We start from the raw sequence: 72089 nt of genomic DNA on the forward strand, positions 1-72089 counted from the left end.
GGTTAGCAAAACGAATTTGAGGTTAAATTATAAAAAGAATAGGAACAGATGATAGAATGACAGTGACTTGTGGACCCTAGTAAAATTTGAATTTGTTTACACTATCTGGGAGGTTCTTTCACCCAAAATCTCATCAATTCTCACAACAAATCTGAGATTAGTATTATTTATATTTTCAAATGCAGAGACTGAATTCTGATGATTTTAAGTAACAGACCCCAAATACAAAATACATAAGAGACCGGGTTTGGATTATATCCTAGACCTGGTTGGTTTCAAAATACCTTGTTCTGGTAACCACTGGGAAATTCTACCTCCAGAACTTTGCCAAGTCTTGAATGTAACCGAATGCATGTTCTATTTCACATAAATTCCTTAAGTATTTCCTTGTCTGTAGTCTCGAACATTCTCTCCTGGGGCGAAATCAGGTTTTTCCTCTGCACAAGGATGTTGAGTATCAGTGATACCCAAATGCTTTTTTGTTTTTATTTTTTAATCACTAGAGCATTCTCAGGGTTTTCGAAGTTCTCCACAAGACTTTAAAATTGTACGTTTTTATTCCAGTGGTATCCTGAAAAGCAAAACAGAACTATTTTCTGATATATATAATCCCCTTATAATCAAGAGCTGCCTGCTGAATTCAGTGTCCACATTTGCATTCATCATTTGGATTGTGTGGGCACCCAACCCAAGGTGGGCTACTTTATTGCTGGGTTAATAGAGGTAGGGAAGGCATGGCAGTCAGCACTTAAATGAAGTTAAGCACTTAAATGAAGAGATGCTAAGGTGGTCTATAGGAATGAAACAAAAAAAATGGGGAGAACAAAGCCATTCCATTGTACCAAATATGCCTGATAAAAGGTAAGTCTGTGCTGGGACCATGACTCTGCAAACAGCAATTCATCTCAGCAAAGCAACATCATTTGAGGTATTAAATAACCATTCATTCAAATTTATTGGTACTAAAGTTTTCATTATATTGTATGTATAAAATGATTTGTTTTTATAGCTGTATAAAAGCTGTAGCACTAGGAATTTGTTTGAACTCTATGTTTGTATGCATTAAGGAAGCACTTGATAAAAATGTTTTAATTTCAAATTGGGTTCCACAGAAATGTTTCCTTTAAAAGAGATTCATTCATTTCTCAGATTTAAGAAACATTTACTTAAAATTCAAAATGTATGTTGCAGGTATAAGAGAGAAAACGTTTACAAACTTTGGTAACTTGTTCACATAGTTATGCACCAACTTTGATAAAGCTAACGTAGACGAATCAAAATGATTTAAGGATTCTAATTTAACTTCAGAGATGTCCATTGCAGTGCTCTATGATGATGACAAGTAGAAACAATTTCACCTTTCATCATTAGAAGAGTAATTAAATAAATGGTAAACATACAATTGAATATATTTTATACTTTAAAATGATGTAAATAAATTTTTACTGACTTAGATGGTCACTGTATATTGTTAAATGAAAAGCCTAATAATGACAAAACTGTCTATAAAACTCAAATCTATTTTTATAAAAATATGTGTGTTTCTATGTGTGATATGCATGTGAAAAATCTATGCATGGAGAAAGGTCTGAGAAAATACATACCATTGAGTGTGAGCGGTCCTTTCTGTTATAGGATATGAGATTTTATTTTTACCTTTTCTTGTTTTACGTGTATTTTCTATCTCTTCCACATTGATCAGGTCCTGTAGCTGCTGTTAAAAAAAATAATAATTACAATGAAATATTTAGATGTAAAGTTTATAAGAAATTATCCAAAGGAAGCATATCATTTTGGGAAAGCATGCTGAAGGGACTTTTCATTAGATTGCATACAGAAGATTAAACGGTGGGTGAGGTAAAGGATGGCTCACATTGAGAAATGTCAAATAATCTAGAAATATTCAAATATGAATACTATGAATATGGGACATCACAGCACTGCACCTAGGATCACTTACTTAAATACTAAAATATTGATGGTTTCTTACAGCTCTGGGATGTAGTTTGCCCTTTTATCTTCCCTAAATGAAAATAACAGAGAACTGCTAGAGTCAAGTTGCAATTTTCTACCAAGAAACTAAAGGAAATTTTTTCAAAGAGCAAAATTTTAAGTTATACTCGGAGAACTTATAGCTATAAAAAGAAAAATCTGAATCATGATTTTCCCTTCATCTTGAGAAATTGAATGACATAAATAAATCTAAAAAGTAATACTTGAAAATATTAAACTTTGTCACAATTTTTCCTGTAGAAAACTTAGAAAATACAGAAAACATTAATATACATGTCAAATCCTCAACATGTTCCAAGCGATAAGGACTATTAACATGTTATTTATATACTTTTGGACTTTTTCATCTTCATAAAAGTTTTTAAAAGTCTAGGTCATGATCATCATGCCATTTTATGAACTAATTTTTACTTAAAATATGCTCAGGACATTTTTCCATATCTGCAATGTATTAAAAAACAAATTTTAATGCTTTCCTAGTAATCTTTCATGAAATAATTTTCAAGTCATATATTAGTTTTCTTTTAATTTTTACCATGACAAACAATACTAAAAGGAACATGTGTGTACATAAAACATTGGGCATCTCTTTGTTTCCCTATTTATTTCCTGAAATAGAGTTAGCAGGCCAAGGTGTAGACAGTTGAATCTCTACACATTACCAATTTTTTTCAATCCTTCTGTAATTCTGTATTGCGAATACACTATCGTGTTCAATGCATGTCTTTCCCAGCGCAGGCTGAAGTAACTTGAAGGAAGAGACCCTGGGAATACTGCTTTAATGTCCACAAGCCTCCATTCTTTGCATTCAGACCTGAAGAGGAAATAAAAGTTATAATAATTATGTGCCCTTGCAGAGTTTCAGCACTTACTGGAAAGAATGAATGAAATGCCCTAAAGGCAATCTCCCTACCTCAGGTTTGCAGATGGTGGAAATCCAGTTTGACAGCTTTCAGATCTGACAAGCTCTCTATGCTGAAGGAAATGGAACAGAGGACAGGTCTGTCCTATCTGGAGTCATTTCCTGGGGTACAGTGAACCAACCAGGGGTACAGTGAACCAACCAGTTTTGAGCTAAGCTACGAAATGAAGACCCCAAGGTCTGGAAACCACTTAATTGTCATCCAAGCATTTCTAGAAGTGCTTGGAGACCCGCACAGAAGGCAAATGCCCTTTGTGCACAAGTCGAGGGAATTGCTAATACAAGGGTGGGAAGGAAAGGCTTTTTTAAAGATCAGATTTGATTTGGGTTCCCAGAATTAAAATCCTCAAGGGGTCAGGTCCATGTTTATAATAAATTATAGGGATTCACAGTTTCCTCTTTTTATAAGAAGTGGAAATAATTTTATGTTTATTTGCTTTTTTTTTTTTTTTTCTTGCACGGGCAGGCACCAGAAATCGAACCTGGGTCTCTAGCCCACCCAAGCTTATTTGCTTTTTAACATTTACTTTCTATGTTGAGTATGAGATAAAGTGCCCCATTCCCTGACCTGGCACCCACCTCACCTGCAGGAGCATTTTAAAAAGAAGCCCTACTCTGCAAACGTTGCATTTTTACACTGAACAATGCTTGTCCATCATGTGCAGTGCTAAGAGATGTTTGGAGTCACAGCCTTCTCTGCCCTTGTCCATGCCACAGGATACTGACAAGGAGAGTAGCATGTGTGCCTACTCCACAGTTACACGCAAGGCCTTGAGATTCCCTTTTTATATCTACCTCTGTTTATAATGCTTTTCCTACAAGATCTTCAGTTCTCTGAGGTCTGGGTTTGGCTTTCATAGCCGCTGTTATGGCTGCTACATAGAAATGTTGCTAGGCCAGCAGTGTATAAAGGCATGGGTTTCCCATAATCTTATCATTACAGGGTATTAATTTGGTAGCCAAAACTGGAACTCATTGTGTGAATGCTGGAAAGGTTGAACATAAACTCGTATATTTATTTTTCTTTTGTAAATTGCCTCATGGTGTCCTTTGCCTATTTGCGCAATTAAAGTACTCGAATTTTGAATGTGAATGTGAAATAACTCTTTAGGTATCAAGGATAGTAACCCTTTGTCTGCCATATATGTTGCACAGATTGTATCCCCAGCTTATTATTTATGGCATTTTTCACAGAGAGAGAATTTTTACTTTTCTTCCCCAAATGTATCAGTTTCCCTTTATTGTTTTCGCTCTCTGTTTAGAAACCCCTCCCCTACTCAATTATATACCCTCAATATTCACGTGAAGATTGTTTTTTATTTTGGCCACTTCAGTTTTAAAAACTAACTCAAGTCACTACATTTTAAAAATGCTAGTTTTAAGAACTTTAATTTTTATCTCACATAACTTAATTTACATGGTACAAATTTTATATTTCCAAACTTGCTAATCTATAAATTTAATGGTGAGGACCACTCAATACTAGTCTAAGACCCCAAAGAGGCAACACTCTAAAAATCATTACTGGAGCCCCACATGACTTTCTCTTTTATTCAGAGAAGCCTTGAATAATGATGCTGTTTTTTCCCTTAGTTTTTCTTAGGTATAAGTTAGGAGTTTTGCTCTGAGCAACATGGAGAAGTCTTCATTCAAATACGCTCTAGATATTTTTCCTTAGTCCCCGAATTCCATATCCACAGGAGCATATCAAATGCCTACTGTAGCCTTTTTCATTCACAGAGTCCTCTTGACTCATTATTCAATACTTACCCCATCCCTGCCACTCTAAGTGCAGGAACAGGGTGTAAAATCTCCATTCTGCCTCTCACTAACTATTGGGGAATTCAGCCCATTAAACAGAATTCAGTGTGACAAAAAGCATAAAAGATGAGAGAGTCAACAAGATTCTTCCCCTTTTAGAAAGTGGAAGAAGCAAAAAATTGGGACAGAGGAAAGCTACAAAGTTGATTCATTAATAATCTTCAGTACTATGGCATAACAATAATATTGTTTTTTACACAACTGGTAGTGATAATGTTGTCCTTGATGAAATATTGTAAAGCTCATAAATTGTGTTAATGAAATCATTAGATAAAAGCCCTATGACTCTTTTTTTTTTTTTTTTCCACATGGGCAGGCACCAGGAATCGAACCCGGGCCTCGGGCTTGGCAGGCAAGCACTCTTACCTACTGAGCCACCATGGCCTGCCCAAAAGCCCTATGACTCTTGATTCTCTTACCCTTTTCTGAAAGAAAGTCCCCTACAGTAACTTTCTTGCCTTATTTTATAAAGTTTCCTGATTTCATTGTGTTCAAAAGTGAGTCTATTGATGCAAAGCCCGTGGCTCAATTATGCAAGATCTTTGGCTAAGGGGAAAGGAGTGTCAAGTAAATCCCTTAGGTGCAGGCCAGATTTCAGCCTCCACTTGGTCCTCAGCCTGGATCCCTTACATAGGACACACCCCGCAGAAATATACATAGTGGTAGTGCTCTCGGGTTTCCTATTCGTGCCTATGACACGAAGCAAGAAAGTGACAGCGTGGAAGGCAGTCACCATATTCTTCCATGATGCCTCCGTGCCAGTATCTCCAGTGGAACCTTGGCTGTGACGAGCAATGGTGAGGGTTCATACCTAGAAAGCTGTTACTTTGAAGGAAGCAAATCATCATTTCAGAACAACCTATATTTCATTTAGGCCTTACTTTCCCTCAGTATACATACTTTTAGAAACAAATTTCTGGTTTGTGTAACACAAGTTTTGTTTAATTTTTCCTGTTTCTAAACAATTTTGGTATGTTTTCATAGCAGGTGGCTGAAAGATTCGATCTTTATTTATTAGAAATCAATGTTATGCAATTTGGAGCTCCAGTCATATTAAAAAGCACAAAAAGAATGGCAATTAAAAATGTTAATTCCTGCTTTCTAACGGAGATGCATGGAGTAACGTGGTTAACACAAGCATCTGCAGAGAAGATGCTCCTAAGACTGGGGCACAATATACAGGTAACCTGGAGCTGGGGTGAATTTCCTCGAGGGCTGACTCCTACCACATCTCTTTTACTTGTGATTTATTTTTCAGAACAATACAGTCAGACACATTTTTTATGTCTTGATGGAAACAATGGAAGTCCAATCTGTCCTACATCATTCCAGTGTCCCCTTCCTTGTCTTCGTACATGTGGATGAGGCAGAGAGAGCATGGCGTCTGGTCGGCCAGCTTAAAGGACAACTGCGGGTGCAGGCTGCCTGGACACAGAGGGAGAGCTGGCTGTGGAACCCTAAAAGTTTGATGAACTCAGCCATGAGAAGCAAGCGAAGGGACTTTGATTGTCGTAGACTTGATATGTGTGTGCCTGGCAGAACTACTGGTTAACAGTGATGGACTAAATGTTCTCTATTTGTCGGTAGAAGTGAAGTAATCTCTATTCCAAGTTTAAATGTTTTGTTATATTAGATTATATTTCATGGAAGAAGTTTTATGTTCTCCAGGTATTTATGAATATAATCCTTGAGACTGTCAAGTATTTTTTTGCACTTTCTGCATTCTCAGTCTCAGGTCATGAACTCTTTGAGAGGGTTTGCATGAGAGTCATTTGTTGAAAGGTCCTGTGAATGAACATCTAGTCCCAGTTTAGACAGTCACACAGCAACACTGATCAGAGAATAATTCATTAAAAGGAACACTGTGCTAGACCTTAAAGGATGTTAGTTCCAGTCCTGGCTGAGTGTCTAATGACCCATGTATTCTTGAGAAAAAATCATACAACTCTCTGTTTCGGTTGCTTTATCTATAAAAGGAAGGAAAGAATTCTCACCTTACCTACTTCAGAGTCTGGAGAATCTTAAATGTAAAAATACTTTGCAAGGGGCGGGCCACAGTGGCTCAGCAGGTAAAAGTGCTTGCCTGCCATGCCCGAGGACCCGGGTTCGATTCCCAGTGCCTGCCCATGTAAAAAAAAAAAACAAAAAAAAAAAAAACACTTTGCAAGCTCTAAAACCCACTCTAAATGCATGGTTTTCTTATTAGGAGGCCCCTGCTACCCTCCTACCTGAGGGAGTCTTTAGCAAAGCCTCCCCACCCTCACCCATTACAGGCACTCCCGCTGCTCTGTTTAGAGAAACACGTTTTATGGAGGCACTGATACAGACCTGGATCACAGGGTCACTTCTGTGTTTCCATTACAAACACACAGGCTTCAGGCTTCAGCCCCTTCCACATGCTGAACTTTATCAGAATCCCATGTGTTGAGAGCCTTCTGGAAAAGACCCAACAATTACAAAGGAGTGCACCATGCAGATTTGGCCTGAATGCAATTTCAGCCTGAACTTTCTGGGGATTGTTATGGGGTCCTGTCCTGCAGTCTTTCAACAAGGGGAACTCTCCTGGGCACAGGATGTTTGGAAATTCTTCAAAATTTGGTGGGGGTACAGCCTCTAGAATTGAACATCAGGGAGGACTCTTTAATCAAAATGGAACTTGAATCTCATTTCATGGACCTGTTGCTTTTCTATGTCTGTGTGGCCTCCTACTTGAAATAAATAAGCAAAGTATATAGTTAAAGTCGGTGGTTTCCACACTCCTGGGGACGGATTTTCCCTTGCCCCTGGAGGTTGATAGTAGTTCACAAAGTATTGGATCCAAATGAATTTTGCAGAGATGGTAAAAGAGCCATGCCAACTCAGCCTCCTTTGCACAGTCAGTACAGTACAAGTAGCTGCCAAACAAAGAGAAAAGGACCTCAGGTCAATTATTGATTGCTTTAGTACCCCTTCAGGGCCAGCCAGCCACAGCTGTATAATGTGTGCTGGTACCCAAAATGTGATCATGGAGAATTAGGGTCACAGGCACATGATTATTTTTGCAAAAACAGAGGCGTTAGCCCTGAAGCAGAATTAATACTGGCACAAGGACACTAATCTATAGGTCAAAACCAGGTTTCCACAAACCTACCAGTTTTGTCACATTCTTTTCTAGTATTTCTAAGAGCCTGGAGTAGACACACAGACTGGAGAAACACTGGGAATGGAAATGAAGTCAGTGGTATTTACTCATCATCCTGTGGTGATGCCAGTGCTGTGGTGACACTGAGAGTCAGCATCGGGGGCAGACACCAGGCCTCCCAGTTCTTCCTCCATGCTAGAATCTTGGGTTGATCACCAGGACACCTCCATGGTACTTAGTAAAATGTCTGTGCACATGGCAGTCACACATTATATCCTTCTTTTTCCTCTTTAATAATACGGGGCCCTCCTTTAAAGGGCAATCAGCCTATAATTCCCATGGGACAAGTGAAGCAATTGCATTAAAACATGGCACCCAAATACAGAGTTCCTCAGGAGAACCCCTCTTCAGGGAAGAGTGAAAAGGTAACTTGTCTACAGGTCGGAGGTTGGCAAACTTTTTCTGTAAATGGACAGGGTCAAAGGGTGCACAGGTGGTTCAGTGGTTGAATGCTTGCCTTTAAAAAAGGAAAATAAAAAAAGGTCCAAGGCCAAGTAGGAACTATGTTTGGCTTTGCAGGACATACTATCTCCATTGCAAATACTTAACTCTGCCATTGTAGCACAAAAGCAGTCATAAACAAGACTCAAATATATGGGTGTGACTCTGTCTCAATAAAACTTTATTTATAAAGACAGATGGCAGACCAGATTTGGTCCCCAGGCTGCAGTTTGCCAATCCTTATTATATAAGCTTTTGTGCACAATAAAAAATACAGCAAACAATAATCAGTGCCTTTTATGTGCTGCTGTAGATATCAGAAACAAGTTAAGACAGTTTTATGCAAATACATTGTCCTTTTCTGGCATCCAGCTGGGTGAAATCTGGTAAGCACAACCCTCTCTCTTTGGCAAATACTCAGTGTATCAATATATCTCCCCAGCTTTCATCACTGTCCATGTTCCATGCCCCTCTTCCACATTCTAGCTTGCATCTGTGTCCTGGGAGAAGAAAAGGGTAGTTTCATAATGTGGAACAGACAACAGATTCCTATTTTGCTTCTATGCACTGTGTGAGACACTCACATGCCTTATTTACTCTTCAAAACACCCCAGTGAAAGAAACTCTACCATTCCTAGTTGACAAATGAGACAATATAGGGTCAGAGATGTTATGCATACACCAGTTAATTATGCACTAGTTAGTAGTGGAACTAGGGTCTATCCTAGGTCACAAGATCATTATCACAGACGTCCTACATGACAGATTTTCTCTGAGCTTTAACAGTTTATTTTAAATGAGAGGAGAAATGATAGAAAACATGTTGACTCCAAATAACGGAGTTGAGAGGAGGAGGGTAGTTGTCCAAGACCACGTTTAGGGTGGGTTTTGTTTTGTTTTGCTTTGCTTTGTTTTAATATTAACATTGTGGCTATGTGCTGGAAAGGATATGCATTCTTCATTCCTTTTTCATTACTTGAGAATTGTTGCAACCATTATGCAAAACCAATAAAGGGGGTGGGGGAAGTCATCTGGCAGGCAGTGCCCAGCTGAGGAGCAGCACAGGTCTCACAGGAGAACAATATGCATTTTGTAAAATGTCTTAAGAGACAATTTATTATTTATAATAAAACCAGGAAATTGAATTAAAAAGAGAAACCTATTTAAATAATGCTCAAGTGATGACATAAACAACCGAAGTCCAAAAATCACCACTTATTGTCAGGCATTGTCAGTTGCAAAAACTTTCTGGCATTGGCTGGTTGCGTCCATAAGTGAGGAGAGATGTTTTATTATTGAATTGGTACTGCATCATAACTTGTGACTAGATGGAAACTAATCCTTGAATTGGAGACATCACCCTAAAACACAAGGTTCCTGACACATCTTGACTGCAAATGCAGAAACATGACCTTCATTCTGACATCGTGAATTTTGGTGCCTGTGTCTGGATTGGCAGTGCATTATCCTAAGATGACCTTGTGCCATGTCAAGTGGATATTCATTCCTCCTATTATCCCATGTGGAATGCCTCTTGGAGAGTGGAGGATTGAAAAACATCCATTACAAGAGAACTGAGCTTCTGTTAGAAAGAAAGAACATCAGGAGCCTTTTGCTACCAACAGTAGTAAACACATACAAAAACATACATACATAAACACATGCATACATGCAAACCCACACACACACATACACATACACATGCGCATATGCACATTTTTTTTCATGTTGACCCCAGTAAAAAAACGTTTCAGGAAAGGAAAGTTAATTCCTAACTCAAATTAGTGTATTATATCTACAGTCATCTTCTCTTAATTTCAAGATCCTTGAGGGGTAGAAGGTAAAGTAGAGAAACTATGGACACTTACATGAATTTTAATCATGCATCATTACTGAGATATTTCTGAAAGGGTCCGTTTTCTTCATTAATTATCAGATCACACTTGTATATAATGCTTAAGAATTTTGCACACTTTGCATTTTTTTCTCCCTATTTCACAATGTAATTGTATGGGTTAGATTACATTATAACCTTTATTTTACAGTGAGGATACTGAAATAAAGAGATGTTATATAATTTTTCCCTGTATCCGAGCTCTTAATTACTTCCTAACTCTACCTCACGTAAGGGAAAAATTTGTTATTCAAAGCTATTCAAGTGTGATGCCATTGTCATTGACTCAGTCTCAGAAAAAAATGTTTTTGACTTGTTTGTCTCAATTCTTTCATAATAAGGTTGATCTTATAAACAACATGGGCAAACTTTCCTGCTCAGTCCATTCTGTGATCAACTGTATGCATCTCTGAAATGCCTCTCCAGGCTCAGCCATTCAACGAAACACAACTAACCATGTCATATAGTCTATTTGCCCCTAATCATGAAGGCAGTCTATTAATTGTTTATCTTCTCCATCAAGGATAAAAGCCCCTGTAAAGCTATATATATATATATATATATATATATATGTATATATATATATATTAGAGAATAAAAATGAATACATATATATATATATATATTATTATATATATTATTATATATATATATATAGTAATACCTGGCACATGGTATAATAAATAATGTCAGCTGAAGAAGTGAGGAAGTTCAGCAGAGATTAAACATCACATGATGTATTCTTGAAAAGTTTTTTTGTGATATGGTGGATTATTTGCAACATGGTCCCTATTAGCCCTCTCTGCAAATGCATGTCTCTGGGCTTGGCTAAGTGACTTACATTGACCAACAAAATGTGGCAGAAGTGATTTAAAGCCTCAGGCGGATGTGCAGCTTCTGCTCTTGCACTCTTGGAATCCAGCCACCTATTCAGACTACCTCCCTCGGCCAGGCGACAGCACCAGATTCCAAAGATGTGAGTCAGGTCAACTCAGTCCATCAAGCCCCAGATGGCTGCAGTTTCAAAAATGACCCCACGTGGTATCAGTGGAAGAACCAGCCGGCGAAATCCAGCCAAATGGTGGGCCCACAGAATCATGAGCAAATAAAATGGTTGCTGCTTTCAGTCACTAAGTTTTGGAATAATTTCTTTAGATAACAATAAATAATTGATGTCAGGCTTTCTGAATATTTTCATCTATCACATCCTTGAAGTGGATAAAAAACAGACAATTTAATCATAAGGGATGAACTCAAAATACCTATTTGTGAAAAACCTCGCATTTCATGAGATTTTTCAAAGGTAATCAGCAGGAGGACTCTGTTTTATTTTGATTTTCTTAGAGTAATCAGTGATATGAGACCGAATTTGTAGGTCAACCTTTAGGCGTATATTGGTTAGGCTTATGTTTTATACTGTCCAGCAATGCATTTAGTGAAGAGAAATCTACCCGTGTTGGTTTTCTCTGTAATTCGGTCTATAGCAATATCAGTTCCATGGTAATAAACTTGAATTTGAGGAGTGGTCATTAGAGTAGAGTAAAAGTACCCCTCTTCCCATTAAAGTTTGGAGAACCCAGACTACTGAGGAATGTGCTGGCCGTAAGAGAAGAGTAGGACTTCTTTGAAGGTGAAGCAATAGCACGTTGACTAGGTATAGGAAGAGATCATGAGCAGTGATCATGTAATCAAAGGTCTGATTCTCGGGGGAAGGAAAACAGAATGTCCACGCTTTATAAGGCTTTACAGTTTCCTTTGCCAGATTGCTAAAAGCAGCAGGAAATCACCACCTTATTATAAAAACTCTTCCAAAATATAATGAATATAGTGCAATTGCCATATCCTCAGCAGTGAGCAGAGCACTTTATACACATGATGTCGATTTCACAGCAGTCTTTCAGTAGAAGGAATAGTGTTACTATCTTATAGACAAGGAAACTGAGCCTCAGGAAGCTTCAGTGACTTGCCAAGGTCACACAATTACTCACAGATGGCTTGAGGATTTTAAGCCCAGGCTGTGTAACCCCAGAGTATCTTTACTTAGCCATAATGCTGGATTGCTATATTGCTTTAGCAATTAGAATGTGTTGAGAGGCCTGGGGTAGAGAAACATTCCAAAGAGCTGTGCTATCAAACCATTATAGAATTACAGGACATTTCTTTTTTGTGCATGTGGGCAAGCACCAAAATCGAACCCCGGTCTCCGGCATGGCAGGTGAGAGCTCTGCCTGCTGAGCCACTGTGACCCGCCCTAATTCACGGGACATTTTACAACGTCATTTTGCCCATATCTTTGCCATTATGCCAGCTAAATTGGCCCAGATGAAAATGTCACCTATTGTGAGCGGGAAACTAATCTCTCAAATACTTTCTTTTTCTTTCAGAATACCAAGTTGAAAGGTTTTTCATGAAAACGCATTTTGTTTTTTAAATTGAAATGATATTATTTTCAGTTAGGATTTGCCATTGCATAGAAATCCTTTTTGTTCACTGTGTAGACTGTAATCAAGATTGAAACAAATTCAAAAATCTGTTCCAGGGATATTGTTGAAAAGTACCAACATACATGAACTCTTTAATGATGTAGGACTACTGTTAGCTATACTTTCCACTTCTGCTGAAATTGGGAAGCCTTTACATTTGAGAAAGTGAATTAAGAAAATAACCCTCCCTTCCCAAACCATCAGCCACTAAGAAAACACTCCATGTTTTATTATGGATACATAGTTTTTCCCATAATTCAACAGCAAGTCACAGTATTCTGTTCATGAACCTCTGGAATATAGAAACACACAAATGTGAGGTAAATATGGAGTTGTTGCAGATGTTAGATGAAACGAACGGAGTTGAAAAGCTTTCAGAACTTCCGTTTACATAACACCAAAGTTTTGATATCAAACTAGTGTGGTAATCAAAAATGACAAAGAATTTCAGGAACTCAAAGAAGTTTTCACCTACAAATTTTTTTTTTAATTGATTTTGCCCACAAATGTAGGAAAAGTTTCCAATCCCAAAACAGTCATCTCCCAACTGAAGGACTCGTGCTCTAACCTGAACCGAATCTGTGCTGTAATAGATCCTGAGATATGTAAGGGGTAGGACTCATGCCATTAATTAATTGATTGAGGTTGCCCTTCTAGCATGCATTTGACATCTAATATCTTTATTAATTTATTTATTGCTTTCCTGGTGCAAGTTCAGACAACTATGGGTAAGGAACAAAAGACAGAATGCAACTAGGGGCAATTTGGAAAGCTTGCATTATGTAATGAAGTAACATCTGTATGATTGAAACGAACCAGACTGCTCCTCATGCTGTGACACTTCAGGTTATCTTCATAAAATGAGATCATGGTAATGTTTACTTGCAGTTCCAGGTGTACTCTACAACCTTGCCAATGGAGTACTGGCTGACCCAGCTTGACTTCTCAGATATTGTTCGCAGCTGACTTCTAAATTACCTTTTTCTCAAGTTCTGCTTCCATTTGTGTAAACTCTGATCATTTGGGATGTAATGCTCAAAAGATTCCTATCAGAGATGAAAACGTACTTGGCGCAACTATTACTCATGTCGCATTCTCTTTGGTGATCATTTGGTAAGGTAGAGTGGATAGTACACAACCGGCAAATGGACTTTGTGACCCACACTGAGGGGATGTGAATCTCAGGAGAAAGAACAGCAAGGTCTGAGATGAGGTGCTTTCTGTGCGGCGTGGATGCTGAAATGTATAGCACTCCATTGTTTATAGCATCTCTGAGCTGTGAATCAGCCGTGATTGCAGCTGGTTGCGGCTGCACTGAAAGGGCAGCATCATCAAAACCCGACTCATTTTATAAAAACCCAAATTCTTTTCACTGCCTGTGGACGAAATTACTGACTGACATGCTAAACCTATTAAATATGTATTTTGCAAATTTTGAAATGGGGAAAAATGCTATGTAAAAATTTTTACAGATGCCGAATGATTGTAAATGTGGTTAAAGATACGGAACTTGCTCCAACTTTGTTCTTTCATGGATTGCTATTAGCTTACATTTGAAATCTCTGTTGGCCAAGTATTTCATATTGTTCTTCCAAATGTAATCATTTCACTCTTTTATCTGATCTCCTACAGTCTCTCTGTTTTCATCAATATCTGACAGCAATTCCCAAAGACCCAATATAGTCCACTCTAATATCCTTATGTGTACTCTCTTCTCTCTTTGAAATCTAATCCGTTCGTAGTGAAATAATTTATTGTACTTTATTTAGACTTTTATTTTTTGCATGTGTTTTGATACTATCCTTTTGAAAAGGGTAATTTGTAAATTTAAACCAACTGTTCACTGAAACTTATGAAAGCATGATTAAGAAATTTTCTCTCTTTTAAAACTACTTTTTGTAAGCTTTCATTTTTTTAGTGAGCTATGACAATTGACACAAATCCATGGATCTGGCAGAGATGGGAAAATGAAGATAAACACTTCTTAGAGTCCCTGTTTAATAAAGCCATACAGAAAAGCAAATGAGTCAGAAGTAACAGTGGCAGTTTTATTTTTCTTGAAAACTCCTTAGATTATGTGGCTGTTAGAACCTAGAGATTTTTTTCCTCATTGAATTTGACCTTTTGGTGAAATGATTGTGACACCAATATACTTGTCTAATAAATAAATGGGTGCTACTTGGTTCCAAATGGCATATGCTGTATTTCTACTCATCAGGAGTCCCAAAGAAATGCATTTTGTAAACACTATATGAGGAGAAGTTTTTATGAGTACATTATAGTCTAATATGTGCATTGTTAAATTAAAAGGAAAACATGTTCCAGTGAAGTAATTGGGAGAAAACTATAAATCTTAATGGGTAGGAAAATATGCCTTTCAATAAAAAGGAAAGAAAGAAATGGACACAGAAAGCAAGCAGGCAAAGAGACTCTGGTAATACTGATCAATCCTATCTAAAGACTTCTTAAAAAAATTTGGTCTTTGACCAGCATCCAGCAATGTTCATCTTTTTCCAATGTTTATGATCACTCCACTCTCATACTGCCATTTTCTCCTTTGCCCTTCCCTTCTACATGAGAAAATTGTACCTTGGTTGTGCCAAAAAATTGAGGCAAAAATGAAATATGCTTTGCTTTATTGCTAACCTGTGAAAATGTGTTTTTTTGCCAGTGCTAGGGTGGTTGGGATTTTTTTTTCTTTCTCACATGGCTCCAATCCTGGCTGGATAGATCTTGATGTGCAAATAAAATTCCATCCTAAGTAAGTAAATTCTATTTCTTGGTTGGAGTCTGAAAAACTATTTCTTCTTCTGCTGCTCATGTAAGATATACTTTCTGCTACTTGTCACTGATGCTTATTCCTCACCATCAGAGTGGACAAACAAAGAGATATCTGGGGAAAAGACGCTTCAATTCTTCTCTGTCAAAGCAGTAGAATATGAGCTAAGGCATCTCCGTAGGTGCTTCTTGCATCCCTAATCATCCTTAAGATATCCGCAGGCCATTCCCTCTGTTGATAAAATTATATCTTTTTTATATATAGACCATATCTACACCAAATAGACATGAGTGGCCATACTCTCTCCTTGAATTTAAAAGCTTATTTTGGGTGTTTTAGGTTCTCTGGATACAAATGGGTGGACCAAACAGGCAAAGATATCTGCTTTCATGTAACTATTTGCATTTGCATAATGTTCAGTAGTTTTAATTAATTGTTCAACCAACCAAACAATTTGACATTGTTGATTGAAATTGCATTTTATACCCCAGTTATTATGTTAGGTATTAGTGATACAAAGACTTGCTCCAAACTCTCAAGGAACTATCAGTTTAGTAGTGGGGAAAGATACCTAAGCGAACACATAGTCAGTTTTTACAACTCTCGTACTGAACTTGGGAAGAGTGAGAGCTCAATGCTACTGGACGTGGTAGGTAGAAGAGGAATCATGTAAAAAGGATTTGATTTGCCACTGAGTCTTTAAAGATGAATTAGCATTTAACTAGGTGAATGGAACTTTGATTTGAGAGGTAGGTGATGAATTGTTGGGTGGGGCTGAGGGTAGGAAGGGTTGTAGAAGTAGAGGGGAGAAAGGAAAGGTCTTTGGTTAACATGGATCGGGTGATATTTTTGTACTAGGCATTGGGCTAGCCACTGAGCACAGACGTTCATGATTCAGTGGAGCTGATCAATATCAGCAAACACATAGAAGCTTCCGAGAGTATGGTTTGTTCAAGAGATTGAGTACTTTTGTATGAATGAAGTTTGGAGTACAATGATACTATCCCACTAACTCTTTATAATAACCTATAATGTAAGCAAGACAGAGGCTAAATCACTCTTGTCAATATTGGCTCTAAATACTTCACATGTGGAAATAAAGGATTTATAAGAACGGCTTACCCTACATACCAAATAATTTATACACATATGTGAAATTGTTGACAACAAAGTAGACACATGTAGGTATCCAAATAATTTGATCACCATATTTGAGCCTTCAAAACGCTTATTGATAAATTTTCTCATTTTCTTTTTCTAGAATTAGGTGTGGTGACAATTTCCCCAAGCCCTCTCTTCCTTCTGTGTTTGTTTGTAATGGAAAAGTTATACATTTTCCATTCTGAGGACACAAATCATCTTTTTGCAACAAGAGTCCCTTCCATCCTCTCTTTTCAGCAAGGAGACCATGATGTTCCTAAGAGGAGGCCCTCTCTTTGGGTTCTCCAAATACTACAAACAATGGTTGAAAAATTAATTATGTCTTTAGTTCCTGGTTCTTGTTGACTTTATTTCTAGCTCAGTTATGAGTTTAACAATATTTATTTAACTGGAACCCCATAAAAATTCACCTAAGTCCTGAACATTTTATTGCCAAAATATATTTCAACTTGATCAGATTCTTTCTTCTCTACTACCAAAAACTAATCCATGCCAATATTATTTTTTGCTTAGACTCTTGCAATAGGCTCTTAAACCATCTTTCTATTTTTACTCTGCTTGTCCATTCTCCCCACTAAAATCAGGGTAAATTTTTAAAATGAGAGTTCAGATTATGTCATTTTCCCAGTGTACTTCAAATAAATTGAAATACCTTACCTTGGCCTACCAGTCTTACAAGGTCTGGTTCCCATCCATTTCTCTATCCTTCTCTCAAACCACTCTTACCTCCTCTTCCCCACTGGCTCTAGTCACACCGACCTTTGGTCAGTTTCTAGAATTTAGGAAGCTCTTTCCTGCATTAAGAATATTTTACTAGCAGTTCCTATAGCTGGAATGCTCCTTTACTGCTCTTCCATAAATGGCCTCTTCTCATCCAGCTACATCTACCTAAAGAGGCTTTCTGTAACAAATCACCCAAAGGAAACTCTCCATCTCTTTACTCTTTACCATAGCTGTTTTCTATCACCCTTTTATTCTTTCCCTGGCAATTTTGATTTACTTTCTCTGAAATATTACTTTGCTCTCTTGTATATTGTCAACTGCCCCATTTGAATCTAAGATCCACGGGAGCAGAGTTCTTATTTCTCTCATTCATTGCTGTGTCCCTCACACCTAAATAGTTCCTGGAAAATTGTAAACTTTTAAGAATAAATGATAATTGGATGTAAAGGATAAATGGATGGAGAGCATGAGAAAACATTTTGTGACTGTGAAGAGCTGAGGAATTAGAGGCATGTGTCCTGCTCTTTGATATATCTTATTCCCTAAAAATTCTGCTAAGAAGGTCCTTTATACTCTAATTGTAACAACCTGAATTTTAAAATATTAAAATTAATGTGAAAAAATTATTTTTGTGGTTTTCAATACTTTCTCCTTCAATCAGTGTTAAAAACCCACGTTAAAAGATTTACTATTAATGCAAACCATCTACTTCCACTCACAAAAATCAGAGCTGTGTGGAAATAAACATGAAATTCTTGCATTAGAAAAGAAACAAAAGCTCACTTCTTAGACTTCTATGAGTCTTGATTGAGCTTTCTGATGCATTTCTTGGCAATTTGGCCCTTCTGTGGTGGCAAAACTGGGGCTCGTTCACTCCTGGTGGCTTCAGAAGCAGTCATGTGCCTCTGAGACCGAACACGTTCCAGGAAGGGCCTGTCAGACAATTTTATTTCGGGGGATTGCAGCTTAGATATGCTTGTTCTATCCATATGAGAGAAAGAACTATGCACAGAGAAATGCTGAAATTCAAACCTAATGAGAACATTCAGGAATTTTTGTGTTCTTTCTGATTGAGTAACTCATTTAGCAATTCCTCTTCATCCCCTTATTTAAATAAAATCTTCTGAGACATTTGTTTCTTTTTTTTTTTTGAGGTGGGGGTGGTCATGGGTAGGCACCAGGAATACTCAGGTGTTGGACATGGCAGGCTAGAATTCTGCCACTGCGCCACCATGGCCCACCTGAGACATTTGTTTTTTAGGTAGTGTTTTGGCCTGAATTCATTCACCATGTAATTGGCATCGTTGAATTTTTTTATCTCCTTTGGCCAATATTTTCTCTAGACCTTAGAATGTGACATTATCTGGATAGGATTTCCAAATCATTTACCTATGCTTGACAAAATCTCCACATAAATAATAATTGCCTTTCTAACTCAAATTCAGTTACTCTAGTAGATTCAGAATCTACCAATTCAAAATTTGTCATATACTGGATAATCACTATGATAATTACTCTGGAGATACAACGCAGATTAACTTTGGTTCTCATCCATTTTAGGATAAGCTAATGTAGGGCAAAAAAAATGCCTTAACATGGATTTTTAGCAGCAAGGAGCTCTCATAACCTGGAGTCCATAAAAACTTGATGTTTATCATGTGAACACCAGTATAATTTAAGCATTGAACAGATTCATATTTTCCTAGCAAGAATAACTAGTCTAGGCCAAAAATTCAGTAAATAAGAGTCTTGTGCAATTCTTAAAGACAATCTGAAGAAACAGATTTTTCTGGGGGAAGAAAAGCAGGATCAAGACTCTTTAAAATAGCATTTGATATGCAGCTATGGAAAGCTCTTCCTGATCATCTCTAGATTACATCGCACCACATGTATGCCCTACCTAGTGCCTACCACATGGCACTGTAATTGCTTAATTACATGTCAGCATCTCCCGCTAGGCTGTGAACAATGAAAGACCGTGATATCTGTTTGGTTCAATCAGTGCAGATAGTAGGAACTCAATATTTTTTCAATTTTGAATAATCTCACAGCACAGGGTCTGGCCAAATGCGTAGTATCATTCAGTTGACTTATGTGACTGCCTCTATAATGTGATGAAAAAGGGAAGGCACAGGATTCCAAAGTTATTATGAAATGAAATGAGGACTAGACCTAAGAAAGTCCTTTTTTGGCTAGAATACTAAAAAGAGTTTTAATGTTATCAAGTTGTTGGGTTTTGTTCTTGTTTTTTTAATCAGATGGTGCTTAACTTTGAAAGTTTATTCTTCCATTGACCCCAACGCATCTTTTTCATGCTGGCAGATTTGTCATTGGAAGGGCCTCACAAGGCATTCTTTAAATTTAAGTATCAAGGAATAAATTTGAAATGTTTGCCACATTTGAGGCAAAGAGAATGTACCAACCATACTATCTCTGATTATCCTGTCAACCAGAGTATGTTAAGGGATGGAAATAAAAATACTTTTCAACAGCATTCTCTTTTGTGGTCATATTCTTGATTTTTCATCTTGTCACACTATTACCCTCAATCAATCTAGAAAGTGATTTCTTAAAGGTTTGCTTGGTTTTTCTTCCTGTGTGATGGAAGAATTAATTTTCCTCAACTTGGAGTAGCACAACTTATTTTTTACCTTACACTTTTTCGTACGTTTCAAAAAAAAAAACTCCAGCCTAGAATTTCTTTACCTTCCTTCCAATGAAAGTCATGGATAAAGAAAGAATAAATAACAACTTTTGTATTTATTTATATGAAAAGAAATTATTGAGTACCTACTATGCATGAGAGAGCAGCAGAAATTGTCATTCTAAAAGGAAATTGTAAAAGGAATTCAGCAGGACTCTTCTTCCTAGATACTTATAACCTAATGGTGATAGACACACAAACAAGAAATTACATTACAATTTATTTAGTCAGTAAATATTTATTCAGCACCTACTATATGCTAGATATGAGGTTAGGTATCAGGAATATCACAGTGAAACAAGACTGACTCCTGTGCTCATGGAGTTCACATTCAAGTTAGTAAAATGGAAAATAAATTATTATAAATATAATAATGAAATGCATAAAACAATAAAGAATGTGATTAGCTCTAGGAAGGAAATGAAGAGGGAGCTATGATAGGAAATGGAAGGGTTAACCCTCACAGAAGGAGTGGTCATGAAAGATTCTTCTAATTGGGTGACGTTGAAGTTAATATCTGGAGAATAAAAAGAAGTGTCATGCAAGGAAAGTCATGCAAAGTTGGGGAAAGGATACTCCAGACAGAAAGAACCACTAATGCTAAAGACCAAAGCCAACACAAACTTCATATCCTGGTGGTTTAAACTTTCCTGAAACCCTTAAGGCAAAGTAGCAGAGTCAGTGCTCCTTTCCTGATACTTAATTACATTGCAAATCATGCTGCTCTGATTGCCTACACATTTTGTTGTAATGATTTGCGTATTTGCCTGACTTCCCTCTCAGTTGAGTGTTGTTTCGCCATTGAATCTGCTGTACCTAACGCAATACCTGATGTGTATGTGACATAACTGTTTTGTTTTTTCTCCTCCTTTCTTCTCTCAGGTCTGAACACATACCAGGTAAGAATATGAGAAGGGTGCAGACTTTCTTGCATAATGCCTACAGAATAATCAATCTGGGTGATGTGAATAGCTTTTTTGTTGTTGATCTGAGGGTTCTTCTTCACCAAGACAGAACCTATAAAACTCTGTGCCATCACAGTAGGGAACCACGGAGAGGAGAAAAGGTGGAACCGCAGGAGCGAGAAATAAAAGGGAATATAAGAGTAAGTGAAAGATGAGAAGAAGAGATAGGGGATAAATGGGAGACAAGCGTCCCTGTTTATCTTAAAAGACAAGAAGGCATTTCAGAATGGAGAATTGTTAATCTGAGTCAATATCAGAATCTGGGCAATTACCCAATCGCCAACCGATCTCGAGAATTTTGTCATTTTGATATTTAATCCAGGGATAGCCCTACCCTCTCCTATCTAAGATAAGAGTAGAGTGATGGATTTGTAAATATTAGGGGCTGAATGCTAAACAAATAAAAGTTTAAAGCAAAAGCAATTTCATTACTATTCTAATTCTCTTGCATTGTATGAAATAAAATTAGCTTACTCAGTCCAGGCTCCTGCAATTAGAAAGAGTATACGCAGATTACAGAAAGAGAGGAAAACGCAGTTCAGAACCATTCTATAATGAAATGAAATACATATGCAAAGAATTATCTGATTCAGATAAAAGTTTTAAGCCTTAAAAGTACTAGGTGAGGAAATATAAAATATCTAGAATAATTTAACATTTTGAGGAACGTGCTTTTATAGGGTGTGTCAAGGAGATCTTAATGGACAGGAGGGTGTGGGACTAATATTAGGAAAGCCAACGAGGAATGAAAGAATCTTGCACACTTTGCAGGTGCTACTTTTCTGAACTATACCATGACTGACAAAATTTTATGTTGCAGGAACAAGGCCCCAAAGAAACTTTATGAAAGCCAATAAAAATGATATCACATTTGGGTGGGCTACAGCGGCTCAGCAGGCAGAGTTCTCGTCTGCCATGTTGGAGACCTGGATTCCATTCCTCGTGCCTCCCCCTGTTAAAAAAAATGATATTACATTTTTAAACGTCTTAAATATAAAGCTCAAGAAACTGGGTGTATTTTGGAATACACTGGTGACTTCCGAAGGCTTGCAATGGAGGCCAGAAAACAACGGAACCACATTTTAAGGGTGCATGAAAAACTCTCAGCCCAGAAATTTATATCCATAAAAATATTTTTTTAAGAATGAAAGCAAAACAAAGACATTTTCAGATAGAAGGAAAATAAGGTAATTTGTCATAAAGCAAACTTATACTATAAGAAGCGCTAAAGGAAGTTCTTTAGGGTGAAGAGAAATGTTCAGGTGGCAAGTCGAAATTCAGGTCTTCAGGAAGAAATGAAAATGAAAATCATAAATATATGGGTAAATGTAAACAGCTATATTTTCTTCAAAACACAACTTTCAAAACAAAACTTATAATAATATATTATGGAGTGTTATGTAAATAGATGTAGCACACGTGACAACTAAAAGCATAAAGGATAAGGAAAGAAGTAAATGGCCATAAGTGCTTGCAACCTTCTTCCATTTTATGGGAAATAATACAACAGTGACTCTAAATAGACTATGAACATTCAAAGCTGTATATTGTAATCTCTTAACCACTAAAAACCAATGCAAAAAAGGTATAGATAAAAAGCTAAGAGATCAATTAAAATAGAACTCTCAAAATATGCAGTTTATCTGAAAGAGGGGAGGAAAAGAGGAACCAAAGAAGAAAAATAGAGTAAGACAATCAGAAAACAAATAGTAAATGAGTAGATCTAAATCCAAGCATCTCAATAATTATTTTAAGTGCAAATGGTTTAAATTTAATTTAATTCCAATTCAAAAAATCAAAGACTGCCTTTCTGGATTTTTAAAGAGCAAGACCTAACTAATTTCATTTAGAAGAGATGGACTTTAAATATAAGACAGGAAAATTGAAGGCAAATAAGAAGGTTGAGTGGCTATATCAATAAATACTGTACAAAAATACTTCAAGACAAAGAGCTTTACCAGATAGAGAGATATTTCACAATGCATAAAGGATCAATTCATCAGGAAGCCATAACAATTATTGATAAATAAATTTAATAACAGAACTTCAAAATAAAGGAAACAAAAATGACAGAATTAAGGGGAAAATAGAAAACTTTATAATTATAGTGGGAGATTTTACTACTCCTCTCTAAGTAATTGATAGAAAATCCTGAGGTAAAAGAGAAAAAATCAAAGATGTGGAAATTCTCAATGGACAATACCTAATATCTAATTTGTCCTTTTAGAATATTCTGCCCAACAACTGCAGAACAGATTTTTTTCCCCAAGTGCTCATGGGATATTCTTCAAGACAGACCATATGCTCAGCCATAAAACAAATTTAATAAATTATGATTTCTGACTACAATGCAATTAAATTAGAAATCAATAATGAACAAATAAAAACACAGTATTTTTAAAATCCCAATTATTAAACACAAATGTCTAACTATTCCTTGTGTCAAAAAGGAAATCACAGGAGAGGTTAGAAAACACTTCAAAATGAATGATTATGAAAAATATATTCAGTTGTGGGAAGTAACTAAAACACAGCTTAGTATGGAAAGTATAGCTTCAAATGCTTTTATTAATAAAGAAGGGCTAAAGCCAATGATACAAGCTTCTACTTTAAGAAGCTGGGTAGGAATAAAAACAGTGTAAATCCAAAATAAGTCTGAAAAAGGAAATAATAAATATAAGAGCAAAAAGCAATGTAATACAAAAACCATCACAAATGGAGAAAAATTAGCAACACCCCTATTTAAATTGCATGATTAGTGTATGACCGCATCAAGACTTGTTAAGACAAAGTGAGACAGGGAATGAAGTCTTGAAATATACATGAATAATACTTCCATTTCAAACAGCTCTGCATGCATTAAAGAAATTGACTTCATTATCAAAACCCTTTCCACAAAGAAAACACTCAGGCCCAAGTGGTTTTCCTGTTGAATTATATTGTTCGTTCACATAAAATCTGCTGTGGGTCCAAGTGACCCTCCAGAATAGCCATCTTGCACAAGATGGCTCAACAATACAGGGTTCTGTCTCTACAGACTCAACATAAGATCATTTCAATAAGTGAGGTGAGGAAATAGGATTGAATTTCCTTTCAGTGCCTCGTCCTGGAAGTGTTTCTGTTCCTATTTTACTGGCGAGAACCTATCATACGGCTTCACCTACCTGCAAGGGATTAAAACTTTTTTTTTCATATTTGCAGGCATAAGGAATAAATATGACACAAGATTTCATGAACATTCATAATTGCTTCTGCCACATAGCTGTCTTATCATGCTTATCAATTGATCAGACAGGATCATGATCAATTCAGCCAAATCTTCCAACAGAAATTGTTTATTCAGACTGAACTCTAAAATTTGTGTTTTAAGTTTTCTGGTTAACTTCGCCCTTTTTCATTTTCAAAACACTTGACTTTTTTTTTTTTTAACAATCGTCCTGTGTTAGGGCAATTCATTTGGATCCAGTCTTCTAGTTTCCTATTTATATCCTGAACAGGTGAGATTTAAAAATATTTTCTCTTTGCAGTTCTTTCAGGAACCTAATCAAAAGTATTCTGTGGTGGAATAGGGACAGGCAAGCAACAGGCATTTTTCTCTTGTTCTTTTGGTCCAAGGGATTCAATGAAATAATAAATAATAAATAATTCAATAAACTTTTCTCACTTACTTGTAGAAACAAAACTGTTTTTAAAGTGAGCCAAAGCCATACTTGAAAGTCTGTGCAATCACTCTGATCTGAGAAACGTATGGGAAAATCCATCGGTTGCATCAAGTACAACCTTATTGGAAAAGGCATTTTAATCAAATATGGGGGGCAGGGGTATAAGCCTGGGTTGAAAATGGGACAAGTGTGGTGCGAATTGATAACTAAAAGATCTTTAGTATCAGAAAAATAAAACCATGCAGTTAATCATCGATGCATATACAGCTCCCACAGAACTGTAAGAAGCCCTGGGCTAGGTAGGGGTGGAGGTACCTTGAGCACACTGTAGGATGGCCAGTACAAGATACAGGGAAGAAGTACAGGAAAGAAGCAAAACTCAGTTACTTAGACCTCTGGCCTTCCAGTCAGACAGATGGCCTTGAGTGCAAATCCTGTTTCTTCTTCTTAGTAATTTGTTACTGGGGGCAGTTATTTTACTTGTAAGTTTAGTTTCCTTATCTCAAAAACAGTGATAATCACACTTCACTTCATCAGGTTGTTATGGGGGATTGACTTTAACCACCTAGGACATAGGACATGCTCAATAAACCTAAGGTTATTATTGTTGAGGGTTCAAAAGATATCAATGATTTGGTGGGTGAATTCCGAAAACATGGGCCTGAAAAATAGTTTAAAGTTTTGTGACCTGGTACTGGTCTCAATCATTTTTCCATTTCACTTGATATGAAGTGGTATAGCTATGAGCAAACAAAGTAGATATTATACTTTATGTAGTTTTCCCTATTCTTAATTTATTTACATTCTTAATGTACACACACACACACAAACACTCCTCCATCTTTCTCTATGGTGTTTTTTTGTGTGATGGAATCAAGGCTTGTTGAGACAAAGTGAGATGGCAAGTGATGTCCTGACATAAACGGTGCAAACATCAGTTATACTTTAATTTCCATGTTTCGTGGTTATGCGAGCCCACTGCTTTGGAATTTCAACATAACCTTGAACCAGCAGCAACTTTAATTTCCCTCACACTTCAACCAGAATAATTAGGCTTTGCCTCCTGCTGCTGCTGCTGCTGGCATTTTGTTTTTGCCTTTCCTTTGCTTTCATCCACTTTGTTTAATTTTTCCTGGCAGCTGCAAGAACTGGATGCCAAAATTCCTGTGTTTGTCACATCGGAAACACAGTGCCCACTCTTGCAGCACAGAAGGCTGAACATTCTTAATCTTAAAGAAAAGCGCTTCAGTGAGATCTCCGGCGCACCTTTTCTCCCAAGCTGACATTAAAAGCAGAGACTTTCATGTCAGGCAGAAATGGGTTCAAATCCTGGCTTTTTTGCCTCATTATCTGTGCAACGTTGGGCCAGTTATTTGATCTGTGAGAGCCTCAACTTCCTCTTTTGTGAAATGAGGAACAAAGTAGTACCTACTTTGAAGGGCTGTTTGAGGAAAAATATATGCCTGGACCATATTAAGCCCTCCATAAATGTCAAGTTATTACTATTTCTATTTGCCACAGTGTGCCAGCTGCCCTGTTCAAGTTACCTCTAGTTGGAGTGCTTTAACGTCCATGAATAGCTTGTTCATGGTGAATCTGGAGAGCTTTGGGGATCTTCTAAATACCCTGCTGTGGTTCATGCCCACATGTGGGCTCCTTCTGTTTTAGCAGTCTTAGTATTGTTTGGACCTGCCTGTTCGCCCTTGTACCTTGAGCACACTATAGGGTAGATGGGTTGCTGGGAGGGTGTGGTCGTGAGGGGTGCTGGAATGGACTTCTGATTGGCTCAATTGAAAGAATGGTGGGAGAAGCAGAGTGACTGGGTTAAGACAAGAACAGTCATTCTTAAACTTGCCTAAACGTAAAGATCTGCTGGGAAGTTTGAGGGACTCTGCTGATGCCTGGATCCCACCTGCGGTGATTCTGACTTAATTGGTTTGAAGTAAAGCCTGGGAATCAGGAGTTTTAAAAGCTCCCCAGGTGATTTGAGTGTGCAGTCAAGTCTGAAAGTCATTGAATTAATGAAACTCAAAGCTAGCGGTAGCAGCTTTTCTGCTTAATTGATATAACCCTAATTGAAAGCAAGGGTCTGTATTTTCCTAACCAAAATCTTTGAAGTCAGATGTATTGGGGAATTTATATTTAGAAATTTTTTTCAGAATTTATAAAGGTAATATGGAACATGTACCTTATATTACTTAAAACTGCTAGTGGAGTCTGAACTACACTCCTAAGTCAAAATCATTAAGATTTTTTACAGTGAAACATGTATTAAATACTCACTTTATAAAGAAGGCTGTCAGTCAGATTCTGCCACCAAATGAGAATGTGGCAGACTTAGAAAAATTTTCTGTTCTTTATGGATTCGGGAATTGAGAATAAGGAATTGTGAATAAAATTAAATAACTCTGTGCTATAGAGTCCAAGTATTATACATTGACATGGTATTCCTCACTGAACAGGCCTTAAGCTGAAGTAAGGTGCAAAGACAGAGTTCTCCTATAGGACCAGAAAGGTTGTTATCCAGCCCAAATCACCTGGTTCTTTCCGCAAAAGCCATTTCTACCTTGTAGAGCTATCTTCTTTTCAGATTTATATTCAAAGCAACAAAGAAATGGCAAGGATTGATTTTGCCTGTTGCTTTATTTAAAACTCTAACAGTAGCATTCCTGAGAGAAGGAAACTGTTTCCCTGGTTTTGTTTTCTAAGAGTCTTGTTTATTGTTATTCAATGATGAGCTATTAGTACAATGAAGGTGTCCTCATTGATCATTATGCAATTATTAGTACTAGTATTAGATAATGATTGCTAGGTATCATCTTTATATGTTTATCAAACTATTTATATCTCTATCTATCTATCTATCTAATCATCTATCCAGAGAAAAGAAGAAAATATTTCCTTCCAACAGGGGTCATGAGGCATACCAAACATTGGTGATATTTATTACTCCAAGGAATTGAAAAACTAAAAATAAAAAGTAATATTTCCTTTAGCTTTGAACTGGGATGAAGCCAGAAGGAAGAGCAGAAGAAAGTTCTGGTACCCCCATAAGTGAATTCCACAGATATTTATGAACTGGTCACTGTGGACAAGTCACAGGGACAGATGAATACAAAAATAGAATTTATAAGACGGAGAGTTGATAATTAAATCAGAGAAGTGTTCTCTCCCTGGGTCAAACGATTACACATCTCATGAACGTCGAAGAGAGAAAGTGACTAATAGAAAAAGATGGCAGAAATAAAAGCAAGGAAGGGAAATGTGATAGGAGACATAAGCCACACCTATATAAGGTCTGCTAAAACTTCCTACCTCCTTTAACCCATGCTTACCCCCAACATATTCACTTCATTTCACATTTCACTTCACAGCCTGGAACTTATACCAGCAGCATCCAGCTGTCAATTTCTCTCCAATTCCCCACTGCATTCTCTAGCCAGGGAGGGTAGGTTAGGTAAAATTCGAATGGGGCACGAATACAGTGGGGTGGGAAGGGTCTTTATATTAGGCTCAAGATGGACTGCAGGAGCAAGGAGCACCAGGAAATGATACAGTTCTAATTATAGTCCTTGAGGAAATTGCTATTTTTAAGATACAGAAGATCTGCATTAAAAATGATTTAGGAAAGCTTGAAAGTAACATAGAATCATAATACCATGTGTTTAAACAGTACCTTACAGTTTTGCAATATCTCATATGCTATTAAATTTGAACCTTGGAGGACAATGAAGCCACTAACATTAAAATCATTTGACATATGAGGAAAGGCAGGTGACTTGCCCCTAGCTGGTAAGCCACAGAGGACAGGTTTGGAAACTAGCTTCCATCCCCCCACCCCCGGTCCAGGCTTTCACTATTGCCCTGCAATAACTTCACATGCTGCAGCATATTGAAGTGGGGAGAGCTGAGGCTCTATAGTATAGAGGTTAAGCGCTTGGACTTTGGAATCAGATAGACCTGGATTTGCCATATAGCTTTGCATCTTATCTCCCTGCTTGACTTGGAACAACTTATTCAATTGCTTTCACCTTCCATTTTCTCAGCTGCGAAATGTGGTTTTTTTAAGTCCCTTAGGATCATGATGATTATTAATGAGCTCATAGTCACAAAGCTCTAGGCACACAGCCAGGACTCAAGGATTGGTAGCAAGTACTAATAAGTGAAAACACATACACAAACTTTTGAGAGGCACTAAAGTTGCAAAATAATGGCATGGTCTTATGATCAGGTGAGATCTACTGAACCGAGAAGCCACATGTTCCTTCTTCTATGGCATCTATAACAGATATTTGCCTTCTTTGGGTCTCCACGGATGCTCTCTTGACACTTTTACCACCCAGTTTGGAGTGGGGAGGGGGATTGGAAAAACAGATATGAGAAGGCTCATCTTTATGTAGCTAGTAAACTGTTGCTATTTTCATCTCCAGTATTGCTGTCATGTATAGATGACCGATTGACAGCAGTTCTTCCAATGACGATCCAGGGTGGAACTTCACAAATTCTCAGACCACTTTGTAACCAACAGTTCTGTACAAACTGAAGGTCGTGACCTTTGTTCTGATGAAGGTTTAATTCTTAATTATGCACGTTATCACAGGATATGCCACTCATCCATAGGAAATAATAAATAACCATAGCCATGAAAAACTATTTCCTGAAAGATCAATTGCATAGGAGAAACAGTTCCCAGTGGAAGGAAGTGATCTACTCAAAGAACAGAAGTGTTTCTGGCCTAATTGGTAAAATGATTAACCTGGAGTTTCAGGAAATGTGGTACCTGTCTCCAGGAGGTAGAGGAGAACATTCCATGGATAACTTCAAGGCAGAGACCTCCATTTTTTAAGTAAACAGAATTAATTATCAGGGGATTTCCAAGGGCTGTTAGCCCATCTTGGTTCAGATTGAAAACAAGAATAAGTAAAAGTAGCGATGGAGAATATAGATATAAAGCACAGATGCGGCAAGGTTGATGAATATGCAAAAGAAAAAGTGGTTTGGGATGAGCTGCCAAAATATTTTTTGCAAGCTGAAGACAGACAATTACCAGAGCATTTTCTTTTTTCTTTTAGAGGTGGGTAACCACTGCAGGGAGATTTGTGAAATGGTTCAGCAGAACAAAGAAAGAAAATGAGGGGTGAAAAAAAGGAGAGGACAGAAGAGGGGGAGAAACAGAGAAGTCATCATACAGTTAGCTTTTTTATTCTCGGTCAGTGTAATGGAGCACAAAAGGCACATGACCTCCAGGCTTGACACTGCTGTGAGAGGGAGGAAAAGATTCTGAGAGGGCTGCGGGGCCTGTATCAGCAGGAAGAAAAGGAGGTGGTTCTGGCAACTGGAAGAATGGGAGCTAATTATGCATTTAACCTACAATAATCTCTGTCTTCATCTCTTAATTAGAGGGAGGAAAGAACTTTTTGAAGTACTGAGATGTGTGTCTTAAAGAAGGTATTTAAAGAAATGAGATGTGTATGGCTGCAGACAGCCTCTAGGATATCTTTGTGCAAATTAGAATAAGGTACTTCCTCTGGGAGGTGTGCAGGCCCAGGGGCACAGGCTGGCTTTGAGTAATCCTTTGCATCTTTTGCAAAGAGGAGACAGGCTGCACCACAGCCTGGGCAGAGCCGCACGCCAGGCACATGGCTTGGAGGGCAGAATGTGGGCTGGAGTGCATCCCTCCCGCCCCCTCAGAGGGCACCTCAGTGCAGTACAGAGTCTGCACAAGGGTATATTCCATATATACCTCCGTACCCTGTACCCTGGAGATGTACGGCTCTGTCACACCAAGTGACTCAGAAATAAAGCTCCTGCTTTCCTGTGAAAAACAGTCCTATTAGGAGCACCGTCTATGTACCAAAAAACAAACCAGGTCAAAGGCCCTAAAATGAGTATTTTTACACAAACACAAATCTGTTTCAGTTTGTGAAAGCTGCCAGAATCTAATGTACCAAAAATGGGTTGGCTTTTACAATGCAGGTTTATTTGTTTACAAATTTACAGTTCTCAGGCCATGAAAATGTCCAAATTACGGCATCCAGAGGAAAATATCTTCTCTGGAGAAAGGCCACTGGCATCCGGGGTCCCTCTGTCAGTTAGCAAGACACACAGCCGGTGTCTACTGGCCCTTCACTCCCAGGTTTCGTTGCTCTCAGCAAATCGTTCCAGTGACCACATCTCTGAGCTCCTGTGGGTCTTCTCTCAGCATCTCTGGGGCTTTTCTCTCTGCAGGGTCTCTGGGTTTATTCTGTCATTTATCCTCTCAGAAAAGACTCCAGTAAAAAATCAAGACCCACCTTGAATGGGCTGGGTCACATCTCAATTGAAACACCCTAATCAAAAGGTCCCACCCACAGCACGTCTGCACCCACAGGAATGGATTAAAAGAACATGCCCTTTTCCAGCCATTATTCCCTTACTAATCAGCTTTCTTTCTCTCTCTTTTTGCCATAAAGAGCAAAGAGTTAAGCTTCACTCTAAGTCAGATAATTACAACTGCGGCATCTAAATTAATGATGTAGTTTAAGAAGGTAAAACAACCACCACCTCCCCCTTGTTAGTGTTTCCAGGATTCAGAGCCCCAGGTGAAGACATGGCCAGGTTAGCCAAGGGTCTAGCCTTCAATTATGTCCAGGAAGAAAGCTGATTTTTGTGCTTCCTGGATGATGGTCACACTGGAAAACGTGCCATTATCGTTTTTATTTTTTTTTATTTTGTTTTGTTTTAAAGCTTTTAGCAACCAACCGTGATATATAAGCAAGACAAAGTATGCAATGCATGACACAAACAAAGGGAACCGATTCCTTCTTAAGATGCATGGTAGGTTTTCTTTGCTTCTCATTCCGATCCTAGGATATGCTTGTGGTGTTTTGGGATCTCTGTAGTAACTGAGTTGGTCTAAGGCAGGTATGGGAGATCATGATTCTCATATACCTGGAAGTGGAAAATAAGGGATCGTAATTGTTCAGGGCCCCTGAGAAAAAGGAAAAGAACAAGTTAAGACCTTATTTAATTAGTTATTAAGTAGTCTGTTATTTATGGGCTAATTCAAGGAGCAAAGAAGAACAATGACCTCAGCTAATCATAGTAAATGGGAATTCATTATAAGGTCATCTGGGAAGAAAGAGAACTAGCCAAACTGCCCAGAGAACAAGATACAGTTGTAGTTCTAAACTGATAGTAGTTATGGTGATCAAGGGACTCTGGCAGTCACTTCCTTGTATTTTTGACATTTACCATTACGGTGACTTAATTACTTGTCTTTGGTTCTATTCTTTCTGCTTCCCACCTCTCTCTCTTCTCTCTATTTCAGTCTGTTTCTCTCTGTCTCTGTCTCTCTGTCTCTCTCTACATCCATCCATCTATCTATCTGTCTATTTACCTACCTATCTATCTACCTATCTACATACATGTAGTATATGAGTTCACACCCAAGAAATCCAACGGGTAGCAGTCAGTAAGAATTCAGGAGAAAGGGAACGAGTTTCCCAAATTCGAGTCATCCCACCTCATAGGCTACTAGCCAGCCATGACAGTCGGCTTTGCTTTGTACTTGGTCGGCTACGGAACAGTAGTACAGTCTTGTAGTCTGAAGTTTGGTGATCTATTGTAAAAAGGACCTCAGAAGGGTCCTGCAGATGTAGCAGACATAGCGCTTTATAGAAACCATGACAGGAGAAACACAAGAAATATTTTTTCTTGATATGGTCCCAAGCAGTCTGATTATGGGCCAATCCATGCTGCCATCTCAATGTACCATTTCAGGTTTAGTAAATAACATGAATGCCGAAGGCCTCTCCCTGTACCAGGACTTCTTCTCAGATGGTTTGGCTCTTATTAAGGAGTTTTATCCTTTCTTCTCCAGTACTCTGGTCCTCCAAGGTATAATCAACTCCCCACCCAGGCCAGATACGTTAAGAGAAGTCATTACTGACAAAAGCCTATTAGACCTGGGATGGGGGTGAGCATGGGGGAGCAAGTTTCTCTCTCCTCTCTGCTCCAGACAGCTCAGTGATGTCAGTTATGCCCAGAGGGTCCCGGCCCATGGCCATTAGGTTGCAAGGGCAGAGCTGTGGGGAACTGGGGTTGAGATGATGCTGGGGCTGCCATGACATCCACTTGAAACATATGATAAAGTCCTGCTGGCCCCTGCTAAGCCTTCACCAGACTATACTTTGTCAGTTCTTCTAGAAAATTGGATGGAGTCTGAGGGCAGAAAGGAGTAACATAAGGGGATCAATTCTCCACAACAATGTTTGAGGAGGCACTAACAGATTTGCTGAGGCTGAATCACTCAAGTTAATATTTCTGGAGTCAATCTTAGGCATCACACAAAACAAGGAGCACTGTCTAAGCCCATACCTACCTTTATTTATAATGCCACACAGATGACTGCCACTCCTAATCATACTGGAAGAATTTCGTGAGCAATTATGTATAAATGAGCAATACCCACAACTTTAATTGCAGGGATAAATAATCTATGTGTACATATATAATCACATGTAAGTGTATCATATATAAATAGATATTTATATGTAAATGTCAATTTGGGGGGATCTAAAGCTGCCTTTGGTTTCTTAAGGCACCTGGTGGGAATCTTGATGTGGACAGTGAAGTTCTCCCAGGGTGCAGCAAAGTTGGGCAAGATGAAGAGATAACTGAATTATTCTACAGAAGGAAAAGGTGATATTGAGTTTGCAGAGGCATTCTCACCCCAGCCTTGTTATTATTTGCATTTTACAAATTAGAAAAGTGAGGTTTATAAAGGTTGACTGATGCTTCCCATGTTTATTTACTCTGCAAACATACTGTCGAGTGCCTCAGGTGCTACTCTCATGGAGCTAGCACCCTATGGCAGGGAGAATGACAGACATTGAAAAAGTAAACAAATGGACTTACAATATAATTTAAAGTTACCTTAAGTTCTCTATAAAGAAAAAAATTAACAGCTAAGGGCATGAGGAATGTGTGAGAAGTGTACTTCCTAGTTAGGGCAATTAGACAGGTAACAGCACCTACAGTTGAGATTAAAACAACCAATAATACTTGTATTGTACTGAAGGGTTCTAAACTAAATTATAGACAATAAAAAACTGGTGAAACAGCATTCCAAGCAGAGACGAGTACCTAGTACAAATGCCCTGAGGTGGGAAAAAGGTTGGTGCTTTAAAGGAAGAATGAGAAAACTGTCATGGCTGGACCTTTAAGAAACAAAGGAGATCATGAGAGAAGATGAAGTCAGAGATGCAGGTGATGGCAAAACCATGGAGGTCCTGGTCAGCTCTGCTGAAGCATTGGGGTTTTATTCTGTCCATGAGGACTGTGCAGTGTACAATATGGGAATGACAAGATTTGATTTATGTTTTGGACAACCACTGTGGCTTTGTTAAACAGTGTAGGGAAGCAAGCATGGAAACAGTAAAACCACAGACAATAAGAGGTTACTGCTGTTGTCCAAATGAGAGCTCATGATGGCAGTAGAGGAGGTGAGAAATGGTTGTACGCAGTACACAGTTTGAAAACAGAGCTGTCTTTCCCTCTGGGTGTGAGGGCAAGAAAAATAAAAAATGACTGGTAGTGCTGTTTTCTGAGACAGGAGAAACTGTAGGAGGAACAGGTGTGAGATGGGGGAAGAGCCCGGTGTTGCACGCTTTGAGTGTGATGTGCTTATCAGATATCCAAGTTGAGTGCTGAAAAGCATTTGGGTAACTTATTACAGAGTTTAAGAGAGAGTTCAAATCTGGGAGTCATTCACATATGTGCTACATGAAGAAAGCAGCCACTAAGACTCAGAGAGGATCAAGTATTTAACCGAAGCAGGAAATTGTAGCAACAGATGATTAGGAAAGGTGGCTAGTGAAGATGTAACCTTACCTCCCACTCCATCCCACTGCTCCCTCTTCTCCAAGAAATCTTGGATATATTAACAGGGACATAACGCAGGATATGTGTTTCAGCCGTTTTTTTTTTTATTCTTCAATTATTAAAGGTGATTCCAGATGTCTTCGATGTTTGGGAGTATTCAGGTGGCATAGGTTATGATTATAAAAGTGAATTTGTGACACATGCAGCCATGTGGTAAGGTTTTTATAAAATAAAATTTACCTGAATCCTTCATCTAAGGTGTTTTTAACAAGGATCATCTAGGTAGACTGGGCATTTAGTTGAAATATTGAATAATTAATAATATAAGCCTGGATCTCAAAAGACAGACCAGGGCTGGTGATGTGAATTTGGACATTTTTTAGGTATTTATATAAAAGTGACAGATAAGAGTGGGTGAGAGTTCTAGAGAAGGGCAGAGAGAAAAAGAGGGAAAAAAAAAGATGTTGGTCTTTGGGGATACATATGCTAAGGGTTTGGAAACAGCAAAGAGGTAGAGAAACCCTCGGAAAAGAAAACAATAAGAATGAAGAGTGTAGTTTCAGTAATGGCAATGGAGAAGAGATTTCACATCCTTTAACAATGGCTCTAACATGAGAAATATTTTCTGCAATGGAGAGTGGAGTGATCTTGTGCTATCTAAGGTTTAAATATTATCTTTACGTGGTGTGTGTGTGTGTTTGCTGACAAAGTGCATTGTAAGAAGACACATTTAGATCATATTTGCACAAAAAAGGCTAAAGCACTTTCTTCTAGTTAAGCTTTGGTTAGTTCTTGCTACACTAAAAGTATAAAGAGAAGCAAGAGGCCAAATGCCATTTCTCACGCTGCTCATAATGGGGTGGAAATAGGATTCACCCTAATGATTTCATGTAAGTGATCTAAAACAGAAACTCAGAAAGTCAGCAACCCAGAGGCAGCATCTACCCTTTTCTCATCTACCTTTGTTTGCATTTGCTAGTTACTGGGACCTCTTGATGTAAGAAGAGTTCCCACTCTTCCCCGCCCACCAATGGACTCTGCATGCCGCCATGTGCTAAACTATCATTCAGAATCCCTTCAACAGAGAGACATACACAATGTGGGCTGCTCTTTGGTATTCTGGGCTCATCCCTAATAAATAAAGTCCACACGGGATCCAAATAGAGTCATTAGGAAAAATAAATCCTGATGTACTGAAACTCTCCAGAACTTTCTGCTTAGATAAGTCTTGAGAGTTTCTGCTTTTTGATGAAAATTTCTGCTTGTCTAAATAAAATAGGAGTGAGGGGAAAATTCCATTTTTGATGTAGAAAAGTGTTTTCCAGGTAATAAAAAAACTTCCAAAACAATTAGTTGTTTTGGTCTTAAATGAGGTAAGCCTCAGTCCATTGTCAAGCCCCTAATAATAGTGAGGTAGGTTCTTCACTATTATAGTGAATTTAATGTTTAATAATATTACCTGATTATTCTTTCATTGGAAATTTCTATTTTTCTACTCTTATTTTCACCAAACCATACCCAGTGCCTGCAGAAAGCAGCAAGACAGTAATATGAGAAGATGCTGAGAGAAGATAGTGGTAAACTATGGACCATGGCTGACCGCAGGTTATGAAAGAAGAAATTTACATTTGATGCCTTTCTATTTCCTTGGTGACCCATTTGGAAAGCTCTAGTTCTAACGCAGTCCTAGTGCCAGCCCCAGGTTCCCTTTGGGGTTCCAAGTCCTGCATGACATCCAGCCCTCAAACCAACTGCGGTAGACAACTCACAATGGATCAGATGATATTAATGGATTCCCTCTCCCTTTTGCTTTCAATTTCTGGCTCACTTATGCAGCTATGTTAGTTTAATTAGATTTATTTCTATCACCACTTCCAAGCCTACTACAGGTGGTTCACAGACAAGTATCATATCAATGCAGCAAAGCATATTGTTACTGTTTCTTTTTCCCAACCCCTTTTAAAATAAAACTTGACATACTATGTTTTCATATTACTTTCAGAAAATTTTCCACTAATATTTAGAAACCAAAGTCTGCATGCTAAATGTGCTCACTGCTAATGGTGTGTCACTGTTTCTAAGCTCTATCAGCTGAGGACAAGTAAAAACATGCAACTACATAGCTGCACACAAACCACATGTGCATACATCTTCATCTATTCCCCTGATACCTGAATGTGATAAGGAAAATCAGTTTAGTATTTGGCAAACTAAGATCTCTCTGTCCATGAAAGAGTGAACAGGGACCAGACACACCCTCCAACATAAATAACTGTAAAACAAGGCAAAATATATGAGGAAACCATTTTTAGGCATTGAATAATGGGCAACCTGAGCACTGTGATCCTTGGAGAACTAAATAAACAAAGAAAACCTTTTATCACCCTTGTTAACTACCTAAGAGCAAAGAGATGAAGCTCAGGCAAGGATTTGCAGGAATGCTAAGGTGAGGAGGCAGAGATCAACATTCCAGGCAACTCAAGTGAGGGCATTCCCTGAGCAGATTATCAGAGAGAATGTTGTGCAAGAGGTGAGACTGGAAACAGGAGACCACGGAGGCTTACACAGAGATTCACCGTGGATCCTTGGCCAAGGCCTGAGTTGTGTATATAACAACAAAATGCTGAAAATCGGAAGAGAAAATTTTAAAAGCACCCAGAGAAAAAGGACACATTAATTTAGATAACAGAACAACTATATAAATGATAGCTAACCTCTGATCTGAAACAATGATTCTGGAATATAATAGTACACTATCTTTAAAGTGATGAAAGAAAAAATATGTCTGGTAATCAAGAATTTTATGTCTAGGAAAAATTATCTTCAAAATAAAGGGGAAAGTGGAGAGAACTCATTGCTAGGAGAACTGAACTACAAGAAATGCTCAAGATGTTTTTTCAGGTTGAAGGAAAATGACGTAAGTTGAAAGCTTTCTATATATTCTTTCTAAAGAAACTTACTAAAAGTAGTAGCTTTGTTTAAATATGAGAATTAAAATTAAGTGACTTTAACAAATAGGAATAGGAGGGAGTGCAAAGGTAGTTCAGTGTTAGAATTCTCGCCTGCCATGTGGGAGACCTGAGTTCAATTCCCAATCTATGCACTCCCCAAACAAACAAACAAACAAGCAAAACAAACACACAAACAAGAATTCCACAAATGGCAGCTGCAGTAACGGGATACTCACATTGAAATGAGACCCCATCATACAGCACACAAAAGAAAAAGAAAAGGAATAGGAGGGAAATGGACTTTCATTTTGTAAACTTTTGAAAGTTTGAAGGACAAAGTGTGAAGTATAAGATAGTACAATAATTTTTAAAGTAGACTGTGATTTACAGACACATATATTAATCTCTAGCTCATCCATTAAAATTAATTTTAAAAGATATAGCTAAAAAGTTTGTAGGAGATATAAAAGAAAATAATAATATTCAACTAATCCTGAAATAGAAATACCATCTTTGCTTGCTTATGTGGCATGAAAAGGAAGGGGGTTGTTCAGAGAAAAATCTGCAGGAGCTATTTGGAGGCGCTAAGGGCAGCTCTCATCACTCAGACGGTATGGAGGTACAGGCCGTGCTGTTTGTGGGTAAGCACAGTCAAGGGCTGACTTCTGCAAGGTAGGAGTTATCAGGGCATCCTCTTCAAAATGAGGAAACTAAGGTTGGTCAATTATGATCAGCAAGAGGCAGACCTAACCCATGACTTAAAGCCCTCAAAAACCATGCTTTTGATCTGCACCCTGAAGCTGAGAATCAAGAGAATGTTTGCCTCAGAATAGCCCAGGCTGTCTGGTAGACATGCAGCTATTTTGGCCTCTCCCTAAATCTATTAATCAGAATTTCTAGGGATGAGCTTGGAAATAAGAGTTTTTGACAAACTCCCCAGCTGATTGCTAATTAACCCTAAAGTTTCCCAGCTTTAGGTACACAAGTTACCCCAGACACAGCACTCAGTAAATGCCCCCAGTTAGCAACTGACTGCACGCATGTTCCATCTGAACTTTGCATGGAAATGAATTGCTCCTCTAACAATCCAATTTTGTATATTTAGTATTTCTCAGTCTTGGACTCATAAGTTCTTTCTTTGGGTTTGCATTTGTTACTGTTCATGTGCACACATTATTTACACAATTAAAAAGGAGAGAACTTTTTGTTGTGGAAAGGGCTGCCAGCATGGTAAATGCTCTATAAGCTAACACCTGTGATGACATAAATCGCGAACGCTCCAGAGTTTCTATTGCCCGTTCCTTTTCATTGTTGGGGATTTTGTTTTATTTTCAGTTTGGCTCCAGATTTTGTCTCAGTTCATAACCACAAAAGTGATTTCCAAATCTATTTTTTTCATATAGAATTTTCCTCAGTCTGCCTTCACATGGAGAAAGCAAAAGAGCAAGTGAACATTGAATTCCAAACTTTTTTTTATATAAATCTAAAAATGAAATATTTTTGGATATTTCAAAAATATTAAAAGCTAATGAAATATTTTTTGGGTTCCTTAATTATTAATCTGTTCCTTTTTTCCTTAGGCCCTGTAGATAGGCAGTAGACTCATTGGCTCACTATATTTTTATTGTGCTCATTCTGTTTGCAAAAGTTCTTTCTCTTTATCATTCCATCTTTTTACCCCAAGAGCATCACCTCCACCCAAAGCCAGAGCCAGGGAGCAGATTTCCAGATATGTGTCCTGCCCAATGTTTGCGCTCACTCTAAACTTACATGGCCACTCTTCCACTGCAAGACTGTTTTCAAAATGAATTCATTGTAAACCTGTTTGCATGTCTCTTACCACTGATTCTGACATGAAAAAGTAAATCACTCAATGCATAGCCAATCTTTTAGTCTCAAAATTCTCCAGATTTAAAAAAAAATCATAAAGACAAACAATCAGCTGACTTCACCTTCAACCAAGTCCTGTGTGTGTGTGTGTTCGCGTGTGTATGTTTGTGTTTAAATATAAAAACAGCTTTAGTGTCTCATTCATTGATGCTTTGTGAACAGCCTGAACCTAAATGCCTGCCTAATTAGGGCTGAAAATTGACCCCTCAAGAAAAGAACAATCAGTCCTGTTTTAAATATCCTTTCTTTAAAAGACCAGGGTATTCAAAATGCATATGGAGCAAGTTTTAAAGACTCCCCTTATCAAATTAAATGAGCATTACATAATTTTTCTGTTATTCCAAAATCTCTCCAGGTGACTTTATTACCCAAAGCCTGTAATGTGTTTATTTAGAGATCATTCGTTCTAGTAAAACTGTGTTCTGGAAAGTCTGGATAGTCTATTACATGGATTTTAAACAGGGTTCCAAGAGACTTCCATTCTCTTCTCCAGAATTGTCCACTTATGATTTATATATCTTTATCTACCTCCAGTTTGTTTGCTTTTTTAAATCTGTAAAATGGACATAATAACAGTTGTTGCAATCTCCCTAGGGATTTGCAAAGAGTAATTTATTAATTAGACAAAGTGCATTGCGACTTAGAAGAACTCAAGGTTCCTAGATGAAGGATAAAGATATTGTTATAATTTGTGTGAGGTTCTCCTTTATGGGTGGTATGACCTTCTCGTTAAAAGTTCACAGCAATGGCCCACAGATACGTGCAAAGATACAACTGAAGCTTCCCTATTGCACAGCTCCCTGTCCTGACACCATTGTTCCCTGTTTCCTGGCTCTCCACTGGCCGAAACCTTAAACATTGAGTGACCTTCTGGCTCGGGGAAAAAACTAAGTGCATATTTGCCTATATTCCAAAACCAAGATGACGTGTACTTCCAATCGAACAGATGTGGTCAGCCGTTGATTAGACCCAGGGGAGAAGAAATTAAATGCATCCAAAACAACAGTGAATAGGAAATAGGGGTGAGCAAAGGTGAGTAAATGCCCAATCTCTTTCCTTTCCCATCATTGTGTTTCCTTTCCTTTTACTCTTCCAAGTTTCCCTTTCTCCTCAGCAAGGAAATTTTCCAAGTCTTTTTCCCTCCCTGGCTTTCTTTGCCTGGACATAAGCAAAGGTGGGTCCAGGGTTAACAATTCTTTCTTATTACCTTCCAAGCACTCACAACTGAGCAGGAATTTTGAATGATGCTCAATAATTATTGCCAATTTCAATAATTCAATAACTCAACAATTCAATAATTCAGAGACTCATGCATCCATTAATGGACTACCCAGCCTCACATGCTGCTTCCTACTGCAGTCTGTTAGCCATTTCATTGAAAATCATGAACTAAATTCACAGAATCAAGGAATCATTCCATTGGAAGGGGATGCGGAGTCATCAGTCCAACCTTCCTTTCTCCCTCAGTACCATACAAATAAAAATCACCTCCCCAACATCTCTGCCAAATTTCATCCAGCCTTGGCTCAGATACCTTGAAGAACTGGAAGCCCAGGCCTTCATAAGACATTTTTGTCCAGCTCTGATTATTAGAAAGGTCATCTTTACCCTGATCCAAAAACCCCCTTCCATGATTTCTACTCTTCATTCTCGGTTTTATCCTCCAGAGCTATGTGGAATAATTATAACCTCACTTCCACACACTACTTCTCTGAATTTTTCCTTCCCTAGGTTAAGAAGCCTTAGCTTTCCAACTTTCTCATTATATGAGGTGTAGCATGTGACTTTTTGGGACTGTGATTGCGTGCTTGTACTGAAGCTTGTGGTCAACTATAAGGTCTTTGCCTTTTCCCTATGAATTGCTGGTAACCCATCTCTCCATGTTATACCTATCCAGATGATTTTTTGAGGGCTTTATACTTATCTCTTTCAAATTTTGGATCTGGTTAGTTTGGATCTTTTGAACTTTTTTCCAGTCTTACTCTAACTTAGTAGCTATCCCTCCACCTCGCACACAACTTTAAGTTTCCCATAGCTTTGCTGTCAGCTTTCATATAGTCTTCCCATTGATTGGTTGGTGTTAAGTTGGGGAAAACAATAGGGCCCAGGGGGGGCTTGCTGGTGAAGTTCTCCTTTGAGGGAGGGTGGTAGAACCTGTGGGTGCTCAGCCCATATCCTTCAGATCTATTTTTCTTTTCTTACACACCAACTGCAGTGACCACCTCTTTGCTGGAGCTTGTGGCCTGTGCCCATGGAGAGCCTTCCTGGGTTTCCCAGGTGCAGCTTTTAACCCAATGCATGTATACTCCAGCTCTCTTGTCCATGATGGGAACAAGTCTGGGGTGTTATCAGAGTATCTCCACAGGATATCACACTATTGCTTACTCTCCTAGGGTGCCTGTGTATGTAAACTTTATAAAGTCCGCACCAGTTAGTAATATATCTTTTCATCATTTGTGTGCAATGGTTCCTTTACCATACATATATTTTTTTCCTTAGAAAAATCTATTTTGCTCTATAGAGAAATCTATTTTGCTCTATTGATTGATCTGTTCATTCCTTTTTCAGATCAATACTGACATAAGAATATTTGGTAGAGGAATTTCTTTTCTCATCCAATTCTCTTAAACACCGTGACACAAATGTCTTTTCACTTAGGACATTGTTCTCCTGAAGCGGGAATATAGAGCAATCAAGGAGTTAAGAAATTTTGCCTTTCATTTTTATGTCCATGTTTCAGTGTAGGCCCTGTTTTAAAGCTCCTTTTTTATTTCTTTTGCTCTGAATATAACTATAGAAGGCATTTTAAATATTATTAGCATTTGTCACAAACTGAAGTCATTCTGGATGTATCATTCCTGATAGTTTCACTGTTTGACTGGTAAAATATCAGTAAAAGCAAAAATCAAAGAAATTTCAGGTGTTTATCAGAATGAGGGTGTAGGAATTTGTGCAACTATTTGACATTCTGCATTTCCACTCACAATTGCTTTGTGTTAAGAATGTATCATCTGTGTCTTCCTTCTGACTGAATAGCCCGTAGGCTACTTCCGTATTTCTGGGGCAAATTATTCTCTATTTTCCACATCAATCTTTTTTTTCAAATTCGAAAAAGTATACTTGTAGGTGCAGTGGTTTCCAAACAGTGAAATACAGGGTAACTTCTTCATTCTGTCTAACAGATTCATCTGGATTGTCCTTGGTAGACTTTTCCATTGTCATGGTCATAGCATAGTTGTCATTAAGATAAAGTCTGAATTATATCTGGAATTATATACAGTGAACTTCTGTTATGTCATCCCTGCTATTCCTTTTTCTAGATCACATTACTTCAAATACCTTTAATTTTACTTTTCACCTCATGGGACCAATTAAATTACAGTGAGCTACTTCAACTTTTGTATAATGTGGTGGAGATATAAATATATATGTAAATACATACATACATGGATAAGTAAATTAGTGTTATATCTGTGATCTCTATCAAGATTCATAGTGTTTATTGGTTATTTTTATCTTTTTAAATCAAATTTTAATTTTATAGTGTATTAGATGTTCTGTCCTTGCCTCAAAAAAACCTCACTTAAAACCTAACCTGACCCAATGACATTTTTGCAGATGCAGAAATTGAGGATAAGAATTTATGTAACTTATTCCAGGTCACAAAGTTAGCTATCAAGTGGTCTAAACTTAAAACTCTAGTTCTCTGTCAAACAAGTATTCTTTTTAATTATCGTATTGACCACTCCATCCGTTTCCTCACGGTGGAGGTGTTCATAAGAAGTGAACATGAAGTAAAACATAATTGGCCATTTTACCCTCCTTGTTAAGTAGAATAAGAATAGTGAGATGTGGAACTATCTGAAAAGAAGTATTTTAACTGAGTTGGGAACTATTTCCAATTTTTTGCTATCTGCAAATCTTGCCCTTTATCAGAATTAAAAAAATTCAAAATCACTTATATGTTAAGAGAAAACATCTGCATTTCACACATGCAAGTGACACCACAGGGTAGCATATTGTGGTTATGTAAGCACTAAGTGTGGACATGCATTGTGTTTCTGTTCCTTGTTTCTCATTACTTCTTTTCTTGAATCAAATAATTAACCAACCACAGACAAGCCATAGGTCAAAATACATGGGGAAATCCAGTTGCTCAAACTTACCAATTGTATATTTTTTAATTTTTCAACTGTTTAAAAGTGCTCTACAATCTAAACCCAGCACCAGTTGGCCAGAGCAGGTGTTCCAGATGGCGGCTCAGGAAGACTTGTGGGAATCACGGGAGCAATTCAAAGTGAAGAGGACTTTGTTTTAGCTGGAGGTATGAAGGATACTTTTCAGGAGGGGGCATTATTTTGTGTCAAGTTAGAAAGGGAGGTGGGATGGACATTCACTGTTCATGTTCAGGTTTGGATTAGGCCCCTGAGACCAGATCCCACCATTGGCAACTTGGCTGACTCCAAGGATTCAGACACCATAATGAGGCTGAAAGAAAATTCAAGAAGATATTTTTTCCCACCTGACCTGAGCATTGCATATGATTGGGTCTCCTCCTCACCCTCTAATACTGCCATACTTATTTCAGTAACGTGCATGACTTGTTTTGAACTGATTGGTGGAACAATCTGACGATGCCCAAAGTTAAGAAGTTTCTCCCATATCCACTGGACATTCCTCTAAAAGTGCTGCACATATTTCTTTTTACCAAATGTGATTAACACAGTTATACAGTATTTCCATTAAGATATTATAGTGACTCCTTTTGCTAACCAATATTAATTCATATGTCTGTTTTAAATAAATATGGTATTTGTGATACGGAGTTGGTTTGAAATGGAATAATGATTACCACTCATCAGAGATTGCTATAGAAAAACTATCGTAAGGAAGTATAGATGTAAATGGCAGTGAAAAATGTGACAGCTACCGTAAGGACATATGAACTGCTACCAGTTGGTATCAGAGAGGTTGTGAACAACATTAGTTTTGCTTTATTTTTTGCAGAAAAGAATAAAGAGGAGAGAGAAGCATCTCCTTCTATTTTTTCTATGTAATTGTGCAACTGTCATTAACATCAACTGTATTCTTGACAATCTACCGTTCTGTCCGTGAATAAAAGGAAGGAGGGGTTTGTTAGTGAATTGAACAATTCTCAAACTAGAATCAGCTCAGTTTTTTCTACTTCCTGCCATATCCACAAATCATTTTTATGAGCCCTTACATGATACATTGAACCATTTGGGGAGGGTCAGAGGGCAAGGGTGCCATTTACCAGAGCGGGTTTAAGTGGGGGAAGGCGAGGTCAGAGGGGACGAGAGACCCTCATTAATGCACGAGGATTCCAGGGTGCATGCCAGACTGTGCTGGGTTCACACTTGGTGTTTGTTAGCACAAAGCATGGAGCTGCAGGTGTTCCGCGCTACAAAGTCTTCAAGGATCAGCCTCAAATGTTTCTGTTACTATAAGGAGGATTAAAAGAATTTAAAACCATAGCAGGCCTGTCGAACTGCTAGTATATTTGCCAGCGTTTGCCAAGAGGGAGGGAAAAAAAGGGTAGGTTATATCAGCTAAAAGTCCTGGTAGCTGGGGGAAGCATACCTTTCAGGTTTCTTTTTTCCTATTTTTTTTTAATAGCCTGAATGTGGAACTGTAGCACTTTCAACTGGAATTCATTAAGAATTCATGGGGCAGAAAATATAAGGAGTTCTGGAAACAGGGACTTTGAAAGGCCAGAAGTGAGCTATAAATAAAGTGCTGCTGATATTCATTTTTTCTGGTGGTTAAATATACTTATTACATGAGAATGCTAATATGGAGTGAGCCAGGTGATTTTTGACCTGAAAGCCCAGTTTACAACAAGAGATACTTTGACATTTATGGACTTACCGCATATAGGTATCATAGCAGCCATTACACATTTTCAAAAAAAAACCCTTTTGCTATTCCATATGGGGCACAGATTTGACAGACATCCTTGGCAGGTGGAAGCATAAATGCCAGGCATCTGGAATTGTTGTCAAGGCACCACTGTTACTACTTTTGGCTAATGGCTTTTAACATTGAATTCCAATTTCTTTGTTTTCAACTTTGCCCTAGTTCAATAATCCACCTTTAGTGGTTCTGGTTTCTCACTAGCACACACTGACTTTTTACAAGGCCCAGTGAAGGGCCAGAGAACTAAGAGTCAACTATACAGCCTTAGGTAGATTGAGTTTAGTTTCCTCATTGATAAAATGAGGATAATGATAAATTGCTCTGTCCACCCCATAAGATTCTGCATTTTTATAATAGGGATATGGTTGAAACTAAAGAACACTTAAACTATGTTTACAGATAAGATGTGGAGGCACATATACACATGCACACACACACAATACAACAACACACCTAATAGCTCCCATTTGCATTATATATGTTTGCTGCATGATGGCAGTTAATTTGGGAGGCCCCTTCAGAAATCTTTTATTTGACTTGTCATGTTATGTAATATTTGTTACAAGAACTCAACCTATCCATAGACACTACAGGCCCACACGTGGGCCTCCATGCTCCATGCCCCCAGAAACTGTATGCAAATATTTAGTGTGCAGTGCGTACATTATTCAGGAAAGAAGGTCCATAGTTTTCACTGGATTCTCAAAGCTATAAACCTTGAAAATATTTAAGAACCACTATTCTGCAAGCTAGGACTACAATGCAGTAGTTGAGAACTGCTCCTTTGGAGAAAGATGGCTCCTGATTTTTCTCATGGCTCTTCCACTTAACTTCCCTTTCCTCTATGTCATCAAAGAAGGAATATAAAATAATCCATACCTCATACAAATATTTAGAAATTAAATAAAATAATGCACCTACCAAATTTTCTGGTAATGCTAAATGAATGTTAGCTATTGCTTCTTTATTATACTTTTATTAGCTAACCTTATGGTAGGCAAGAGGGGTAGGACAGGGGATCTTATTCTTGATTATCTCAGCTTTGAGTGACTTGAGGAAATCAGGTAGATTCATAGGAACAAATTACAATTATGAGATTATATGGAAAGATTTCAAAGAAATGATGCAGATAATTTTGTATGTGTTCAGACTGAGGAGGAATCTATGTAAATTGGGATGGCAGGAATTTAAAATTTCATTTGGAATATGAAGAGTGAATGGATGTGAGGAAGTCAGGCAACATATTAGGGGATTGAAGAAGAATGAGTTAACTTCACGTTAAGAAACATGCATGGCTAAGTCTGACCAGAGAGTCAAAGAAAGATGGCAGAGATTCCAGAATGGCATTCCATGGAGTTTTGCTTTCACCTGTAAGCATTGGGAACCCTGGATGGTTCTGAGCAGGAAAATGAGATGATGAAGGCCTTGGGATGACCATGGTGGGTGCATAAGAGGTTTCAGGGAGCACTCCTCACAGAGCCATTGAACAATTAGTAAAACCTGGCAGAGCTTCTTTCTTAAAACTCCAGAAAACAGTCAAGTAGTCACAGTGACTGGGATAGTGCTGAAGCAAGAAAACACACATTCAAAAAATGGTAAGAAAAGGTCCTAGTGCCCTTGATGCCCCACCGTCCACCCCACATCTCTGATGTAGAGTGGAGTGGGCCTGTATTCCCACTGTGGGTCTCTGGTCTTATTCTGGAAAAAGCAGAGTAATTCCAGTGCACATCCTTGTTAGATGTATGTTGGTGTCAGTCTATCGGGTGACAGCCAGAAAGACTGAACCCAGAAATTTTATCTCTAGTCTACCCTCTTAGAACTTGCCCAGCAGGCAGAAGAAGTTTGTAGGCAGCTAGAGCAGTGTAAGAAGCAACTAATTCAAAGTGGCCTGGGGCAAAGGATTACCTGCTTTAAGCACACAATAGAGTACCTGGGAGGGAAATGTTTCAGTTTGTTAAAGCAGCCAGAATGCAATATACCAGAAATGGATTGGCCTTTACATAAGGGAATTCATTAGATTACAAATTAACAATCCTTAAACCATGAAAATGTCCCAGTTAAGGCTTTATTATACACCATGATCCAATGGGATTTATGCAGGTATGCAAGCATGCTTCAGTGTAAGGAAATCCATCAATGTAATATACCGCATGTGGTGATTTGAAGCTGTATGTACAGAGAAACAGGTTCTTAACTCTAATCCATTACTATGGCGTTAAACCTATTTTAAGTAGGACCTTTGATGAGATTACATCAGTTAAGGTGTGACCCTCTTCCTCAGGATGGGTCTTAATCATACTAGTGGAGTCCTTTGTAAGAGAATGAAATTCAAACAGAGAGAAACCCGCAGAAGCAAGAAGGTGAAATAACTGAAATGTGGAAAAGTAGGAAGAGGCCAGCAGGCACCACCATGTGCCTTGCCATGTGACAGAGGAGCCAAGGATCACTGGCAGCCAGTCTTAAGGAAGAAAACTCTGCCTTGATGATTTCTTGATTTGGACATTTTCCAAACTTCAAAACTACGATAGCGGAACCATTTCTTGGCATTTATTGGAGCAGCCTAGGAAACTAACTAAGAGGATGAAGGGAAAAACAACATGACCACATGACAATTCCAACTGATGCAGAAAGCATTTGACAAAATCTGACACTCCTTCTTGATATAAACATTTAGAAAACTAGAAATAAAAGGAAACATCCTCAACATGATAAATGGTATGTTTGAAAAACCCACAGCTAATATAAACTTAATGGGGAAAGACTGAAAGCTTTCTGACTAAAATCAGGAACAAGACAAAGATGCCCACTGTCACCACTGTTATTCAACATTATACTGGAACATCTAGCCAGAGCAATTAGGAAAGAAAAAGAAAGAAATCCGAATTGGAAAGGAAGAAGTAGAACTTTCCCTGTTTGTAGATGACATGAACCCATATATAGAAAATCCTGAAACATCCTCAACAAAACTACTAGAGCAAATGGCAGGGTACAAAGTCAACACACAAATCTCAGTAGTGTTTCTATTAATGAACAATCTGCAGAGGAAATCAAGAAAATTCCACTTGCAAAGGCAACTAAAAGAAATAAAGCTGTGGGAATAAATTTAACCAAGTATGTAAAGTACTTGTACACTGAAAACTACAAAATATTGTTAAAAGAAATCAAAGAAAACCTAAATAAATGGAAGGACAGTATGCATGAATGGACTGAAGAATGAAATATTTTTAAGATGCCAATTCTACCCAAAGCAATTCACTAATTCAACACAATCCCAATAAAATTTTCAATGCCTTTTTTTGCATAAATGGAAAAGCCAATTGTCAAGTTTATATGAAATTCTAAGGACCCAGAATAGCCAAAACCATTTTGGAAAAGGACAATGAAGTTGGAGTACTCACGCTTCCTGATTTTAAAACTTATTTCATGGTTCAGTGGTAGGATGATCTCTGCCATGTGGGAGACCCAGATTCCATTCCCAGCCCATCCACTCCCCCAGCCAAAAAAAAAAAAACACAAAACTTATTACAAAGCTTCCATAATCCTAGCAGCATGGTTCTGGCACAAGGACAGACATAAAGACCAGTGAAATTGACTTGAGAATTCTTAAAGTCTCATATCTATGGCCAATTGTTTTCTGACAAGGGTACCAGCCCACTCAATGGGAAAATAATGGTCTCTTCAAAAAATGCTTCTGGGAAAACTGGATATCCATATGCAAAGGCAGTTCCTCAAAGTTAAATATAGTATTACCATGTGACCTGGCAATCCCACTTCTAGTATATACCCAAGAGAGATGAAAGCAGAGATTCACACAGATATTTTCACACTCATGTTCATTACACCATTACTCACAGTTGCCAAAAGATGGAAGCAACCCAAGCGTCCATCAACTGTTAAATGGAGAAACAAAATGTGACATATATTCACAATGGAATTTTATTTGGCCCTGAAATGGAATAAAGTCCTGATACATCCAACTACATGAATGAAACCTGAAGATATGCTCAATGAAATACGCCAGGCACAAAATGACAAATATTGTATGATCACAGTGATAGAATATAATAAGTGTGAGCAAATTTATATTCAGAAACTAACATATAGGTTACCAGGGGCTGGGGTGGGAAAAGGGAATGGATATTTAATGCTCAATTGATACAGAGTCTCTATTTTGGGTGAAGGAAAAGTGTTGGTAATAGATGATGGTGATGGTAACACAACCTTGTGAATATAATTAACACCACCAAATTATATTTTTGAATGTGGTTAAAAGGGGGGAAATTTAGATTATATATATGTGACTAGAATAATAATTTAAAAAATAGACACAGTGACCCCTAATGTAAATGGTAGACTGTAGTTAATAGTATAATTATAATAATATTGCTTCATCAATTGTAACAAAAGTACCACACTAATGAGAATTGTTAACAACAGGGAAAGCTGTGTTTGGGAGGGGTTTATATGGGAACTCTGTATTTTCTGCTTAGTTTTTCTATAAGTCGAAAATTTCTCTAATAAAAAAAATAGATGACAAAAAATACATATCTGAAGCATTAGCTTAGCATCTGTGGGCAGGATGGAGCAGCTTGAGGAGGGACTGCAGTCAGGGAGCCAAGCTGGAAGCTGTGGCAATAATTTAGGTGTGAGGTGATGAGGGGCTGCACCAGGACTGAGATGTTTGTGGAAGGTGTGTGGGGACATGGCATCCACCTTAATTGCTTATAATTTCTGCTTCCAACTGGAGTTTTCCTTGGCTAGCAACTCTTTCTGACTCTGAAATACTGCAGTCCTCCAACAGAGAACGGAAGGAAGTAGGAAACAGAGGATAAAAGGAAGGGAGGGAGGAAAGGAGTTGTTGAAGGAATGAAAACTGAGGCTTCTGGGGTAGATGCTAGATTATAATCAACAGTAGTCTCAGGGAAAGATGGAGGGAAAAATGATAGTTTTACCCTACTTGATTTAAAAAGAACCACCACGACTCCAGAAGAGCGATTTTATTCTCCTGTTTATACCAGAAAGTGCCATCAGATGCAGAGCAAGAGAGGTATTTCTTTTCTTATAGAGCTTCAGACTCAACTCAAGCAATGGCTTTCAGACATTTTTGACCAACACCCCATAATAAAAAGTAGATCTTACATTACACACACATACATGTACATAAATGTAAGTGCAAATATAAGTAACACTGAAATAAATGTTTTATAAAATGTTCCTGCCCTTACTGCAATGTACTATGATGTTTTTTTCTCATCTATTTAATTTAATTTTATTTTTTATTTACTTTAAAAATGATTGTTATGACCCACTAAATTGATTAATCAACTAATGGGTCACAGCCTGCTCTTTTTAAACCACAGACCTCTACGAGCCTAGGACTCCCCACCAAGAGCTTGAGATTCATCGACTTGAGGGGAATGCTTTAATGGGCTTCTCTCCACCACCTACCTGCCCCACTAAACCTTTCTCCATGGTGGAGTTTCATGAATGGAGTATAAACAGATGCAGTTGCTCCTTTCAGTGTAGAACTCAGATTCAGAACATCATCGTGCATTCAGCCTGCCTCAGAGCCCTCTGGTAGGGGCAGCCCATCCACTAGCTCCTCCGGCTTTCACTTGGACAGGAAGCCCACACAGAAAGATCCATCGATGTGGATTGCTCCCTAATGAGACCTCAACCCAGACACAATGGCCACAATTGGTGCAGACATTTTAATGTCTTGGGCTAGTTCCTTATGTTATCCTTGGCTCTAGTGGACCAAGGTACACACAGTAACATTCTTTACCTACGGTTAGCTATAATTTCAAAGTAGGTGGAATTTTTTCCTACCTTTGAAACCACAAACTAAAATCAAAGAAATGGAGTCTTTCACAGACTGTGGCTCTGCATTGATGAGGAAGGGTGAAAGGCAAAGCATGTGTTCTCAGGGTGGAAATAACTTTTAAAATGTCTGATTTTAATCATGGAACCAAATTATCTGGGCCTGCGGTGGTTATTAAAGCCTCCTGTCTCTACCAGTCCCCCATGTGCATATATGCATACTTGTTATTCAGCACTCTGGCTTAACACTAAGTAGATCAAAGACGGTAAGGAAAAGGGAACTCAGGCAAGGAAAATCAGTTCTACCTCATGGCTATTCACTGTATGACTATCAATTCTTCAGGTGAAGAGCTCGTTTTACAAAGACTACTGTGAATATGTCAGTACAAACTATCTCTACCACCGGGAATTCAACCCAAAGGACATATCAATCTAACAGCAGTCTATACATGTGAAATAATAAGTAAGTCTTAGAATTGGAAGAGATGTGGATACCTAGTTCTACCAACACTGAATCCAGTAATTCTGCAGAAACTTTTGACAATGAAGGGAGCTCATTTCCCTCATCATTCTGTTGCTGGACTGCTTTAGTTCCTGGAAAATGTCTTATGATTTTCTACTAAAATCAATTCGTTTCCATGCATTTATCTTAATTCTGCCCTCTAGAACTTCATCTAAAAGTCCATGTCCTCTGATGTGTGAAATATAAACAGAATGTCAGAATAATGGCATAATTCCTTCAGAAAATAATCATTCACTTAGCAGCAATTTTTAGTTTAACATTTTAACCAAACTTTATGGTTTATAAAATATTTTCAGATACATTTTCTTATTGAATCTTTAAAATGCTACAAGAATTATCATACTCATTTTCAGATGAGAAGTTGAAACTTACTGAGAATAAGCAATTTATACAAAGTTGCTCCAAAAATAAATGGAAAAGCAAGGGACAGAACTTGTGTTTTTAATGCTAGCTATAATATTCCTTCTGCTATTTCACATTGCCATGATTATTTATTGTCATCCCAGCATTTATTAAGTGACTGCTAGGATCTTACCAGTGTTTTCTTCAGGCAAAACTGTCTGCTTTCCTTGACTCAAAATGACATGGATAGCTCCTTTAAAGAACCTGTCTTCTGTTCCTGGAAACACACTCTACTTTGTCAATATTCCATTGAAAGTTCTGGGCCCTTGGACAATATTTCAGAGGTGAAGGACAAAAATGGTAGCTACTCGCAGCTATCCACTTCTCTGGATACCTGCCCTCAGCTGAAGTGAAGATGCTTGCCCCTAGAGGCTGCATTCCTCAGATATTTTTTTTTACACCAATATCTGGCTGACATGGGAGTGCAAAATGTGGGCCTCCTTCCTTAAGATAGGAAAAGTTCTATGGCTCAACTTATTCTCCAGAGCTCCCTCTGGGCTCAGTCAGACTGAAGTAAGTCTCTACCTGAGACCACATTCTTGCTTTGCTTTCCCTCTACCCTATCTTGCTTTCCTTACTCCCTTCCCCTCAGATGGTTCCTTCAATTAATCACTTAACTAAGAGTGACAAAAGTTAAATCCAATACTGAAGTGTCAGTTGAATTCAAATGCCCTGTCAGGTAAAACTTTCACTTGATGTTCCTATTCCCAGTAATGGTATATGCTTTTTAAAAAAATGTTTCTTAATAGAGAAAGAAAGCATATATACAAAGCAAAGAAAGAGAAAAGCAGAAATTTTCAAAGCACATCAAGGAGTTATAGAACAGATCCCAGAGTTTGTCAAGTGTTACCACTCCACCATCTCAGATTTTTCCTTCTAGCTGCTCCAAAACACTGGAGGCTAGAAGGAATATTAATATAGTGATTCAGCAGACATATTCATTTGTTAAATCCCATTATCTCTGTTATACCTCCTCCTTCTCCTTTAATCCACCCATTCTATAGGAATCTTTGGGCAATGCCTAATCTGATTTTCTCATGTTGAGAAGGGGTGTCTACACTAAAGGATTAGGGATGTAATCAGTCGATACTCTTGGAAATGCTAGTCTCTCTGGGTTTTAGGACTTATCTAACCTAGGAACCCTCCAGGAATTATAGGTTCCAGGAAAACAAACAGTGCATGAAACCTTAATAGGGTCTCAGTTTGAGTTTTAGGTGTTCTTAAGAATCAACAGAAGTGATTGGGGTTTAGCAAACCATGGGAATTAGCACTATCTAACTTAAACTTGCATAATAGTAGCCTCCAAAATAGTCTCTTCACTATTTGATCTCTCTGGGCCCCTGATGCCTTATTTTGTTTTTATCTATTTTTTAATTTTTATTATTTTTTCTTTTGTATGTTGTATGGCAGGGTCACATTTCATTATTTTTCTATGTGAGCATCCTGTTATTGCAGGACCATTTTGTTGAATTTTTGCTTGTTTTGCTTATTTGCTTCTTTTTTGGGGAAGTGCATGGAGCAGGAATCCAACATGGGTCTCTCACAAGACAGGTGAGAATTCTACAATTGAATTACCTTTGCACTCCCTGATGTCTTATTTCATTACACTTCTTTTCCCCCTTTTGGCCCTGAAAACATTGTCAACCCCACAGTGCCAGGGTCAGACTCATCCCTGGAAGTCAGGGAGATTTTCACCCCTGAATGTCACATCCCACTTTGGGGGTAGGAAAATGATTTTCCTTGCAGTGTTGGGCTGAGAGAGAGAGAAAGAGAGCAACAAAAGAGGCTTCCTGGAAGCAGCTCTTAGACCTCATTATGAGAAGTCTCATCTTCTCCCCTAAAGAAATAAGTTTCCTAAGGGCAAGCCTCAAAATCAAGGTCTATTTTCTTGGGAATCCCCAGTGGTTAATAGGGTACCTGGGGTTTCCCAGTGAAAAAGTTTAATAGTTCCATATACATATACTTTTTTCCCCTTTGGACCTCAAGAGACCCTATCAATACTTTTTAATTATCAGCCCATGAGAGGCTGAGATGTATCCTGGTATTACATTAAGCTATACAGAAATACGAAGCCTCATTCCTGTAATGGAGTCCAGCTGTTTGGATTCTTTAAATGAGCCATCCAGACAGGTTGATTTAGATTATGTTACTGAAAATTTAGATTCTAGACATACTAAGCCTCTCTGTTTTTGGTCTCATATAGTTGATAAAGGTCTAGAGTACACACACTATCATCTGTTATCCTGTATTCTGATTTACCTTAGATCCAACCAGGTTGGCTTTGTTTTTAATTCTAATTGAGGTCTGATCTCTTTTTCAGTTACCTTAACTGCTATTATATGAAGCTATGCTAACTTTTAGGGATGTAGCACTCCAGTTTTGGGTCTTAGCTGTCACAGAGTTATTCAGAGTTCCAGGGAAATACCAGCTAAGACTCATATCTAGTCAGTATCTCAGAATCCAGAAATAAATTTACAACTTCAGACTAAGTGTGGCTACTATAAGGTCTTACAATCTAGGCTCCAGTTTTCTGAAAGAGACCTTAGCATATCTGTTCTTTTGTTTCTGGCTGACTTTGTACAACACTTTGTCCCCAAGGTTTATTCTGTTTGTTGCATGCCTCACAACATCCTTCTTTTTTGTAGCTGCACCATATTCCATCACATAAATGTATCACGGTTTGCCATTCTGCTTCTCAGCCATTGTACCCTTCAGCTCCCTCAATCTTCTGGGCATTATGGATAAGGTATGATCTTTTAATCTTTTGGGCATTGGGATAATGTCTCAAACAATGTCTTACAGTATCCTCACTCGGTTGTACAATCAGCAGCACTCACAATGTTAGACAATTTTCATTAGTCCATAGCAACAAAGAACCAACAAACACAGCATTACCAACCATCAAATCAAAACCCCTTATCTTACTGAATCATCATATAGATCTACTCTTTTTTTGCTTTCTAGGATATTGGAGTAAACGGAGGGGAACACTTGAAAGCCCTAAACTATTACTAAACTGCACTGATATCTGAAATGATTGTAGAGCCCTTATCTTGTGCTTTTGTGACTGTAAGAGCTGTTATGCCCTTTATCTGATCATTTTCTTGTAGGGTAAAGGCCCTAATGCTTTTGAAGTCAGCCATTAACTAGCCTCAGCCCAAGACATTTGTAAGTCCTATCAGGCAGATTCTGTTATTGAAAGATAACTTGCCTTCCTTCCTTTGGTTTACACCTTTAGAACTGAAGTGATAGCTCTGCCTCCCCTCTTTTCAACTTATGTTCTCCTCTTGAAATGATAATGATAACACTGTCTCCTTTTTTGCATTGCAATTGGTATTCAAAATGACCTCACCTCCCTTTGCTAAAATCCTTAAAAACCTTGAACCCCCTAAGCTCAGGAAGACAGATTTTGGGCCATTATGCCATCTGCTCTCCTACTACATATGCATAGTAATGAACTCTTTCTCTCTCTAAAGAAAAAAAGTGCCCCTTATCACTTGTCCCTCCCCCTTAACGAGTTGCCCCTGGTATTGCTGTGGTACTATTGATGTCTTCCTGTCAAGTACTGGCTGTAACCTGCATTTTTAGTTTTCCCCTGTACCTCTCTAGTTTTCCCCTGTACCTCTCTAATAATTTGTCCACTATTGAACCTTTGAAATAGTTCATGCAAAAACTTATTTATAATTGTAGATATAATCAGTGGGGTACATGGCGCTATACATTCCCTTTTAATTATATTCACCTTCAATATAGTAATGTTAATTATAACCCTGTTAATTCATTACCAGCATGTCTCTCTGTTCCCGTGGATTTAAGTTCAACCTCATTGGGTAGCTTTTCCCTTGTCTCTAACTTTTGTGTACCTCTAGGCCTGTTATATTTTACAGTGTAAAACCTCTGAGAGTACCTTTACCAGTGTCATAAAAGTGGAAACATGCACTGTCTGTCCTTTGGGTCTAATTTATTCACACATTTTATGTCTTCAAGGTTCATCCACATTGCTATATGCTTCAGGACGTCATTTCATTTTAGTGCTGCATAATATTCAATCTTGTGTATATACCACATTTTGTTTATCCACTTGTTTGTTGATGGTCACTTGGATTGCTTCCTCTTTTGGCAATTGTGAATAGTGCCATTATGAACATTGGTGTGCAATGTCTGTTGTTGTCACTGCTTTCAGCTCTTCTGGGTATATACTGAGTATTGGTATTGCCACAACAAAAAGCAACCCATTATTTAGTTTTCTAAAGAATCACCAAACTGTTTTCCACAGTGGCTGCACCATTATACATTTCCACCACAGTGAATAAGTGTTCCAATTTCTTCACATCCTTTCTAACATTTGTAGTTTTCTGTTTGTTTAATAGCAGCCATTCTTATGAGGTGATACCTCATTGTCATCTTGATTTGCATTTCTCTTATAACTAATAAAAATGAGCATCTCTTCCTGTGTTTTTAGTTATCTGTATTTGCTCTTCAGAAAAGGATCTATTCATATTTTCTGCACATTTTAAAATTGGGTTGTTTGTTCTTTTGTTGTTGAGTTGTATGATTTTATCATGTACACAGGACATCAAGCCTTTATCTGATACATGTCTTCCAAATATTTTCTCCCATTGAGTTGGCTGCCTTTCCACCTTTTTGACAAAGTTCTTTGAGGCACAGCAGCTCTTGATTTTCAGGAGTTCCCATTTGCTTTTGTGTTTGTTTTTTCCTTTACTGCTTGTGCTTTAGATGTAAGTTTAAGAAGCTACTTGTCATAACTAGATCTTGAAGATGTTTCCCTGCATTTTATTCTAGAAGTTTTATGGCACTGGCCTTTACATTAGGTCTATAATCCATTTTGAATTCATTTTTGTATAGGGTATAAGATGGGGTACTCTTTCTTTTTTGGCTATTGATATCCAATTCTCCCATGCTTATTTACTGAAGAGACTATTCTGTCCCAGTTCAGCAGACTTGGGGGCCTTATTGAAGATCATTTGTTCATAGAGTTGATGGTCTATCTCTGTACTCTTGATTCGATTCCATTGGTCACTATTTCTATCTTTATACCAGTACCATGCTATAAAACTGTGGCTTTATAGCAAGTTTTAAAGTCAGGAAGTAATAACCCTCCTACTTAGCTCTTTTTTTTTTTTTTTTACAATATCTTTAGCTATTCAGGGTTTCTTTCCCTTCCAAATAAATTTCCTAACTAGCTTTTCAAAGTAGGTTGTTTGGCTTTTGACCAGTATTGCATTGAATCTTTAGCTCAATTTGGGTAGAATTGACAGCTTAATGACATTCAACCTTCCTATCCATGAGCGTGGAATGTCTTTCCATCTATTTAGATCACTTTTTATTTCTTTTAGCAATGTTTTGTGGTTTTCTGTTTGCAAGTCCTTGACATTCTTGGTTAGGCTTATTCCTAGATACCTGATTCTTTTGGTCACTATTTTGAATGGAATTTTTTCTTTGTCTCCTCAGGTAGGTCACTGCTTATGTATACAAACATTACTTATTTTTGTACATTAATCTAGCATCCCACCAACTTGCTGAATTTCATTATTAGCTTGAGTAACTTTGTCATATTTATTTCAGGGTTTTCTAAGTATAGGATCATGTCATCTGAAAATATGAAAGTTTTTCTTCTTCCTTTCCTATGTGGATTCCTTTTATTTCTTCTTCCTGTGCAATTGCTCCAGCTAGGACTTCTAGTAAAATGTTGAGTAATATTGGTGACAATGGGCATCCTTTTCTCATTCCTGATCTTAGATGGAAAGCTTTCAGTCTCTCACCACTAAATATGATGCTGACTATGGGTTTTTCATATATACCTTTTATGATATTGAGGAAGTTTTCCTTGATTCTTACCTTTTGACATGGTTTTTTTTTTTTGTATCAGGAAAGCATGCTGAATTTTGTCAAATGCTTTTTCAGCATCAATTGATATGATCATATGATTTTCCCTTGTGATTTGTTAATGTGCTGTATTACTTTGATTGATTTTCTTGTGTTGAACCACTGTATTCCTCGTATTCATGACCAAAATACCACTTGGTCATGATGTATAATTCTTTTAACATGTTATTGGATTCAAATTGCTGATATTTTGTTAAAAACTATTGCATCTATGTTCATTAAGGAGATTAATCTGTAGTTTTTCTTTCTTGTAGCATCTTTATCTAGCTTTGGTATTAGGTGATATTAAGCTCATAAAATGAGTTAGGTAGCATTCCTTTTCACTAAATTTTTTTGGAAGAATTTGAGCAGGATTGGTGTTAGCCCATTTTGGAAGTTTGATAAATTCACCATGAAGCTATCTGGTCCTGGGTTTTTTTTTTGTGAGAAGAATTTGATGACTGATTAAATCTCTTTATTTGCAAATGGTTTGCTGAGATCTTCTGTTTCTTCTCGAGTCAGTATAGGTAGTTCATGTGTTTCTAGGAATTTGTCCATTTCACTTAAGTTGTCTAGTTGGTTGGCATATTCTTATTCATGGCATATTCTTATTCATGGTATTCTCTTACGATTTTTAAAAAATTTCTTCAGGATTCATGGTAATGGCATCCCTCTCATTTCAGGTTTTGTTTATTTGTGTCCACTTTCTTTTTTTCTTGGTTAGTCTAGCTAGGAATCCATCAATTTTATTAAGCTTCTCAGAGAATCAACTTTTGGTTTTGTTGATTCAATTCTTACTATTCTTTTAGTGTTTCCCAGTTTGTTTCTTTCTGTTTTAATCCTTGTTGTTTCTCTTCTTATATTTGCTTTGGGGTGAGCTTGCTGTTCTTTCTCTATATTCTCCAGATAAGCAGTTAAGTTCTTATTTTTTGCTCATTCTTAGTCCTTAAAATAGGCATTTAGGGCAATAAATTTCCCTCCTTTAGCACTCGTCAATAACTCCCAACCAAACCAAGGCCTGGAACTCATGTAGGGGGTACAATTCTACTTCAGGGTCTATTAAAGGCTAGGCTGGAGTGCACAGGTATTTCAGTGGCAGAACTCCCACCCACCAAATGGAAGACCCAGGCTTGATTCCTGGCCCAGACACCCCCCCCCAAAATAAAAAATAAAAAAATAAATATATAATACAAATATGAAAAAATTCCATACCTCAACAGTAATAGCCCCCAGAGTAAGGAAAAACCCCAAGATACATTGAGAATAAACTCAGACTAGTACCCATAGAAGGGAGAGAAAATAAAAGACAAAAAAAAACACGCAAATTCATAAATAAAAATAAGAAATATATTTAAAAATCCATAAAAATATTAATGCATAAAATATATATAAATAAAATTTAAAATAACAATAATACTACTAGTAAAATATATAAAGAAAATTATATTTTAAAAAGCAGAAAAAAGGGGAAAAAAAAAAAAACCTAGGCTGATGGGGAGTTCTCCAGCCTACACTTACCACTTTTCACCAGTGGGTGGTATGTCTGGCATCCCCTCCCTTGGGCCTGCCCCTCTGGGACTACAGAGACCAGCTGAGAAGCTGGCATGCACAGCAGGGAGGCTGCTCCCAGCATGTGACAGTGGGACAGCTGGTCCTCTCACAGGACAAGGGAGTGAACAGCAGTGCCAAGAGGGAGCAGCCAGACCTGCAGTGTCTGGCACCCCATGAATACACCACACATCACACCCAACAGTTTGGCTATTCACAGTGCCCAGTTGGGTGACTCTTCCTAGTAGCCAGGGATGTGGGTTTTCATGGTAGATGGCTGGGCCCATCTCTGGACTCCCCATGGGCACTGCTGGCATTGAAGCCAACCACGGAGCTTTTCCCAGCCAGCAGCTGAGGAATGCTGGAGCAGAGAGAGGTCCATTCCCTCCGATCTGCACCTCCCTGCATACTGCCAGGTGCCTCTCGTGGTGGTCATGCTGATCTGACCCACTTCGCTCTCCCTCTCCCAATCCCCCTGCCTCTCTCCTTCCCAAGAATCACTCCATGACTTCTCAGTCCTCCATGACTTCTCAGTCCCCCACGACTGCAGTCTTGGCCATTCTCTCCCCATCCCCATCTTGTTTCATGGAGCAGGGGTAAACCCAATCTGCCCACTTCACCATCTTCCTGGAAATCAGGTAATAGTATATCTTTATCTACCCAAATACTCAAGCAGAGCAACTCTAAGTCATTCTAGACCCTTATACCTCATTTTCAGTTATGAAATCTTGTTTTATCTCAAAAAATATACTTCAAATCTATCCACCACTCTCCATACCTAATACTATGCTCCTAGTTCAGGCCATCCTAATCTCTCACCTTTGTACTTTCAGACACACTCTCTCTCTCTCATTTGTTTTCTGTGCTAGGATCATAGAAGCAAAATGAATTACAGCGCATGCTTCATAAAACCCTACGTTGAATTTGTATTGCCTAAATCAAAGGTTCTTAAAGTTATTTCATTCCTTTTTCTCAATCTCTTACAAGAGTACAGTGGAGTTTTCCCAAGGTTACATGAAATATGATATCACAGCCAAAGCAGATATAAGAACCCATCTAACTTCTATTAGGCTAGATACTGTAGAGGTTTACAAGAGTGTAAAATAATGCCACTCCTTTTATGTTTGTTTGTTTTGGAAAAATATAGTTGATTTTTATAAAAATATTTAAGTTTACAAATAATGTTTATTATTATTAAAACAAATTAATACATTATATATTTTTTAATTTCTCAGATTTAAGTTCCTACATGGCAAGCTCAATAGCTATGCTTCATACAAGCAAAAGCTCTTTAGGCTTCTCAATCCTTTTTAAAAATGTAAATCGATCTTGAGATAGGAAAGTTTGGGAACCACTGGCTTACATAATCAAGTCCAAGATCCCTAGAATAACATCCAAAATTTGCTATTTGGAGTATTTTTGCTGAGGCCTCTCAGATGAATCTTTTCCTAGGAATTGCCCTCAGTCAAAGAGTGCTGCCCAAGATTATTTTCCCTGTCTACGGATAACACACATCCATTTACTGGTCAGTGCAAGGGAAGAAGGGCCTGGACCTATTGCCTCCCTTTAGAATGACTCCGCAGGGTCTACAATGATTCCCAGCTTCAGAGCCCTCTCTGAAGATTGACCAAGGTCTGCTACCATGGCCTCTCAAATGAATTTCTATCTGCCCACACCTGTTCACTCACTGTCTTACAGGTGATGTTCCCAGAGCACACCTAAAAAACCTCCTTCACGAAATCTCTGCTTTGGAATCTGTTTTCCAAGAAACTTGACCTAAGGCTCCATGTAACAGTGACTGTTTATAATTCCATGCACACCTCATACTATTTCATCCCTCCTCATTTTCTTTCCTTTGCTGCCTAAATTCTTTTCACCTAGATCTCTAGATAATATTTGGATAACCTATACCTCATGACTTATCTCAAACACATCTCCCCAGAAAGCCTTTCTGGAGGGCTTCATGCTCCTCACTTTTGCTTTCTTAGCTTCCAGTTCACCATATTGTCATACTGCAAGGTAGAGTAATGACTTAACTAGGGTCTCACATTCAGAAAGTAAAGAAGTCAGAACTTGCACCAGCTTGGCACAGAGCAGAAACCACATGTTCTTCCTGCTACCCTATAGTATCAAAAGACTGTTGAAGCCAGAGAAGACAGGTTATAGGCGCTCAGTCAAGGTAACACTAAATCTCTACCAACCTGTACCAGTACAATATTTTATACCTTGATGAAAAGCATGACATTGCTTCATAATCTATTTTCTTTTGTGTTTCATCTTATTTGTTCCATAATTCTTTCTTTAGACATAATATCAAGTATAAACCTTATGTGATTCTGGCTGAAGTGAAGGAGTAGGCTTTTGGGAAGTCAATTTGAAAATGTTTATCATGTTTTATATCTGGGTATTTAGGCAAAGGGATAACCTTAATCTCTTCACATGATCATTTAGTCACATTTAATAGATCTTACAGATGTCTATATACCTGAGCACAGTGAAATTTGGGGGCAGAAGCTCCATTTCATGGTTGTCACTGTACCCTTAATGTCTAACCCCATGTCTACTCCATGGTACAAAATCAGTAAATAATTCACTCGTATAACATTTGCTGGGTGGGCAGCTCATAAAGCAGACTTTTACCTCCTGTTGGGGATTCACTCATGTCCCCGTTGAAAGGCTTGTTCAGGTCAGGTCCTAATCCCTGGTCCTGTAGGTGGGAACCCATTTGTACATAGGGCGATTGAAGATATTATGAGTTAAAGTGAGCCCAAACTGAAGGACGGTGGACCTTAATCCAACATGGATGAAGTCTTTATAAGTAAAGGAAACTGGACACAGAAGGGGAAGCCACAAGGAATAGTCAGAAGCAATCCTGAATAGCATTATCATTTTGATTAAGGTAAATATTACATGGAAAAGCATTTGAACAGATGAAATTATAGTCCACATAAAAATAGAACTCATTTGTCACATAAATACTTCTAATTACACAGAAATGCGAGTTTCAAAGTCTTCTTACATTAACGATAGAGAAACGAGCAGATTTCAGACTATGTGCTTAAGCTTTTTAATCATTCTGGTTGTTCTTTCACTCTTTTCTACCAGTCTGCCATGTGTCAAGTTCTATTTGGTATAAAGGTATTTTATGTTAAGAGGAAAAAAAACAGACTTATTTAGATTGATGCTTTATTTCAAATGACTGAAAATGGTGTCAGTTTATGTGATAATGATTGTACAACTTCTATTCTCTTCGAGGAATTTCAGTTAACCTAATTTGACATTGCAGAATCAGGACCTACTAAGAAAATCCTGTTCACTGCAGAATCAGTCAATAGGAAATTCAAACAAAATAACCAGTATTTTATGCATAAACAAATTAATGGGAAGACAACAAAGCATTCTATATGGCTGCTTGATTTCTGGTCTTTCAGGACAAAAAGTCTGCCAGATAATCTTTCATGTCTTAGATAGAGGGTCTGAAGAGGTCACTTTGTCCTACTTAGGTCAGTTTGTCTTCTTTAGTTCTAAAGGGATAACTTGGAGCCAAACTGCCTGAATTAAAATTTTGGCTCTGCTGCTTGCTAGCTAGCCCATGTCCTTATCAGTAAAATACTGTTAATAATTGTATTTACCTCCCTAGGTAGATATTATTTAAGGATGAGGATTTAATAGATGAATGTATGCAACATGCATAAAGCAGTTCCTGACATACGGTATATGATCAGTAAAATTTAGTTATCATTCATCTATTCCACAATGATGATATTATGATTGTTAGAATTATTGTTCAATAATCCTAGTAAAGGGGACATCCATAATTCATGAACAGCAGGATTTCTTTAACAGACGCTACCTTCCTGAGCTGGGACTAGGACCTCATATTGCTCAGTGGGTTCCTTTACTCAACAGAAGAAATTCTAATGAATTCTAATAGAACTTCTCAAGAGGTCATGAAGAAAACTCTTCCCAGTCCCACGTGGTTGATAAAAGCTTATTTCTTCTCTCCTCTGTAGTGCTTGCTACTTAAGGGTAGATACCATTCACTCGTGGTAGAAGAGTGATCTATCTGCATCCCAGGAACAGAGAGCTATTAGGAGAATTGTTTTCCTCACTCGTTCCAGCCGTGGAATCTACTAATGGAATACTCCTTAAAAGTGGAATGGTTGGATTTGCAGAGTGAGTAGACAGATGCATTGTTTATATTTCACTTGATGTTTGAGTTCTGTTGTAAACTCATTGCCTCATTAGTCAGCCAGTTCCACTAAGCGTGTAGCAGGGAGTCTAAGCCAAAGCATCCACCACAGGATTGTTTCATTTCACAGATGGGAAAAGAACAGAGGCCAAGGCCCACAGAAAGCAAGTAATTTTCTCCAAAGCAAAGAACACACACATTAGTAATTGATTAAAACCATGTTCCGTAGCTTCTGATTTTAGGCTTACTCCCCGGAAAGAAAGACCATTTAATTCTTTTACGTGAGGAAAATCCTCCAACCTTTTATTCAATTTACTCTTGAGAAGGCTCTGTTTACATATCTGTGACATGAGGATATTCACAGGGAATATTAAATAAAAAGAGAGCATCTATGAGGAGTGGTTAGTAGTTAATACAACACAGAAAATGCTCCGCTAATGCTGTCATCACTGTCCACATCATCATCATCATCAGTAGTAGCATCCCAAGCAGAGGCAATATATGCAAACAAATGCTGATACCAAAGCAGATACACATGCACAGCATATGCAAATGTTGGGGACATGTCTTGCAATGTCAAAAAATGAGGTTGTAAAGTGATAATGAAAAGTCTTTTGAACCAAGTAGGGGAAAGCACTGATATTTTGATTTTGAAAAGAATTTGGTTTTAGAAAGAAAATTCCAGGAGCAGATAGAGGACATACCAGAAGGTAGAGTAACCTAGGGGTACTAGCCTGTTAGGCCCAAAAGGTCAAAGAACAAATTCTTATTTGAAAGATACAGCAGGGAAAAGACTAAGAATTTTCATTTTAGCAATTGAAATAACTTCTTCAGCTGTCTAAGTCATAAAGGAGTCCATATTCTTCAAAATACTAGCTAAAAGGACATTTCATTCCATTTCCCAAAAGGTTTCCCAAATCTCTGAATAATTTGGAGGATGTGCCAATTTGAAAGAATTATGTATCCTAGAAAAGCCATGCTTTACTCCTGATCCATCTCCTGAAGGCAGCTGTTTGTTTGAATCCCCATTCAGTATTGAAGGTTGGAAACTTGATTCGATTATCTCCAAAAGGCTGTGACTCACCCAATTGTGGGTATTAACTTTGATTAGAGGGAGATGTGACTCCACCCATTCCAGGTGGGTCTTGATTAGTTTACTGGAATCCTTTAAAACAGGAAACATTTTGAAGAGAGCTGTGAGAGAGCCGCAAGAACCACAAGAGTCCACGCAACCAGAGACCTTTGGAGATGAAGAAGGAAAATGTTCCTGGGGAAGCTTCATGAAACAAGAAGCCTGGAGAGAAAGCTAGCAGATGTTGTCACGTTCACCATGTGCCTTTCCAATTGACAGAGAAACCCTGAACTTCATCGACCTTTCTTGAGTAAAGGTGACTTCTTGTTGGTGCCTTAATTTGGACATTTTTATAGACTGGCTTTACTTAGGACATTTTCATGGCCTTAGAACTCTAAACTGTCAATTTATTAAATTCTCCTTTTTAAATGCCAAACTGCTTTTGATATATCGCATTCCAGCAGCTAGCAAGCTAGAACAGAGGACAAGTAAACATAACTGATTAAAGTATGGAAATGTTTAGGTATGCTTAGAAGAGATATTTTTGCTGCCTATGATCAATATTTTTTAACAATAAAACAAACTTTCAGACAAAGTCTGGTTAATAGAGATGGAAATCATGATTACGTTTAATACACTGAGATTCAGGTGATTTAAACTCTTTTCTTTCTAACACATAATAAAAGGTGAGTTATGGCTTATTTTTGTGAGTCCACTTCTGTTCCCAAATAGCCAGAATAATGAATCTAGATCTCCCAGAAAACAACAAACAGCCTTAACAATTTATTCTGTAAAAAGAAACAGGTGTCTCTATTGGGCTATTTTGGAATTGGAGTTATTAAATTGATACACGTTTTTATTTATTTTTATTTTTATTTTTTGGCATGGGCAGGCACTGGGAATCAAGCCTGGATCTTCAGCATAACAGGCGAGAATTCTGCACTGAGCCGCAATCGCACCACTCTATTTTGTTTTTTGCCTGTACTTCTTAGACTTCTTAGACTTAGCAGACTTATTCCTTCCAAGGCCCCAGTACATTAATACATACCTGTAACTGGTGCTCAACAACACTTCTTTGTTACTGTCAAGCGGCAGATCCTGCCTTGCAAACACAGCAAACTGAGATGCAAATCTCCGGCTGCAGCTTCAAACTTGTCTAGGAAACTATTAAGACACTTGTTTTTCTCTGTTAACAAAACAGAGTCAGAAACTCTTTTACCAAGAGTTTAGTCAGACTATATAATTATATTATTAATAATAGGAAGATATATTATTAAGGTTATTATATATACTTTGATGGAGGAACATAAGGTGTGTTTTGTTTTGTGTGTGCTTTGGTTTGGCTTTATGTTGTACATCCCTTCTAAGACTCAGAGTTTATCCCCTGAATGAAGTCAATTACACAGATTTGGATGAACATATTCTGGGCTATATTATCAAGATGCTTGTTAGTCTTTAAAGGTAATAAATTTTCACTGAAAATAATTACCACCTTAAATATGGGTGATTATTTTTATTATTTTCTAAAAATTCTATAAGGAGAAAATATCCACCATAATGTACAGGACCCTAGCAAATTCTTCTTTTCAGGTTACAGTTTTTGTTTTTGTTTTTTTGTGTGTGCTTTTTATTAGGGAACTTGTGGGTTTACAGAACAGTCATGCATAAGTATACCACCCTATCAACAACTTGCACTCGTGTAGAATATTTGTAACAATTGATTATAGGACATTTTACAATTGTACAATTAATTAAAGTTCATTATTTAATTAAGGGTTCAATGTATTATGTAGTGTAGTTCCATGGAATTAAAAAAAATTATTCTGTTACCACATATATAATCTAACATATACCCTCTTAATCTATTCACATACATATTTCAGTATTGTTAATTGCATAGTTCAGAATTTTGTGCTACCATCACACCATCCAACACAGCATTCCAGATGAAACCATGTACATTTTAAGCCTTAATTTTCCATTCCTATCCCTACTGTGTCTCCTGGTAACCTATATTCTAAGTTTTGACTTTATGAGTTAGCCTATTTTAATTGTTTCAAATCAGTGAGATCATACAATATTTGTTCCTTTGCAGTTTATTTCACTCAACATAAGGTCTTAAAGGTGCATCCGCATCATCACATGTATCAAACTTCATTCTTTTTTTACAGTTAAGTAATATCCCATTGTGTGTATATACCACATTTTATTTATCCATTCATTGGTTGATGTACACTTTGATTGCTTCTATATCTTGGTAATTGTGAATAATGCCACAATGAATGCACTGGTGTTTCGATATCTTTTCAAGTTCCTACTTTCAATTCTTTTGGATATATACCTAGTAGTGGGATTGCTGGGTCATATAATAGTTGCACTCAGCTTCCTGAGGAACTGTCAAACTGTCTTCCACAGTGGCTGCACCATTTTATATTGCCACAAGCAATGAATGAGTGTACCTATTCCTCTGCATCCTCTCCAACATTTCTTATGTTCTGCTTTTTAAAAAATAGCAGCCATTCCAATGGGTGTGAAATGACAACTTATTGTGGCTTTGATTTGCATTTCCCTGATGGCTAATGATGGTGAGCATCTTTTCATGTGCTTTCTGGCCATTTGTTTATATTCTTGGGAGAGATGTGTGTTGAAGTTTTTCACCCATTTTTAAAATGGGTTGCTTTTTGTTGTTGTTGTTAAGTTGAAGAACTTCTTTAAATATTCTAGATATTAAACCTTTGTTGGATATGTGGTTTCCAAATATTTTCTCCATTGTGTAGGTGGTCATTTTACTTTCATGATAAAGTCCTTTAAGAACAAAAGTTTTTAAATTTGATGAGCTTACACTTACCTATGTTTTCTGTTGTTGCTTGTGAGTTGAGTGTAAAGCCTAAAAAATCATTGCCTAACACAAGGTACTGAAGATGCTTCCACGTCTTTTCTCCTAGGAGTTTTATAGTTCTATCTATTATATTAAGATCATTGATCCATTTTAAATTGATTTTTGTATACGGTGTGAGGAAGGGCTCCATCTTTTTTTTTTGCAAATGAGAATTCAGTTTTCCCAGCACCATCTGTTGAAGAGAATATTTTTTCCTAATTGAGTGACCATTGAGACCTTTTTAAAAATAATTTGGCCATAAATGTAAGGGTTGATTTTGAGCTCTCAATAATATTCCATTGGTACATATTTCTATCTTTGTGTCAGTACTATGCTGTTATGATTATTTTGGCTTCGTAATAAGTGTTTCAAGATCAGGAAATGTAAGTCCTTCAACTTCATTTTTTTTTCAAGATGGCTTTAACATTTAGGGCCCCCTTACTGTTCCAAATACATTTGATGACTGGCTTTTCCATTTCTACAAAAAAGGTTGTTGGAATTTTTTATTGGGATTACATTGAATCTATAAATTGCTTAGGTAGGATTGATATTTTAATGATATTTAGTTTTCCAATACATGAACATGGAATGTCCTCCCTTTTATTTAGGTCTTCTTTAATTTCTTCTAGTAAATTTTGCAGTTTTTCTGTGTACAAGTCCTTTACATCCTTGGTTACATTACTTTATATTTGATTCTTTAAGCTGCTGTTGTGAATGGAATGCTTTTCTTAATTTCTTCCCCCAATTGTGTTTTTCTTGTATATAGAAATTCTACTGATATTGGGGTGTTGTTCTTGTATCCTGCCAGTTTGCTGAATTCATTTGTTAGCTCTCGGAGCTTTGTTGTGAATTTTTCAAGATCGTATCATCTGGAAACAGGGAAAGTTTTACTTCTTCTTTTCCAATTTGGATGCTTTTTGTATCAGGCAAGGTTTTCTAGAGAATCCAAACCAAAAGGAGATATCTGTAAATATTATGGATTTTTATTTAATTGTGACTTTGGGGAATGCACAACTCCAAATCCCATAGAGCATGCTATGAGCTGGGATCTCCAATGAAAGTTTTGGATGAAACATAGATGGAAATCCTCTCTTCTGACTGATGAAATCATCACCCCTTTCCTTTTAACGTCTTTAACTGGTTGGATGAGACGTCTCTTATTGTTGAAGGCAATCTCCTCAGTTGATTGTAGATGTAGTCAGCCATATGTGCAATCAGCTTATTGGTGATTTAAACCTGTGAAATGTCCTCTCAGTAACAATCATGCCAGTACTTGCTTAATCAAACAGTCGCATAGCATCATCTGGCTAAGGTGACATATGAACCAAACCATCACAGGAGGTATATGTAAGCTCTGTATTTTCTGTGTGATTTTTCTGTGTGATTTTTTAATCTGTAATTAAAAATAAGTGAACAAACATTTATGTAAATTAAGAATTGAAAAAGAATCATAAGGCAGGCAATGGTGGCTCAGTAGCAGAATTCTCATCTGCCATGCCAGAGACCTGGGTTTGATTCCTGGAGCCTGCCCATGCCAAAAAAAAAAAAGAAGAATCACAAATCTTGAGGACTTCCACTACAAAATACCAAGACTTATTAAAAAATTATAGTATGGGCGGGCAATTGTGGCACACTGGCAGAGTTCTCGCCTGCCATGCCAGAGACCCAGGTTTGATTCCTGGGCCTGTCCATGCCAAAAAAAAAAAAAAAAAAAAGACACTAATGATGACAGTGTCTTATTGCAACAGGATAAAGAAAATAGAGCAAAGGCATAGAATATAGAGTGATGAAATAGATTCTCACAGATATGGTCATCTGATGATCTTTCCAATAAATGTTGCTGTGTTAATTAGATATCTGTTAGAAAAATTGAATTTTGATCATACCCTTTACAATAGACAGCAATAAATTCCAGATGGATCATAGAACTAATTGTAAACAGTTTAATAACAAATCTATTTTCACAAGACACAAAATACCTATATGACTTTGCAATAGGCAAAGATTTTTTAAATAGAACCCAAATTGTACTAAATTAATATTAAGATCTTTTTATTAAAATATACTATAAAGAGACTGGAAAATCAAACTACAGAGTAGAAGGTGATAGCATCTAATCTGCTTCCAGAATACATGAAGAACTCATACAAATTGCTACAAACTGAACAGATTACCCAATATAAAAGTGGGTAAAAAAAAACTTGAAAAGGCACATGACTAAAAAGTTTTCTGATGGTTAATAAATGTATGATAAGATTTACAACTTTATCTTCAAGGAAAGGAAAATTAAAATTATGATATACTTCTACTACATAGACACTGCAATGGCTAAACTATGACAATAGTATCAAAGATTGGACGGGATTTGGTGCAACTAGAACTATCAAATCAGCTGATAGGAGTATAAATTGATTTATTCAGTTTGCAAACTGTCAGTATCTTCACTTCTTTCTTTCTTTTTTCTTTTTTTTTTTTTTGCATGGGCAGGCACTGGGAAATGAACCCAGGTCTCTGGCATGGCAGATGAGAACTCTGCCTGCTGAGCCACTGTGTCCTGCCCCCTTATTTCTTTTTTAATAGAAAATTTTATTACCATTTTGAACAGCCTTGTCAGGCTGTTAGTTCACATTTACTTTTAGGATCAACTAATATGTCAGTCATAATTTTATGATTTTTGCTCCATGTTTCCCTCCCTCCATCTCCCAGATACCAGAAACTTCCAACCCAGGCTCTCTTTGAATCCTAATGTTCAAGAAAACACCCACCAAAGATTGTTAGGCAGATTTAAGATTGAAGAACAAATATATATTTAAAAACCTTTATGTCCCCATAGAGATTCCCTGCAAGAGACTTTCTAAAAAAGTATTTTTACTGACAAATCTTCACATAGAGTCTATACACATGGTGTACAATCATTGACTCACAATATTGTCACATAGTTGTATATTCATCACTGTGATCATTTTTAGAACATTTGTATCACTCCAGAAAAAGAAATAAAAAGGAAAAAACTCATACATCCCATAACCTTAATCCTCCCTCTCATTAACCACTAGTATTTCAATCTACCCAATTTATTTTACTCCTTATCCCCCCTATTATTTATTTTTTATCCATATTTTTTACTCATCTGTCCATACTTTAGATAAAAGGAGCATAAGACACAAGGTTTTCTCAATCACCCTATCACATTGTAAGAGCTTTTGTCTTTAAGAATTAAGGCTCATTAAATTGATATTTCTTTTAGTCTCCAGTATCTTACAGAAGCCAGAAGTAAAAACTTAAAATTGTGGAATTGCAACCCACACCAAACTTTGAAATTTGTTCTACAACTAATTGTTGTGATGTGCTTTGAAATGTATTGCTTTTTGTACATGTGTTATTTTTCACAAAAAAGAAAATAATTTCTTCTAACCTCCAGTGTTTTGGAGCAACCAGAAGGAAAAATCTGAAATAGTGGAATAGTAACCTGTAACAAACTTTTGTATATGTTTGATAACTTATTGAAGTGTGATAACTTGTTGAAGTGCTTTGAAAATCACTGCTTTTTATTTCTTTTCTTTGTATGTATGTTATAATTAACAATAAAAAACATTTAAAAATAAAAAAAGAATCAAGGCTACTGGAACACAGCTCAACAGTTTTGGGTACTTCCCTTCAGCCACTGCAATACACCATAAACTAGAAAGGGGTATCTATATAATGCAAAATAATAACTTATTCGATTCTGTTTGAAAATCTCTCAGCCACTGAAACTTTTTTTAATTTCTCTCTTCCCCTTTTGGTCAAGAAGGCTTTCTCAATTCTATGATGTCAAGTCCGGGTGAATCACAAGAATTCTGTCCCACAATTCCAGGAAGATTTACACCCCTGGGAGTCATGTCCCATGTAGGGGATAAGGCAGGGAGTTCACCTGCTGAATTGGCTTAGAGAGAAAGGCCACATTTGAGCAACAACAGAGGTTCTCTAGGGTGACACTTAGGCATAATTATAAGTAGGCTTAGCTTATCCTTTGCAGGAATAAGTTTCATATAGGTGAACCCCAAGATTGAGGGCTCAGCCTAATGATGTGATTGTTTTCACCACTTGTGAGAATATCAGGAATTCTCCAAATGGGGAAGTTCAATGTTTTCTCCTTTCCCCAGGCCCCCAAGGGGACTTCCTAGCAAGAGACTTTATGGTACCACACAGTTATTTTGCTTTTATCAGTTTGTTTTCTGACACTCAATTTTTTATCATCCTGATGATTCTATCTTTTTTTCTTACTAAGCAAGCGGTAGACACTTTCAAAGAGAAAAAAAGAAAGATTACTTTTTTCCTATGATAACTAAATAAGAATTACAAGCACTGATCAGAAATAAGAGGAAAGCATGAATC

The sequence above is a fragment of the Tamandua tetradactyla genome, chromosome 4, assembly GCF_023851605.1.
Source record: "Tamandua tetradactyla isolate mTamTet1 chromosome 4, mTamTet1.pri, whole genome shotgun sequence".
Classification (NCBI taxonomy): Eukaryota; Metazoa; Chordata; class Mammalia; order Pilosa; family Myrmecophagidae; genus Tamandua; species Tamandua tetradactyla.